Genomic DNA, 72,089 nt, shown 5'->3' on the forward strand with positions numbered 1-72,089 from the left:
GCTATGCCAATCCACTGCAGCCGAATGGTGTTGGTCAGGGTATAAGTATGCATTTTGGTCTCCCCCCATGAACTGTCATTGGAGGAAGTGCATGTATATGGCATCAGATCATCATATATGTTAGGGTCATCTACATTAGGGCCATATGTGTTGACTAAAGCGACCTGCAAAGTCTGCCCTGTGCTAAAACATATTAACCCTGGTCATCTACTACAGAATGCGCTTCTGTAAAGGGTACCCTTTTCTTTTTTTTATCGAGATCATGACTCCACTAGAGTATGACGATGCCAGCTTATACACTGCCCATCAGGATCCCACTGCTAGCTCTGCGTGCCTGCTAAGGTGCATTTCCTGCAAGAATGTAAGCTGTATGTGGTGTCTATTGAGGTGAGAGGACCTGTCAAGTTTTGTGAGGATTTTTTAGCCCACGGACATTCCAGGTCAGGAAGGTTACATGTCCCCAGGTGTGTCCGTCAGGTCAACTCAGGTCAACTCTTGTGCCTGTAACATGTTGGACATCAGGGTGTAGTGCATGCCATGTACAGTGATAATATCATAAGAGTCTTCATCTGTGTGGTCTTTAAACAGCCAGCCAACCGCCCACCCCCTCCCACTTTCGTATCCCATTCATGCCAGACATTCCCACACTCAGTACAAAGAGAAGTCATATACAAGAACATATCAACACTAAACATCTCATTCAGCAGGTTATGACACAAAGGTAGAAGATGGGGTGTTCCCTGTATGGGGCCGCCAGAGTCCCAGTTCTCCTCCACCATCTTAGTACACCTGTGGCACCTCCTATATCTTGATTTCTTTTAGATGCTCGAATGACAGATGAAGGAAGTGACCCAAATAGGGTCACCGGGGTCACTCTCCACCTCCACTAGCCTTCCAAAACATGAAGAGTCGATAACCCAGTAGAGAATGTAATCAAACTGATTTATTATCAAAATACACTGCAGCGGAGTCCAGTCTGACCAGCCTCGTATGATGGCTGACAAGGGACTGACTTTCACCAACATAAAGGGAATAAATATACATTTGAGCATCAGCACAAGAGACACCCACCCAGTAACTTTCCACAGAGAACAGCGAAGAACAAAGGGGCACACAGAGATGAGCTAAGAGTCTGAGACCAGGCATACACTGTCTCTATGGCGAGGTCATACAGTCTGTGCTTGCAGCTGGAATAGTGGGAGCACCCTCTATCTCAGGGGAAGGTATGCATTACCAAGCAACTTTCTCATGCTTCAGTGAGGCCTAACCTTGGAGATGCAAATGCATCCCAGCAGCTTTCTGCTGAGGCAAGCAACAAGAGAAAAAAACTTGATCCTAGTTACAGAACAAGATGGCGCTAATAAAGATGGCACCATGAATGCTAACTTTAACACGGAATAGAGTTTGAGCAGAGCAAAGAGAGCATTTTGATTCGGTGCATTACGGAAATACCATTTCAAATCTAACACAGTTCATGACTTCGTAATCAATTGCCAACTTCGGTAGAGTCTTCTGCGGTATGGTCCCATCGCATCTGTGTGATGGTCTTGAGATAGTTCTTGGCTGCACGTAGAGTTGCAAATATTTTCTGCGTGCCGTGGTAATCTATACACACAGGCAGGTTGAGTAAGCGGTACCATGTGGGACGGAGTCTTGTAAAAAGCAGAATGGGTGTTCTTAGCAGGATGTACTGAACTTGTTTTCGGACGTTACTGAGTATTGTAATCAAGCAATGCGGGTATTGTTAGCAGGAGTAACAGGGTTTGGTGCAAATCTGTAAATTTTTATTATTAGCAGAGCACCCTTTGACACACAAGTAGAATGCACTCTAACAATATACTTAGCAGTAGTAGTAGCAGTAGTAGCATAGGATATTTGGGTATTGGTAGCCACCAGCATGCGGGTTTTGCATATGTTTATCACCTTGGCTGCTAGAGCAATTCCCGCTGGGTGCTGAAATATTCAGATCCTCGTACTCCATGACGAGCTCAGCTCGTCATAAGCACACGACCAGTGTACTGCATGACGAGCTGAGCTCGTCATGAGCATCGAAGGGGTTAAACAGCCAGAGGTGAAGTGTGGCTGACTTTTAAGAATGTCCCTGTCAATGAGCAATGGAAAATGAGTGCAGGTATTACCAGCTCTGTACCGCAGACCTCTGGGATCCACATCTGTTTCAGCATTTTAACCTGCAGGGAAGAGTAGCTGCTGCCCGAGTCAGTAAATGTCTATGGAGGCAACAGAGGATCTGGATCTTTTGGGGATACTGATGATCCGCTGAGGCAATAATGGCAAGTTGGGGATTTTGTGGTCCTGCTGAGGACGTTACAGGCAATGTTGACATTGACTTTAGGCCACTATTGAAGCTTCTTTGGAGGCGTAAATGGCCTGCTGATGTATTGATGGTTTTTCTGGGCATATATTGACTACTGCATGATATTGAAGGTTTAATTATCAACAGGAGAGAGGGGGAACAATTATAAAGGAGCACTCTTGGTCCCCAGGCTAAGGTAGCTTAAACAACGAAAGAGTGTGCCTTCTTGTGAGAAGAGCAGGCAGGACGAATCTTACTTAGATTCTTTAGAAAGCCCTCACTCACCAAACTAGTTGGTGACAAGCTTCATCAACGGGCCCCACCAGGAGAGGCCGAGTGCCTCCCCGGTGTACTGCTATGCCAGAATTACTGCGGAGCTGGTTTTTTTGTGAAGCAGTGAAAGTGATGGTTAAAAAGTGTCAATATTGTGTCCAAAAATGATTTATTAGTTGGCCAATCCGACACACTAAAAACAAAGTGTGGGATAGACAACTGGATAGATTGTTCAGTTATATCCCATGGTGTAGGGTCGATATTGAAGGTCTTCAGGAAGCATTCATGATCCGCTGATGGAGTTGTTGGTCTGCAGAGTTATTGATGGTGTATTGGAAGCAATGAGGGTATAACAGTGGGGGTTTGCTGGGTATTTGGACATATGTGGTGGGCTGCCAGAGACTTTAAATGTCTCATAGAGGCATCAGTGATTTCCTGGAGATGTAGCTCAGGTTTTGTCTGTGACCTCCCAACAGATTTAGAAATCCCCCCCAGCCTGGATGGAATCTCTGTACCTTCAGTAGAGCTGCTACTGCTGAGGCTTCATTGAAGCCACTGATCCTTTGCTAAATGGGTGCCTGGTTTGATGCACACGAGCAATACCGTTTTTCTTTTCTGAAATAACAACTAAAACACAATGCCTTTGATTTTTCTTCCTGCTCCTGGGGGTCATTGTACATTTTCCCTACCTGGGGCCCACTATGCCTGGTCCTGGGTAGAAAAAACGAATTATGTTCACCAGTTCCTAAACGGGACGAGATGAGCGCCACAGTGGCCTGGTGTCTCAGTCGCAAGCGAGTCCACCGATGGAACCAGCTGAGACTCTGTTGGTGTAAGCACAGCACTTTCCATCAATGCTGATTAGAGTGGGGAAACACAAGTTTGGTGGTACAGACGCTGATGTACGACAGAGTTCCATCTCTGCCAAACTCTAAACAAACCCCTATATATGTATAGAGTTTTTAGCATTGGTACTAGTGGGTGGCAAAGGAGTAAGCTTCCTCTTGCCCTTTCTACCTACTTACTTCCGAACTGGATCCAAGCTGGGATAACAAATCTGAATGGCTGGCTGATAACATAGACTTTGCTAGTCATATTGATTATATTGATGGTAAGATTTTCATTATTAGGGTCTAGGGTATTACTGGTGTGTTATACACAGTAATGGGCTGCTGGAGTCATTAATGGTCTGCCAGCCATGATGGTGGCCATCAGGGCTATTTATTATCCTTTGAGGCCCATTGACAGTGTGTTATCGAAGCACTGTTGGCATCTCAGGAGCATGGATAGTCTGAAGTAGGTATTGATTATCGTTAGAAGCCACTACATCTTCTTTGTCTCTCGCTAATTGCCTCAAATCAAGATCTGCCATCTTGGCTGTGCTTTCTCTAGTAAATGACGCGACTTACGTAGCACAAATCGGTCTGGGAAGGACTGAAGGACTGATCAATAGATGTGAGCCCTAAGCTACGATTCAATGATTCAAGATTATTTACAAAGAGGCAGGTAATAATATGTTCCTTTAAAAAAGAGTGGTTACTGTTCCACAAAGAGGTGCATTTTCTGTTTCATTTTGAATTTCAAGAGGAATGGAGCCATTCTAATGCCAATGGGATGTTGTTCCACATACTACCCAGTGGGTGCCTTCTGGTCTTTTCCTTCTTGTATTTCTTTGTCCCTACTGTGGCTATGTTATGGAAGCTTGGTGCAGTTAATTTCTCCGCCAGATATGAGCAATGGGTTTCTGATGGGCTTTATGTGGAGCAGTCGACATGAGGATGTTGCAAGCCTGGAAGAAGAGCAAATGAAGTTAGCACCTTCAGAGCTGTGGTGGTGTGATTGAAATTCAAGTGGCAAGTGATGAGGTTTGCAGCAGAGAGCAAGATTTATTTTAAGAGTTCCAGTGTGGTGTTGAGTAGAACATTGCCTTGCGGAGCAGCACGGGGTGGTAGAAGGAGGCCAATACAGGCGGATTTCATTGTGGATCTACCTACCCACCTTGATGCTCAGGACTTGCTCATGATGCAGTAGACATCAAAGACTACGAGACATGTAAATACATGATCCCAAGAACCGCTGTAGGCACATTGTAGCCAACTTGAAATGAGTGATTTCACTTTTTATTAAATATAATTACCCCCCTTTTTTTAGAAATACGTGAGTAGGGTTGGGAGTTGTGCCCCGTCCTGAAGAAGGTACACACGTACCGAAACATGTCGACGCACACCAGAGGTTTTGTCCGTAATTAAGACAAACCAACCTCGTCTTTTTCTGCACACCTTTTAATAGCACCAGCTAGGGGTACGAAATAAAGTTTTTTTCATTTTTCCCACTAGCCAGGTACTTTTTAATTTCCTCACCACGTTTCCCACTCACATTTAATCCTCTTATCACTCACAATCAACACACACCACACATAGTTAACACCTGTCAACGCTCCCACGTAGTCGTAGGTCGCAGCGTGCCGCATCCCTCTAGCGGGGTGCGAAGACCCCGATGATGAAGCATGACACCAAGGGGCCTGTTGGTGTGTGAGGGGTATTTTACACAACACTGAGTGCTTCCCCTCCCTTTTTCCTCACACTAGTGGTAGGATTCTTGTTGTTTATGTAAAAGGTACGATGTTCAGAATGGATGTATGATGAACATTATTCATGAATTTGTCAGCGATCAACCCACATCTCTCCATCCTTTGATCTGAATGACTTATAGAGCCTTTACACAGACTCAAAGAGAATGGAAATATCTCAGTGTATTAAATAATGGCCACTTCAACAGGGGACTAGTTAATTATTCCACTTCGCTTCTGGATACTGGCTGAGTTATGGAGTCATAATAACTATTGGATTCTGCCTGAGTTATAGCGTTATGGCGATCTTAAGACTCACCTTTGCTGCCTTCCCAGTTTCCTCAATCCTGAAACTAGTCTTGGCATGCTAGCAAGGTACAGAGCACATCCAGGGTGGAGATGGTGGAAGCAGCCCCTGACCATTGACCAGGTTCTGGGAGTTCTGCTCTTATTCGATTTTTTCTGTGCCTAGAAGCAATAACCAACCTAAGAAGTTGGTATTTTCTGTGCATCACATCACTTTCTGAGGCAGATGTCTCCTATTAACCTGGATTAGAGCTGGACCTTCCAAGCAGGATTGTTACACCTTCTGTTAGGAAACCCTTCACATAGAGCACTATGTTCTACTCTACCCTGTTATGGCTGCCATTGTAGTAGGAGGTTATTAAAGGGTTACCTTGTGTTATTTAACAAAATTCAGCACTCACTAAAGTTATACAAATCAGCATTGAACAAATACAAATGAGTCTTTGCAACCAATGATAACACAAAGCCCACTGATGTCCACTGATGTAGTTATTTTATTTGAAGAGCATTTTAACCAAAACTTGCTTGCAGCCTGAAGAGTGATCTTTTTCTGTCACCAACGTGTTTCTTTCTCCCTGAACGTCTTCAGGTCTTTTAGATCAAACTCCATTCTAAGGTTGTCGAACAATATTTGACACCCTCACGCTGAAAGCACGGGACCATCCGACTATATATCAGAGGGAACACAGAAGTGACTACCATCTATTTCTGAACACAGGATATTGAATTCCATACGTATGCAAATAGAGTACTAATATATACTTTTGTTTAGGATGCTTCTGCAATGCAGGCAGCATTTTGACTGACAATTATTGTTCAACGACCTGAGATTGGAGTTTGATCTAGAAAGTTATATAGCCCTAAATAAGTTCAGAGAGAACGAAATGAGCTTGCTACAGAAAAATATTATTCCCAATACCAAATGATGCGCTGAGTTCCAGGGGCGTCATCCCTGCATAAATACAAGCGTTTGAGCCTGGAATGCGGAATAACTTCTGTAACTGGTGTTTCTGGGCAGATTTCTGCATGCTTTTTCCACATTCTTAGCATTTTTCTCCAGATAAATTACTCTTGGTTTTACATGGGTGTCCTGCGAAAAACCCAGAAGATGCTATAATCACACCCACCATGTAATTCTGATTTGGCGAGTAAGTCCAGTTACCGCCCGAATCAGAATTTCCTGAGCATAACAAGTGTCACAGCTTGCCAGATCACACAATACATAGGGCTGCTATTTTCTGTTTTCTCTTCAGTCTTCTAAAGGGAAGCTTTTAGCTCAGCCCCAAATCATTGGAGCAACCACCTTTGTGACTTTAAAGAGTGATTGATCATTTCTGTTGAGTCAACCTGAGGATGACTTTGTTCTAAAAACTTTACATTTTTAGTCCCTTCCAGTCAGGGCTTTCAGTGGGGCGCGTTTTGTCAGTGCTGAGCAGCATCAGTAATGCACATCTGATGTTAAAATGGGTGCCTGGCGGGCTGTACATTTGTTTCCTTTACTTTTACAGCAATATCCAGTCAAAGGCAGGGATGTAGTCCCTGTTTACATTTCACACGTTTTATTTCATATATGTCTGTATTGACTAGGAGTATTTACTATTTGCAGAAGCTTTCTGTTGATTTGTTTTCATGCAACTCAAGGTTTATTTGCGGTAAAAATCGCCGCAGCGCTGCGGTAAATTTTTGTCTCTAACCAAGCAATAGCGATAATTATCGCTATTGCTTGGTAATATGCCCCAAAGTACATAAAGAACGAGAGAGTGAAAAACAGTAACGAAGAGGAATAAGATGAAGTATGTGGAATGCAGATTGAGGGACTTCAGACAGAGAGATGTGGGTAGAAAGGGCACACGTGTCTAATGCACTCTGGACACTTACCTCTTCACAGACCTTAGCAATGTTTAATTTGCAATATCATATTTCTAGAATTTTTCAGAATCTCATTTTTTCAGAATTGAAACGATTTATATTCTAATTATTCATAACAATCCTCAATTATCTGATATCAAAGAAAATTCCGTAAAAGGGAGCACTGGCAACGCATTTTGCTGAGGCTTGTTTCAGGTGTATGTGTTTGTTGCTATGGAATATGTCTTGATGCCATAATAGAAAATACCCAGAGACCCCCAAACACTAGTCAGTCAGCACAGTGTCACACTAGGGATTCTAGTGTACATGTTTTCGGACATCCTCCTAATTTAAGAGGCCAAGGCCTAGATGTATCAAGCCTTTTGCGATTCGTTAAGGCCGAAATTCGCAGAATTTCGGCCTTAACGAATCGCAAACGGACATTTTGCATCTTTTGGGATGTATGAGAAATTAGCAAAATAAGGAATCGCGAAAAAATACCGATTCCTTATTTTGCTTAAGCATTTAAGGAATCGCAATTTTGCGATTCCTTAAATGCCATGTATGAAGCAATTTCAATTTGCGAATTCAGGTTAAGAAATCGCAAATTAACACCAATTTGAGGTTGGTGTTAATTTGCGAATTCCATTCAAAATTCACAATTAATCAATTTTGAAGGTGGCATGTGGCACACATACATGCCCATAGGGCATGTATGTGGGCCATATGCACACACATGTAGGTTTCAGGGGTGCAGCAGGGTGTCCATGAGACACCCCTGCACCCTTGCAATATTTCTCAAATTGCGATTAGCAAATTGCGAATTCGCAATTTGAGAATTATTTCACAATCATTCCTATGGGCCTCCTGGCCCATAGGAATGAATGGGAAATTATTCCTTATTTGCGAATTTGCACCTTGCGAATTCGCAAATTAGGAATAATAAGGAATCGCAAAAAAAAAGCGATTTTAAACATACATCCCATTTTGTGATTTCTTGATAGCGATTCGGTAAAAATCGCTATTAAGAAATCGCAAATGGGAATGATGATACATCTGGGCCCAAATCTCTTCCAAAAGATTCCCAGTTAGGCTTCGTTGGGTGAGTCACTGTTTGAAATTCCTTCATTTTTCATCCGATACAACGAAGCAGTCTTATCTTCCTTGGATGCAGTAGAAACATGTCAGAAATTACATTTTACATACTATAGGATAAAGACTGATACATGTTACCATATTAACTTATAATTAGCAGAGTGGAAGTTAGAATTGGCCATTTGTATGATGTTTTGTTTTTAAATGTTACAACTCTAAAAGCTTTGAAAATAACAGCAGATAAAAAATCCAGCAAAAATGTAACTGTGCAGGAGAAAAAAATACAGAACGTCTAGTTTTTGCGACAGAATTTTCAAATCAAAAAGAAGGTTAAAAAAAAATCAGCAAAACTTTATTTTGTAGGAAATTATGCTTACGAAGTTATACAAAGGTGACAAATGTCATATTTTGTAAAGCTTCTAAGTTCTTTCAGCTCCACAAAACTTTGCTGTTGGAATTTTAATCAAACCTCTACTTATAATATTCATAGTCAATATCTGAAATCCATTAGGAACCACTTTCATCAGTATTAATTAAATAATTGTCAGATTAGGATGTCATCTCTCCTCTCATAAGACCGAGGTGCTCGCAGCCATTAGCCTACAATCAAGGCGCTGTCACGTCCCATAAGACATATGTTCTGCTGCTTATGTCAATCTTTAATCAGCATGCAGTGACCACTCACATACCATCAGACCCTGGTCCTTCTGCTCATGTCAGCCTTTAACCAGCATCCAGCGACTGCTCATCTACCATAAGAAACAGGTCCGGAAGTTCATGTTGACAAGGTACAGGTCTCTTGAGCTGATTCACACAACTTTTATTTTTCGGCATCATTAAAATAAAGTCATTTTTTAACATTCTAATAATACTTCTTGGAAATGTGCATTTTAATGATTTGGTGGATGGGTGCTAGGTCCTGAATGCAGAGTCACATCACAAGGTGCCATTCTTGCCAGGAGTTCTTGTCAAATCCAAAATGGCAATTGTTTCCCCTAATCCCGCTCTGAGTCATGACCCCAGACGTATCTGGACAACCTGGCACTGGCTCATTGCACGAATATGAGAAATATTTGGATTGTGTTTTGTCCGTATCAATCCACTGTGAACAATGCATGGTGGTATAATCTGGGATTAGGCAGCAGGTGGATATGGGCGCTTTCCCCTCTCCTCCTCCCTACGGATGCAAATTTGAACACGGATACAATTATACCTACTCATGCGATGGGAGACTCTAAGCTGGAGCATGTGTTCATCAGTGATATAGACATTAGTGGCAGGGGTTTATCCACACAGCATCCCACGGTTCAAGTGCTGAAGGCTGTCCTACAGATTGAAATGGATATTTAACCACATATCGTGGAAGCGTGTGTTAGCCTAATTTAGCATGCAGCATCTCGTTCAGTAGGTTGTTGCAGGGCAGGTCCCCGCTGAGGTGTTTCTGGTACAGGTAGTCCTCGGCCTGCATACTGATGGCCCGGATCTCCGGCAGCCGCAGGAGCAATTGTCCAAACTTGTCGGCTTGGTGCTTGTGGCAGGTGGTATATTCCATCAAGCTGCGATTCACCTGCTCCTGCACCTGCTCCAGGAAAGGGAGTCCCAACAGGTTTTTTGCATCTGAAGGAAAAGAGGAAGGAAGGGTGGACGGTGAATTCTTTATTTTACCAACTTTAGGCAAATAGACAGTTTAAACAGCCTAAATGGGAATCAAGCAAATATTGTGCATCCCACAGGAGATTTTAGCAATAACTAATATATTAACTTAGCTATATTGCCAGCTCCTTGTAGACTTTGTAGCTGTAGGACACAATACGTAGGACAATATTAATTACGTAACTTATCAACCTTCCTGTTTACCCCAGAGGGTTGGACAGCTTGGCATAGACATTGCTATGTTTTCTAGGTTTATGAAAAGGTAGAATGGTCAGACATTATGTCTTGCAGAGGGAGAAATGTCAACTTTACCTAGCATGAAGACAAGGATTTGTGGTTCAATGAACCCTTGTGTGGGACGAGGCACTACTAGGCAAGATAACAACATCAAAGGCATGACACCATCTTGATTATAATAATCCAGCAGAAGCTGGAAAAGTGAGGTTTGCTAAATCCAAGATGTGCAAGATTGATTTTTCATATTGTTCCAATGTCGGTGCCTCAAAACATGGCTGGAAGGGAAAACCAGAATACGACCAGCAATGGAAAGCCGAATTATCGACACTAGAGATGTCCCAAAGTCCCAAAGACAGTATTGAGTAGACTCACAAAAGGGAAGATCAACAAAGAATGTTTGTAATAGGTTCATTATGGCAGAATAATCCTACTCAAATCGCAAATTGTGTGTTACATGAAATGTGTGAAATGTTTGCCAAATCACATAACGCAAAATTGTGTATGATCTTTGCGTTCCGGGCACTGGTTCGAGGATAGAATGCTATCCGTGAGACATTTTCTCTTTGAATGAGACATTTGCTTCTTGAGCCAGTGTCCTGCTGATATCTCACATGACTTATTTCCGCAAAGTATACTCTCATCAGAAAAAATTACTCTAGATACCATTAATGTGTATTTAGCATAGTATTCAATTTTTGTAAATATTATGCACATTTTATGGCATTAAGGGCCAGATGTATCAAATGGTTTTAGCCATTTTGTGTCTATGGGAAAAAGTGTTCATACATCTGGCCCTAAACCCTGTAAATTCCGCACACCCAGGTGGCCATGCTTATGGAAGGCTTTTTGAAATGGTCTATAGATATGATTGGAAGATACCAGACTGAAATCGATTTTCTTCTTCAATTACCTAGAGACCTTGAGTTTTCAACCACATGACAGGTGAGTTAAGGGACAGGAATTATGACAATGCAAGTGTGATTTTGTGCCTGGAATCCCATCTACAGCACCCTCACCTGAGCTGAAGAGAACCAGGAACCTGAGGCACACCATCTCTGGTCGGTCCACCTGAAGGGCCTGAAACTTGGAGACTAGCTCATGCGTTCGTGTCACCAGACTTGCCAGGGTGTCACCAGCCTGGGAGATGATTGTCGACAGGTCAACCTGCAGGGAACCGAGAACCATGGGTCAATGAAAGGTATTGATCTTGACGGTACTTTCTCTTGAGTGGTGCACCGCCTCTGCAGTATGATATTAATCTCTGAATTGTATCTTTCAGATGCACTGAAATAGGCACACAGCTCTGTCAAAGGCAGAGTTTTTGGTTTATCTTTGTCTCATAGACGATGCCCTTGACTGGCGCACTGAAATGGAGGGCACATTGGTAAAGTGTTTATTCAGTACATATGGTGAATACAATAGAGTTGTGGGACTGATATCACCTGGGGCTTACTGAAAAGATGATGAATTCCAATCCATTGTTGGATTGATGGACATTTGGAGAAGGATATACTTAGATAACCGAAAATAATATTTTACTGGCCCCATCATGTTGTAGTTATCCGCTGTCCCTTGATTTATTTATCCAATTGTCTACTCACACCATTGCTAATTTCAAGGCACTATCCTCCTACAGGAGATTTTCCCCTGACAGCCCATCAATGCCAAGCAAGTCACCTGTTGCCCGGTGACCAGAAGGACGCTGCCCTCCTTCCCGTGAAGCACCTGGCGGTAGATGTGATCAAGCATCAGCAGCTCTGTCCAGCAGTTCTGAAGAAGCCTCATCTGGTCCTCCACCTGGAGAGAGAGTGATGGGGAGAGAGAGAGAGAGAGAGTGGGGGGCGGGAGAGTGAGGGGGGAGAGGATGAGGAGTAAGAGAAGCCGAGAAAGACATGAGGGAGAGAGAAGAGAGCGAAAGTGAGGGAAAAAAGGCCAGGGAAAAAGAAAGAGGGAGTGAGTGGTAGAGAGGATGAGTAAGAGAAAGAAGAAGGGCAAAGTGAAAGAGGAAGAGAGGAAGAGGGGAAGAGTGACGGGGGATTTAACACGAGAATGAGAAAAAAGAGCAAGAGATAAGATAATAAGTGAGAGAGAGAAGAAGGTCGGGGGACAGAGCCAGACACAGAGAGGGGAGTCAAAAAGAGAGGAAGCGGCCCGAAGAGTGAGAGACAGAGAGATAGATAGTGAAAAAATAAAGGAGAAAGGAAGAGAGACAGGAAAAGGAAACAGACAAGGTTCAAGAAATAGGAGAAAAGAAGAGCATGAGAAGGGTACTTTTTCAGTATCTCATAACCACACTAAATATGAGACATAAAAATTAATAAATACATTAAATAATCTGAAATAGACAAAACACTACTCTTGTGAATCCCTCACACACACACCTAGGCCCCAATGCAACTGCACCTTCTGCACTTATAATAGCTGCAGGCCAGAGTAGCAAGCTATCCCCTATGCCTCTTTCACCCCTTCCCCACCACGCATGGCCATCACTCCGATCATAAAACAGAGTCTGAATTTTGTTTTTAATCAGCATTCAGAAACAATGTTGCCTGCCTCTTTGCAGCAAAGATGCTGCCAGCCGAAATGCTCTCCACCATGCCTCAATGATAAAATAAGACAGATGTAATTGTGATGCAATGGGCCCTTCAAACTCCTGGATCCAGTTCCACTGCACCTGCCTCACTAATGAGAGTTAATGCCTTGTGAAGCAGACGGTCTCTTATGCCCCTTGTTAAACTAACTACCCCGGCTTCCTTACTGCCATCTCTCTGAGGCTCTAGGTAAAGCGTCTCGTCTTCTTCACTGTTCTCCTCTCTTGGGCCATTGGTTCAATGCCCAAAGCAACACTGGCATAGCGACGGTGCATGGCCCCCTAATACAGGCAAGGACTGATACAACAGCCATAATAGGAGTTTAGTTGGGCCCTCACACCCCTGGTACCACTGACTCTAAAGTACCAATAATTTCTACTCTTCTGGCCACACTACTGGGCCATATCTCACCCCATGTTGCTTGAGACCTGTTCCCTGTCCAGAAAGGGGGCACTTGGACTCCAATGCTAACAAGGAAAATGGCTCACCACCCCCCTTTTGCCTCTAACATTTCCTTAATTGAGGTGCAGTGGTCACTCAGACCATTGCCCCAGTGCCAATGCTACTAACATTTCCTTAATTGAGGTGCAGTGGTCACTCAGACCATTGCCCCAGTGCCAATGCACCTACGGCACTAGTGGTAGAGATGGCACTTAAAAAAAACTGTCTGCATTTCTCAACACCTTCTTCAGGGCATTTCTGTGAGGATGTGAGGAAGCTGTCTCTGTACATTTGTACACAAAAAGATTAGACCCCACATAGACCCCCCTTGTAAAGCCCATCTCTTTGGTGATGTCCATGGTTTTTGCCCCGGTTAGCTTTCTCGAAGGCCATTGCTCTTAGGGCTAAGGGGTCAGCGTGATAAGTACTCTGAATATGACCCTTTTGGCCTTCTCCCTGCACCCAATCAACTCTTCTGAGAGGACAACTGCATGTTAACATAGGTCAAAGTTGGTCAGGTGTCTTGCGATATGGGGTTAAAAAACAACCATTCCTGACTTGTTAATGGACATTTGGATTCTTGGAGGGTGTTGACAGGGAGAGATCTCTAAAGTACTTTAATTTAAGGAGTCACTTGAAGTATCATGATGAGAAACATCTATTGTTTTTGATAGATAATGTAAGGATGCTGAGGTTTGGGAAGTGTCATTTTAGTGAAATTGTCTGCACTTGTACAATCTAGTTAGCTATTACTAATATGTATTGTAGGAAAGAACTTATTTTATCATATGCACTAAATCATTGAGTGGCAGCCTATCTTACACTGTGTGTAATACAATTTTTAAATAATTTCTTAAATATTTACAGTGCTGCAGTGTTGTAGCTATCCCTATGGCCCCCCGGGGCGGCATCTGATTTTGCCGATCGCGGTGGGCCTATTTGATAACGGGGAGGTGTTGGCGAGTCTCAGTGGCGAATGACGCCGCATGACTACCGTGGGGGGGAAGACGGGGGGTGAGCGATTGCCGCCCCCTGAGACAGCAGGGAGGAGCAGGAGGAGGACACCTGGGGTGGACTGCCCTAACGCCCCGTCCCCTTGCTACGCCACTGAAGTGCTTTCTGTTAGTTGCTGGGTCATCATTGCACTAAAATACTCAAGTTACTATTCTGCACAGCACCAAGCAGGATTCAATATTTTGACTCTGGTCTCAAAAACAGATCTGCAATGATTGCATTAACCAATTTATGTGTCATAATTAGGGCTCCCGGTTTTATGGTATTTTTTGTTGTTGCCATTTCCGTCTGTATTTATCCATATTTATTTTTTGGCCATTTTATCTGTATTTATCCACATTTATTTTTGCAACAAGTAAAAGTTGACGCACCTGCTATTATTTTTCCGCATTTATTTAAATTGACAATGTACACATGCACTCGGTTGTTATTGGCCAACACATAACATTCATCTGAAAAATCTCCCATTTGCCGAATGTCCCAAATACGCTTAAAAGTGCTATCACAGGCCATTTGTGTCGGAGCCTTGCAGTTTCTGTCATCGGCACAGAGTGCCGGATCCTCTTCCTCACTGAACACCATACTGCCCCACTGAGAGAAACTCACACTGCCTTCAGCTACAACCCAATTGTGTCCCGCTATAACCACCTGAAAGCAACTCAATTCAAATTATGCACTAGACTAGAGTAATATGCTGTCTGAAAAAAAGTAAAAGTGTACTGGAAAAAAGCAAACATTCACAGGGAATACACCATAATGCTTTTACACTCATTATTCAGAAATCAATGAGTGTATTTGCTTGAAAACCTAACAACATGAAAATAAAAGTAGCGCTTCACTGGTAATCTCTGAAAGGTGGCGCTAATGTGTTTGGGTGTAAATAAAACCAAACTGGCCACTTTGCGACTACTCTGTCTTGATTTGTTTAGTTATGTATTTATTTCTTGCATCTTAAAAGCTTTTTTCTCTCCTCCTGAGGCTGCAGTTTGGTGTAGAAAGACATTTGCAGCAAACGTTTTCCTCCTTTTTTGGATCCATTTCACAGAGAGACGAATGACGGAAAGGAGGGGAAAGAACAATCACGGTTTTCTACAAGTGAGGAGGACAGCAATAGAAAGAGAGGGAAGAAGAAGAAGAAAGAGGGGGGGGGGGGCAGCAGAAGTGGACACTGTCCTTGTCTCGTCCAGTAAAAAGGAAAAGACCGCAACCATTATGGGCAATGCAGTTCAGCCACAAACTCTGAAAACACTCCAGTCTGTGGCGTAGAAAGGCTTTGAGTTTGTGGCCAGATTGTTCTTGCAGCCACACATACACAGAGTACTGCTCTGCAGTCAAGCCACAAACTCGGCAACACTCCACTGACGTACCTAGGCTTTGGCACACCAGGAGGTGCTGGCATTCGATTCCTGTTTTTGCCGCCCCAAAACTGCATGCGCCACTGACTCCAGCCCCACCCCCCTCCCCGAGGGCACTTACTTTTGTTTACGTTCCCAACAGCTAATTACCACAGAACAAAACAAGAGCTGGCAAAACCAGCAACCTGGGATGCACAGTATAACAATAATTATAACGAGAGCAGCTCTTGCACGCCATCGCCTTTAAACAATTTTCCCTGTTTTTTCGTTAGCACCAGTCACTTCGGAAAGAGTTTTAAGTAGGGTAAAGAACATGTGAAAGTTGCATGCTTCCAGCCAGGTCAGCACCACTTTAAGGACTTTCGAGGGCCTTGGCGCAGTAGTTTGGAGACGCGAAGAGTTGAAGTACAGCTTGCTTTGTTGAGTCTTGGTCTAGGTTGTTGTACGTGCCCAGCTGGCTAAGGTTACCACATGTTTTTATCAGGCACATCTGGGACACGCTGTCTTTATGACACTGATTCAGAAAAGGGGGGGGTGATGAACAGAGTGTCTGAATTAAGCAGACCACTCTTACCCAGTCCAAAGATCAGGGCTTGATCCATCACCGTTTTTTAGCTCACTGCACCATCCCAGCTCAGAACTTGGCTATATGCAAATTAGTCTGACCCTGGCCCAGTGCATCAAATCCATATTACATACCGAAGGCTGCCATTTTCCTTTATCATAATCCCAGTCTTCGGTTACCTGCATGTCCCCTTTCCTTAACTCTATCACATACTCTCAATTTGACTACAGTTTATGAATTGCTGTGATACGTGTTGTGTCTAATTCAGTTGTCTAGGGGTCTCTCTGGCTGACAGAACCTGCAATTCATAGGCTATTCAGGTGTGAAAAAGGAATCTAAGGTGCAAGGATCGATAAACATCCACAAGACAATGAGATACCAAATTAGTCATTTGAGGCACAGAGCTAGGGCTTGTGCCCAGACTGGACCACCTCCTACTTCTGTTTTCTCAGATTACCACTGAAACCCACCAAACTGTAGAAGGACTTTCTAACAGTTTTGAGTTTCCCCATACTGGCAAACTACAAAGAGGGTATACCACAAGGAGCATTTGGGAACGGGGTAACGGGCTATGGAGGGGTGACAAATGTGGCAAGCAATACTGCGACTAGCTCAAGAGAAAAAGCTGACACTATGAAACCCCACTTGACACTCTAGATGCTATCTCGTTCAGTGCCACACTTTTCTGAAGCAGTGCATTTGAGTGTCTGATCTTGTTGTTTTCAAGGGATGTAGAAAAGGGGCGAGAGCTTGATAGAATATCCTGACTCATTGGCACACTCCCTCAACTAGTCAGAAAAACAGGGGTGACAAAATTACATCCAACCAGATGTCCTCCTACCACTAGTAGACTAATCATGACCATTCTTAATCAATGGTCCCCATCTGATCTCCTAAACGGTAGAACAGACAATAACCCACATAAGCTTCAAGAAGAATGACAATCATGTTTGTAAAAGCTGTAACCCCAATTGGCTTTGGTTAGCTAACTGCTACGTGGTATTTTGTCAAAAGACTCAAAACACTGATAGTAAGTCAAAGCTAATTTGCCGTGGCAAGCACCCATTGAAGCTGATTTATTGCTGCTAGAGATGCAGGGATGAATAGTGTATTTGAAGTGTGTATTATTCGTACCAAGATAAATAATTGCAAAGTACATAGGGAAAACCGCTGCTCAGCCTTGATCGCTTGAAAGATGGCTTTGATCATTATTCTGATACTATAAATGCTATGGAAACCGACGAAGAAACTGTTGAGGCTGCATTCATTCAAGGGCTATTGCTGGAGGTATAAGGTGGGTAAGGAGAGACTCTGCCCTGCCCTATTGGTTCCTCGTGTTTGAACTGTAGTCATTTTGGGGACTGGAAACGAGATTATCCAAATTTGCAACAGAGTACTAAACATGAGGTAGGCTCCCCAGGAAGGTAAAATAATTGGGGGAAAATCAAGTGTAGACTGTCAGGTCAGGGATAGTGTTCCTTCAGGACTCATTGCTATTGTCAAATGTGCTGCACATCAATTCAATCAGGACGAAGTGTGCAAGGGTATTGATTTTGCTGGTCAAATTGCTACAAAGGCTGCTTTGTCTCCCGAGTCTGAATTTACTTTCTGTGTATACCCGGTTGCAGAACATCTTATGACCACCCTCAAGGCTCTTACTGATTTACAAGAAAGTGCCTTTGATAGTGAAAATAATATAGGGATACAATAAAGGCAAAAGAGAATCTGATGGAGTGTGGAAGGGACAAACAAGCAAGGGAGAATGGTCACGCTTAGAGTACTGCTTTCTAATTTAGTCCAATTATACCATGCCATTGCCCATGTTAGTCAAAACAGCATGATATGCACCACAGGTACCCACTAGTTTGCTACCTGCTTCATTCCATTGCCCAACAGTATTGTCATACCTGTGGCTGGTGCCAAGCCTTCAAAGCAGGTAAGGGTGTCAAAACCAGGCCTAGGCGTAGTTCGCTGAGTTTCGTGTCTCAAAACTCCGCAAAGTTACAAAAAAACTTTGCGAAGTTCAGCGAGTGGTGGAGTACAGTGCAAACTGCAGTTTGTGTTGGTATTCCTGCTTACCGATCGCGAACTTACTGTTCTCGATCGCGAGCGGGGAAATAACTCTGCTGCACATCGCGAACTGGAGTTTTCTGCACTCTGCGAACTCCGCGGAGTGCGGAGTGCGGAGTGCAGAAAACTCAGCAAACGGAGCGAAGATCACACCCAGGCCTAGTCAAAACCACTCCCAAAGCCTATCCACCCATGCAGGGTAACTTTGTCCATGCGCAAATAGACTTCATTTAAACACCTAGATGTTGTTCTTATGTTCCTGTTATAGCGCTAATGTGCACATGCTCAGGATAGATTGAGCTTACCAACCTGCTTGGGCTGACACCGTAGCTAAGAAGCTGATCTAAGACTTCATATCAAAGTTTATAAAATCCTCTTCGGTTTACAAGAGGCAAAGAAACCCACATTATTCCAGCTGTAGTTCAGGAACCCTGTAATCCTCTAGGGATTAAATAGCATTTTTATTGTACTTATCAATACGAGGCCCCTGAGAAGGTTTATTTACAGTGATAACGCAAGAAGCAGAATATCTAGGATTTGTGCAGAAGCTGGGCTTAAGTGGGCTGTTGCTCTACCTTTCACATTCTGGTCAATTTGAGTGCCCCTGTCCAAAATACTAAGCGGATTTATTATGAGATCATTTCAGGGTTCTCCATCCTACTTCCTGCCACCCCTTTTAAATGATGATGTGACTCCAGTCTGCAGTCTACTGAATCACTGTCTCAACAGCTTCTGTCCCCAGGTCAGAGCTACTTTATTCATCAGCCTAGCAGAGACCTGCCATGATCTTCAGCCCGGACACTGGATACCTGTAAAAATCCATCAACAAAAATGACTCTCCTACCCTGGCGACAAGGCCTCTACCAGATTCTGCTCACCACAAACACCTTTGTGAAGTGCTAAGGATTGCTTGCCAGGATGCATCCACGGAACTGCAAGAGGACCACTGAACCAAGAGAGACACCAAACTAGCAAACGGAAGCACTCCTGAACCTGCAACGCGAAGAGCTCCTTCACCTGCTGTAAGAAGGAACAGAGCTCTTGGAATTTGAGTCATTACTAACCCTGCATTTACGCCAATGAACAACAGTTCTCTTGCATCAGCCTCTTAACACTATCACTTCTGCAGCAATTCCCCCTCTGTGCTGAAAGTCCTTGGAATCCATTGTTCATGACGAGCTCAGCTCGTCATAAGCACAAGACCAGTGTACTGCAAGATGAGCTGAGCTCGTCATGAGCATCGAAGGGGTTAAAGTGCCCCTGCTGCTGCACTATACCAACATTATCAGAGCTACATCCTGCAAACTTGGTTGTTGGAAGTCTGCGAGCTACCAAAGTCTTGGTGGCTCTGGCTGGCCATCTGCACTGCAATCCTGCTTGGTTGGATCTCCATGTGGCTGAGTCTGGGAGGGGCAGGCAGTTGGTGTGAATCATTTAACCATACTGAGACCTACTCTGGGACAAATGCTCCATCAACACCAACAACTTCTTGCAGCAGTACAAGCAGTACATCTATGTTCTACAAAGTGCAACAAGTAGACAAATTATTAGAAGAGGTAGGGAACAAAACTGTGATTGATGTCGGTTTGTTCTCTGATCATTTGGAAGCTTGATGTACTGTGGTTTTACCGAACAGAATATCTCTTGAGTTTATCCTACTTGCCCGAGGTGGGGCTTGCGCTATCATAGGTGCAGAATGTTGTACTTTTATTTGAATGTCTCTTTAGGAGAAGTGCGGCTCAATGGTTAGAGCGGCAGACCCTGATACAGAGGTCTAGCCCGGGACCAGGGTTCAATTCCCCGCCGCGGCGGGTCTTGGACTCAAAAATTTCACGGACCTGATAATTCTCGCCTCGGTGCCTATTCTAATCATAGAGTCCCACTCTGCAACTCTGGCCCCCACAATGCTAAGGATGCCTGGCCTTCACCCTGGGGGTGCCCAGGAGTGGACGCCTCACAGGGAAAGCCAGGACGGGTTCCACAGCGGTATTCGTACAAGTGCCTTGAGACCCTTGCGGGTGAGTAGTGCGCTATACAAGTATCAATTTACATTACATTAGGTATACACTAACTGATTGAGCAACTACATGTGAGTTGGGCACAATTGCATACCTTAAAGATGCTACATCATTGGAAGGTGCTTAGTCGTGGTTGGAAAGCATTTTTGGAGGTTGGCGAGATGAAGATTATTAAGTATATACTGGTCATTTTCATCATCCTTTTGCTTAGTTATGTTGCTTGTCCCAGTCTGCATTGCATCCATCTCAAGTCTTACAAGGGGCAAAGGTAGTCCCCATCCTGCCTCGGGCTTGGAAGCATGCAAAAGGGATCCCCTTTTGAAGAAAGTGACTCGGGATCAGACTACACTTGAAAATTATCGTTCCATCTCCCTGCTTTCCTTTTTACCCAGAATTGTGGAAAATCCCGTCAGCGTTCTCCTGACCAAGTTCTTTGAGTTCAACTATATTTTGGATATCTATCAAAATGGCTTCAGACCTTCCCATAGTATGGATTCTGCTCTTTTGGTGTTGACGGCGGTGCTCCATAGAGCTGCGGGTGAAAGCAGTTCCTCTTCCCTTATTCTCTCGGACCTGAGCGTTGCCTTTGATACCATATTGCATAAGGTGCTTCTCCAACATCATTATGATAATCTTATACGAGGCAAATCCTTGACATGGTTTGAATCTTTCCTTAACAATCACTCATTTCAGGTTATCCCCCCCCCCTCCTTTTCATCCATGCAGAGACTCTTGGAGCATGGGGTCCCACAGAGTTCCTTGCTGAGCCCCATTCTTTTCAATATCTATGTCAGGCCACTGGCAGAGATTTAGAAGCTCTTTGGGGTCTCTAGACTTTCTTCCGCGGATGATACACAACCTATTGTCACTTTTTTCTTCAGATTAATCCAAAGCCACAGTTAATTTCCAGATGTGTATGCTTACAGTGACCAGTTGGATGGAAACAACTGCTTTAACCTTAATACCAGTAAAACCGAGATCCTGCTGTTTGGAAAGCACACCCAGGCCTGGGGAGACCACTGGTGGCTGTAAATTCTTGGGCTTCCTCCAAAACCCAAATCATTTGTAACATAAATTGGGCTTTTGGGAGTGCGATACCCTTGCATGTGAGAACCAAGAGAGAACTCTTGCAGGTACTTATTTTGGCCTACTGAGGGGACTCACACCCATTATCGGCTTCTTTCAACCTCACATTCGACAGCTGTTTATTCAAACCCTGATCCTGTTGCACCTGGATTACTGAAAAATCTTGTATCTAGGTGGCAAGAAATCGGCTATTGAGAAGCCGCCATCAGTCCAAAATACCACTGCTAGATTACTGTTCTCTCTCCCGAGGTTCTGCACTGCCTCTATGCTCCTTCAGAAACTTCACTGCCTGCCCACAAAGAAGTGCAAGACGTTTAAAGTCCTAAGTACAGCGCATAAGACTGCATCAGGAACCCCCATTCTCTCTGAACTCATGCAACCCTATCTTCCTACAAGAGCTCTTCGCTTAGCCGACCTAACCCTGGTGGTGATTACTCGGTTTCAAAGAAAGAGACTAGGAGCTCGCTCCTTTCTGGTCCTGGCCCCGGCCCTTTGGAGAGGATGCCCCTCGTACCATTTTTGCTTTAGGTAAACAGCTTAAAACTTGGCTTATTGCAAATTAGGTTACTTCCTTGACTTCTCATTGTGCCCCGTCTCTCTGCCTTTCTCTGTTCTGTGATGCTTTTTCTTGTGGAAGCATAGGGAAGCCCCACTGCAGGGGCAGCCATGTGCTCTACAAATCATAATAACATAACAGAGATGATGTGGTGGGATCCTGAGTAAACTGCTCTCTTGATTATTAGAAATGACGTTAGGCTGGACACCCATCACTTCACATGTCTTGCAGAGGCTAGAATGCTGTGGTAGACAAGGTATATGAGACCAGTCTTCCGCCTCAAGGCCGCCTGCATCATTGGCTGTAGCTTCCAGGCATTCCTTCAAAATAACCTGCCTGGTCTATAAATGCTCTTGAGTGCCATTCTCTTGTACCTAAAAGAGAGATTAATAAATCACTACCCTGCAAGATCTCCACGTCCATCAGAACAGTATTTAATGGTCATTTTAAAATGTATTCTCATTTAAAAAAAGAAGAGGGATTTCCCGCACATAGGTCTTGTGATTTGAAATTCTCTCCACTAGGATAGTAAAGCCCCCTTTTTGTCTCATGAAGGAGGCTTTACTATGCAGGTCAGGGTATGTATAGGCATGGGCGGAAAATCCGTTCCGCTCGCGGATTTTGCGGATTTTCGGGAAATCCGCAATCCGCGAGATTTGCGAATTTCCCGCAAAATCCGCAAATCCGCGAGCAGCGGATTTTGCTCGCACTGCTCGCACTGTTCGCGTGAGTTCGCGCCCCGCGAATAAGTGCAAAATTGCAGAAATACGATCTTAGCAAAACTGAAAGTAACTACTTACCAGGTTCAAAAGTTCAGGCTCATCATTAGTAGCCATTTCCTGTAGTGCTTCCTGAGGGGCCCCTCCAGCGTTCAGTTGCCAGTTGAAACTATTATGTGACCCTGCTCTGAACCTCAGAATAGTTACACATATGCCACAAAGGTCCTGAATTACAGCTAAGGGAGACAAGCAGGAGCCAGGCTGGAAGTTAAAATCCATTAATCAGCCCCTAATTCATTATTGTCAGTTGGGGCAGGGCAGGTGTTGTAACTAATTTTGCAACAATGAAAGCACTTAGCAAGTGCAAAAGATCACTAATCAGGGCGCACTAAGGAAGCAGGTGCCAGCTAAAAAAATATTTTGTGACACATTAATCAGCCCCAAATTAATTCAGGTCACTTGAGGCAGGGAAGGTGTGCTTTGCTTTGCCGAAAATAATGTACACTGGACAACCAGAGGGTGTGGTGATGAAACAGAGGGTGGCATGGGTGGGCCAGAGGGTGGCATGAGTAGTCAGAGAGTGGCAGTGGTGACAGAGAGTGGCAGTGATGAAGAAGAGTGTCCCAAACAGGCTGGACACGTAGAAACAACAAGTTCGCAAAACTTGCGACCCGACAGGTAAGTTCGCAAATTGCGAAATTGTAAAAACCCTCGCGAACTGGCAGAAACACGGGCGAACACAAAAAAAAAAAAATCCGCAAATTCGCGGGAATTCGCGGATTTTGCGGATTGCGAATCCGCAAATCCGCAAAATTTGCGAACGCGAGATCCGCAAAATTCGCCCATGCTTAGGTATGTAGCATCTGCCATATTTCAAAGTGACAAGCGGCTTGCCCACTCTCAGTCTAAGCCTTAACAGATGCCCCTCAGTCAATGTCTGTTCTTGACTACACCGTGCTCTATGACCGTGCCAGTTGTGGGACCAACATCCCCTTCCATATAACACTCTCCCAAGCAGATAACCTGCTCCATTGACTATATCATGCTGAAGTGTTTACAACCTGGCATTTTGGAAGAGGTAAGAGTGTGTCCGTATCCCACCTGAGGCCCCCATTTTGGAAGAAGCTGTATCCAGAGTCTGATTTTGCCATTTTTAGGTCTCGGCAAGAAACGCGCGAAGTGCGTTCTCGCCAGAGAACTATAGTTGCCGTCTCAGCCAACAACGAGAGGGAAGTAGAGACAAGACCTGGCCGCGCGCAGCGTTTCCCCATAGGATAACGTTGTGCGCGGCCAGGTCTTGTCTCCACAGCATGGCATGGCAGAACGGATCGCGCCGCGCGCCTCTCTGGAATGCAGGGGGAGTCTGCATACCAGCACGCGGCGCTGATAAACAGGCAGGCTTTTTTTTTTTTGTCGTCCCTCTCTGAGCGTCGAATGGCCCCCCTGTTGCACGGCACCCGCTTCCTGTCTGACGTCACTGCACGCGCACAGATACCACTCTCTGCGCTCCTCAAGCGCAGCTGGAACCGGACAATTTGTTCTTTTGTTTCTAAGTCTAACGTTCACTCCCATCCGACGCCTCAGTGATAATTTTAGAATCAAATTTAGAGGTGCGAGTGGTAACGCGGTATTTCCCAGTTCGGATGCGAAGCAAGTGTCAACTCGGAGGTTTTCTTAGAAGCCCACCCTATGCTGAATGCCACGGCTGCCTAGTTTTGTTTCCACTCCGTGCCTCTCTTCCTGTCACCACCCTGCACTACCCGTCGCCTTATCGCACGCCTGCACATTCTTTTTCACCCGTGCGTTCCTCTGTCGAGGGTTTCCTGTCTCCATCCCTCTCACCTTCTGACCTTATCTCTGGGCTACAGAAGGAGCACGCAAAATAAGTCTTTGACTCCAAAAACGAGTTCCAGTGCCCTCCACTGGCACAAACGAAGCACTGGCCGTTGGAATGATTACTTTTATGCTCATTGCACTGAAAATAATGATATTACGTGCAAAAGCTTTAAGCAAAATCATATTACTGGGATGAGACATATTTGAAACTGTACTTTTTTGCATTGATATATGAAGCTCACACATTGATTCCTGGAGCAGATTGTAATCTTTTAATATTATCTTACAAACGTGCGGAACTGCGGATCTGCTGAAACATTACATCTCTTTATCTTGCTAGCTAGATCAAAAAATATTTCTTAGGAGGTTGAGCGTTGAAATTGATGCATTTGTCGGACGGAATGACTCTACTCAACCGACTGCGCTTGGACGGAACAGGGGAAGAAAGGCACGGACATTAAATAAAAGAAAGTGGGCATGAGGTACAGAAAGCTATCGGAAACAGGAACTGTAACCTGCGGAGTTGTCTTACAAGACTGCAGGATGGGTGAAAGGCGGAGTCAGCAATGTCCGTGAACTGGAAAATCCACATGGATGTTGGCAGTGTACTCGGCTTCAAAGCACTACAGTCTAGAAGAAGTAACATATGGCAGCAGCCCTGCATGGACGTGGAGAGGGTGCACACCTTGCCAGCGATCTCCACCCCCGCAGTGTCCTGCGCTCCCCTGCCTGTACTCATTGATTCTCCTGGCGACACATTAAAGAGCGTTTAGCCGCGAAGAGCAAAGCCACGGAATAAAAATCCAATCACTCGGAGGATTTATCGTGTACTGGCTAATTACGGATTCACTCAGCTGCCAATAGTACAAAGTTGTTTTTTTTACAGGGATTAAAGCTCTATCTTCTGGTACTTTAAGCGCTATATCGGATGCTGCTCATCAATCACCTTGAACGTAGGGTGTTCACAGGGCACAAGTCCTAAAAAAATAAGTGGGGGGACGCTGTCACAGGAAGTAACGTCACAACAGGAAGTGACGTCACGAAAGGTGGCTCCGATCTCGTCCCAGAGAGGCCAAAAATGTGAAATCCAACTGTTTGGCAGGGGGGGGGGGGGGACGGCGTCCACCCTGTAAAATAAGTGGGGGGACGCCGTCCACCCACGTGGTACCCTGACTCGAGTCCTGGGTGTTCACAAACACAGCCCAGCCGCTGGGATTTCAGTGTCAAGTGGCTCTGTCGCCTCTGTGGGCAGACCACTGTACCCCCACTCCCAAGGATGGATGTCGGAGTAATGGCTCTGCTTTAGTGAGGAGGGCAAGAAACATCACTGAGGTGTAAAAGGCTCGGGCCAAGATCACACTGTGCGTCACGGGTTTCACTGGCTAATGCTATTTTCTAATTCAGGGCCAAAAAGCGTCCCCATCACTGCCGTGTCAACGTTTGTTGTTTCTTCACTGCGAACAGCCGCCCAGTGTCTTGTGCTCTCCTTAGGTGCAGCCCCTGCTCTTAAAAAGACAGGTGATGTGAGTTCTAAGGTGCTCGCCGCCGTAACTGCCTTGTGTATTCAGGTAAGATTTTTTTAAATGGAATAGTACAAGAAACTATTAATTGTAAAAATGATTTTTTTGACTATTATTTCTTTGAAAAAATCTGAAGTGGTGTAGCCCAACCACTATAACACTGCAAAACTGAATCTTGCATAGTCTTTGAACGTAACACCTAATGCTGGTGTTTCTAAGCGCACCTAAATTGGTACCACCAAATTCAGCACCACCACATTATCACTCAGCACCACCACATTATCACTCAGCACCACCACATTATCACTCAGCACCACCACATTATCACTCAGCACCACCACAGCACCACTCAGCACCACCACATTATCACTCAGCACCACTACATTATCACTCAGCACCACCACATTATCACTCAGCACCACCACATTATCACTCGGCACCACCACATTATCACTCAGCACCACCACATTATCACTCAGCTCCACCACAGCACCACTCATCACCACCACCACAGCACCACTCAGCACCACCACAGCACCACTCAGCACCACCACATTATCACTCAGCACCACCACATTATCACTCAGCACCACCACAGCACCACTCAGCACCACCACAGCATCACTCAGCACCACCACAGCACCACTCAGCACCACCACAGCACTCCTCAGCACCACCACAGCACTACCACAGCACCACTCAGCACCACCACAGCATCACTCAGCACCACCACAGCACCACTCAGCACCACCACAGCACCACTCAGCACCACCACAGCACCACTCAGCACCACCACAGCATCACTCAGGACCACCACAGGATCAGTCAGCACCACCACAGCACCACTCAGCGCACCCACAGCATCACTCAGCACAACCACAGCATCACTCAGCACAACCACAGCATCACTCAGTGCAACCACAGCATCACTCAGCACCATCACAGCATCACTGGTTCAAATATGTTCTCTCAATGTTTCAAGCTTTATTACAAATGTCACAAAAAGATGTTAATAATTCACTTCTGTTCTTGTTTATTTATTAGTTTTCACTTTTATATAGTGCAAACTTTACCCGCAGGTATCAGAGCACTTTAAATCAGCATGCTTATAACAAGCAAGACTAGCACTCTATATTACTGCCAACTTAGCTTAGCATAAGCAACAGCTAACCATTCACAAACAATGTTTATATACCAATTGCAAATAAAAAAAAATGAATGCAAAGCATTGTCATTTACAATGCCAGTAACTCAAACTTTAATGCTGCGAGACCTTTTGCATTGCAAATGCTTGTTGAGGTTGTCTGCAACCTGTCCACCGCTATGGCACCGATGTGCAGTCCTGTGTTGCATAAGTCTCTTGTCTAAGGGCATATGCATCAAACCCAGTCCTTTTCATGGCTCAAGACACACCTCTCATCTTCACAAACGGATCAAGGCTACTGAGAATTTGTGAGCATTAATCCCACCTCTATGATCCAGTACTGCACCAAAATGCTTTGGTTCAAATGAGTCACTGGTTTGGCTTCTGGCAGACCTTCATTTATTTACTTTACGGCTCAGATGCGGCGAGTGGAAAGGATCACACAGGGCAGGATTTCCATGAAGAAGAAGAGCGTACCCAGCAGAGACATTGAATGATCCGAAAGCTGGGTCTGGTGGCTTAGTGGATTAATGCGTCCACTCTAAGGACCTGTGTTTGACCTCATGGTCACAGGTTTAAATCCTGGTGGGCCCACTCGGCCTTTCATCCTTCTGAGGTCGATAAAATAATTACCATTGAGTTGGGGAACAATAAACATCTGTTATTCAGAGCCAAGATACCCTTGGGTGAACGTGCACTTTACAAGTCTGCATTATGGCACTCCTAGCTCTTCCCCTGTGATTCACAGAAGGAAGTGTCCAACCCAAAAATGTAATTTAATTTACATTTTTAATGATTTAGTTCACGCACGTCGTCAGCCACTCCTCTGTACGATCTCACCGCTCTTACTTATCTATACCATCTAGCTGATGAGGTGTGGGAACAGATGGACGTTTCAATTAAGCAGAGCATAACTCATTAACTGTAGGTTAAGGCCCATTGCAAACACAGCCCGGCTTCTATTATTGCTCAGTAAATATGAGTAAGTCTACCTAAGGAATCGCTTCCGGTTCTATGTCCCTGCGTGCCAGCTGTCCCCAGCAATGCAGCTTCTTTCTGTTATTCCACGTTTTCGCCTCAAGAGAATTGATGGAAGTTATTTGGCATACAAGGCAGCTTCAGCCTGGAGTTTGCTTCCTCTGGACCTTCACAGTATCCTAGATCCTAAGCTCTTCAGGAAAAGACTGAAGACTATTGGTCCATTCACTTCCGGCCTACTTGGCTCACACCGGGTCACTCTTTGAGTACCGTGAGCAGGGCACGAGTCCTAAATAAAGAAGCGGGGGGACGCGGTTACCGGAAGTGATGTCACGACAGGAAGTGACGTCACGAAAGGTGCTCTCCGATCCCGTCCCAGAGAGACCAAAGAGTGAAGTCCAGCTGTTTGACAGGGGGGACGGTGTCCACCCGGTAAAATAAGTGGGGGGACGCCGTCTACCCGCGTGGTACCCCGACTCGAGCCCTGACCGTGCGCGTTATAAGTGCTAATAACATATCATAACAAATAGCATGTTGAAACATGATTTAAATATTTACAGAATATGAAAAATCTGGGAAGGTCTTAGTTGAATATTTAGAGTTGAGCAAGGTGGGTCATCTCCCAAATATCAGCGCATGTCCTGGTCGCCGAATCTAAAGCGTCGGAAACTTGGAAGGACTGCTTAATATAGATCAGAGCCTTCCGGCCTTTTTTTTTCTTTTTCGCCGTGATGTTCAGGAACAGGAAAAGAAAATGCAACAATGACGCCTAAGCTCAGGTATAGAACTACCTGCATCACAGAAGCATTCTTTTTTTTTTTTTTTAAACAGAAACAACCCTTCACTTTAGGGGTTTGTGTCTGTAAAACCCAAAAAAGGCTGACGGATGGCCACGACCCACCTGGCATTATATTTTTCTCAAAAGAGCTCCGGCCAAGCTGGCAGGAGCACTTTCAGGGAGAATTCCCCAGGAGGTTTGGCCAACTCTGCCTCAGCACCTCGATAGAGCGAGACCACGGTGGCCTAAAGTAATCCTTAAATGTGCTCTAATGTAAATGGCTTCTGTTTCAAAATTGCATAGAAACAGGCAAAATGTTTATACAATCCAAATGAAATAATTATAATATACAACCTACAGTAAATATCCTTATGCAGTAAGAGACATTTTTACCCAACTTGTGACAAACTTAGTGTAATACCTGTCATATATTAAGTTTGTTCTGTCATCAGAAAGAAATAGCCTGTCACACCTTATTGCATGCACCCTGGCAGCCACAGGGCTAACAAATGTCAAAAACTATTGACTTAGAACGGAGTTGTCCCTATTTTCAGCATATATGCATCCGCTCCTCTTATGTGTCCATTCATAAATGATAAGAAAACATGCATTTCAAGTTCCCTTTCCCTGTGACTCGTGCTATGAATTGTATGCAAAGTATCCACTCTGTAAGCTGTGTTTGGTGGTACATCTTACACCAAACTTGGAATTCTGCTCATGATAATATGAGCATAGGAACTGAGGGAGTGCCATGGGATGTGGAGGGCATCAGAACTCAGAATTAGAGTCGGATCCTAGGGATAATTTTAGGGCTCAAGGATAGATATGGGATCCAGGAATTGAGTGTGATCCCTGAAATGGGGAGTCGGTTCCAGAGGGAAACCTGAGATCAAATAGGTGCTCTGAGTAATAGCGGAGACAATAGCGTAGAGTATTAAGATACAATGGAGTTCTACAGAGAGTCTAAATATCTAAGTTAAGAATGTGGACCTTTGCATGGGATGGAACCCCAGAATAGAGTGAGGTCCCAGTGGCAAATCTGGAAAACTGGGATAGTATGGCGGTCTCTGGCACTGAGTGAGCAACCGTGGGACACAATGGGGGTATGATGACCAGATTAACATCTTGAGGTTTGATTTTATGAATCAGTGCATTACTTCAATGGTAGCTGAAAATCTGATAGGAATGATCAGAAAAAGCAAACCCTAGAAATGGAAAAGGAGTACCTATGTGTGAAAGAGCCCCTTCAATAGGGCCCTGTGGTAAAGTGGGGTCTTGTTCAAAGAATGTGAACTCTTTCAACGTGAGGGTGCCATGAGATAAAGTGAGGGAGGACCTTAGATAGGTAGAGGGCACGATTGTTGGAATGGTCACAGGAAGAGGATCTCTGCCCCAGACAAATTAAAGTCTATGGGAGGGAGAAAAAATCTAATTGTTTTGCATAAGATCAAGTGTGAACTCATCCATAAGCCTGTTGAGGAATCATTTTAAAGGGCGTTAGGCAAAGAGATGCTTATAGCAATGCCTTTACACTTCAATATTTACCATACAATGACTTTACCACTTAGGTAAGCATTTTTTTGTTAAATAACATAATTATTATGTTATTTAAAAAAGGGTTTAGGTATGGGTAGTGGTAAAGGGAGGTAAGTGTAATTTTAGGTTTTAGAGTGAGTAGTGGTAAAGTGAGGTATTGGTAATTGTAGGATTTAGGGGTAGGTAGAGGTAAAATGGTATGGGTAATTTTAGGGATTTGGGTGGGTAATGTTAAAGAGAGGTAAAGGCAATTATAGCGTTAGGTTAGGTAGCAGTAAAGGAAGGAAAGGACCGTTTTAGGATTAAGGGGTGGATAGAGGTAAAAGGAGGAAAGAGTAATTTTAGTTTAGGGGGGACAGAGGTAAAGAGAGGTAATATAAGTTTAGACTTTATAGGTGGGTAGAGGTAAAGGAAGGTAAGAGTGATTTTAGAATTAGGGGGTGGCTAGAGGTAAAGGGAGGCAAGTGTAATTGTAGGGTTTAGGTGTGGGTTGTGGAAAAAGGAGGTAAATGTGTTTTAGGAAGGTTAGAAATAAAATAAAAACATGGGGGATTTGGGGTCTTTCCCCCCCTAAAAAGAAAAAAAAATATATTAATACACACACAAACACAAGCACACACACACATATGGTGTTTGGGAGGAATATAAATAAAGTTATTTTAAAAAGAACAATTATATGTACTCATCTTACATAACCTTACTATGCTTGGTAAAGGTATGTATGGTAAAGGTATCTGTGTGGTGAAGGCGGTTTGAAAAAGGCATGCATGGTAATTCCATGTGTTGTAAAGTAATATTTTTCATAGCAAACTGGAGCCACCAGCACATTCCCAGGGAATTACTGCCCTATCTCCCTCCTGCCCAGTCTAGCCAAAGTCTGTGATAAGGTGGTGACCAGACAACTTATGGAGTTTGTCGAAGGGTCGGACATCTTGCATCCAGCCCAGTCAGGGTTTCGATCCTCCTACAGCACTAAGTCAGCATTGGTGGAGGTTTCCGGGGCCATACGTGAGTATTCGGATGCCGGTGGGAGAGCAGCCTTAGTAATGCTCGACCTGCCTGCAGCGTTCGACACTGTTCCACACTCCCTGCTGCTTGCCCAGCTCACTGATATTGGCGTCATGGGCTCTGCCTGGGGCTGGCTTAGGTCCTTTCTGGAAGGGCGGGTGCAACAGGTCTGGCTGCCGCCAGCCGCGTCAGCCCCGCAGCCAGTCGCCACAGGGGTTCCCTTCTTTTTAACATCTATGTCACTCCTCTGGTCTATTTGGTCGAGGACTTGGGGGCTAAGGTGATTGCCTACGCAGATGACACCCAGCTCCTCTTTACCTGGGAAAAGGATGCAGACTCTGTGTCCTCTGTCCAGCACAGCTTATCTTCGGTTTTCAAGTGGCTTGCTGCCACACAACTCAAATGTAACGAAGACAAGACGGAGATTCTCCTTTATGGTAATTTCCCCCCCCCCCAGTTTCAGGGACACGATCTGGCCTCCTGGGTTGCCCCTACCAACTCCTAAAGGGAAATCCACTAAGAATCTAGGAGTGTGGTTCGAGGACAATTTATCCATTTTCACCCAGGTAAAGAAGTTCTCAGGCAGCTGCTCTGGCCTCCTTAAAACCTTAAGAGATTCCTCCCTCTTCTTCCTAGGCCTGCTAAAGAGATGGTCATCCTCGCTTTGATTCTTTCCCGCTTGGGTTACGCCAACGCTCTGTATGTGGGCATCCCGGGATACACATTGAATAAACTTCAGGTCGTCCAAAATGCGGCCGCCAGGCTTCTCCTTGGAAATTCCAACAGGAGTAGCGTGCGCGAACATCTACGCTCACTGCACTGGCTTCCCGTGTCCGAACGGGTCAAATTTAAACCCCTTGTCATTGCCCATCGTACCCTCCATGGGCATGGCCCCGCCTATCTATGGAAGCAGTTTTCCTTCTATGTCCCGCTGAGACAATTACACTCATTTTATCTAAAGTGCCCCGCTTCATTTGCCACAGGCTGGGCGGCTGTTCCCTTGCCGTGAAAGCCGTCCAGGCTTGGAATGCCCTTCCTTTTGCACTTTGCGATACCCAAGACCCTCTGGCCTTCAAGAAACATCTAAAAACCTACCTCTTCGCCTAGTGTTAGTTTGATGACTCCTCTTGGTTTCGCCCCAGGACACTCCTCGGAGTAGCTGCGCGTGTTATAAAATTATATAACATAACATAACATTGCTGGAGAGTTCCTGTGCTATATCTGCCACTATGAGTAATGTTTTTTTTGGTGCATGAGGTTAAAATGCGGGTTGCAGGCGAAAGCCACAAAAAAGTCCATCTTGGTTTGGGGTCGAGGGTCCAAGTCAACCTCAAGCTGAGCCAGAACCAAACAGCCGGCTCCAGCCTAGCTTGAGCGGTCACTGGCTCGCACCCCTCTACTGATTGCTTTTAAGACATAATAATCCTGGTTCACTGTTAACATCAAGGAAGGTTATTACTGTCTGACGAGGATGAATAATGAACAGTGCTGTGGGGCAGTGTCTGAGTTTGCTAATGCCCGCCAGCCCCCTTCATCATCCATTCTCGTAAGAATCAAAGTGGATGAGAACCGTCTGGACCACTTTTCTCAGCATTTATATGTTGCAACTATAGTTCCTATACTTTTCCTCAAAAAATACTTTTCTCGAACAGTTAATCATGCTAGTCATTTTCCAAAGACTGAAGGGTCTGGAGTGGTATCCTGTCCTGTGGGCGAAGAGGAGGGACCGACTGGGTTAGTGGCTCAGTAGACTAATGCATCCACTCTAGGAATCTGTTTTTGACCTCATAGTCATGGGTTCCAGTTCCAACTGATCAACTCCTGGGTTGATAAAGCCAACACCATTGTTTTGGGTAAAAATAAACATATGTTATTTCAGCACCAAGAATTGCAAGCCTAAGTGAATGTGTGCTTTACAAATACACATTATGTCAAAGAAAAAACGAGGATTTTATTTCTATAGTAAAAATAAATGTGAAAATAGGTTAGTGAGTAAAGCAAAAGCCAGCTTGTGAGACACCCTAAGGATTCAATGTTTTTATTTTTTAGTTTTATATAGCACAAACTAGACCCGAGACATCAGGTATCAGAGCACTTTACATGAACACCAGTTTAGTTACAGATGGACACATTCGTTTTTTTGAGGCACGGGGAGACTAAGTGATTTGCCCAGAATCACAGGTTGTTGAGCGTCGTTGGCGAGACTCGAACCCGGTTCCCCAGCTTCGAGGTCGACCGCTCCAGCCGTAAGGCTACATTGATGTCACCTTGAAGCTTCAGGTTGACTGTGAGGAACTTGGAAAGCTGGAGACATCTTTTTGAGCGGTACATGAGGGATGCTACCAGTTGAGTTCTAGAGTCCATCTTTTCGATGGAAACTAAAAGTTTGCTCTGGTTTCCAAATAATGAATGAATGCAATGTTTCTGTAGGTCAGATATTTGTTAGTTGAAACGTTTAGTGAGCTGCTGCTTTGGCATGTTCTACTGTTTTAAGGGCATTTTCTAACTTCTGACTAATGTTAGGGTTCATCTCCATTGAAAGGGCCCCCTTTGGCAGAAGGGAACTCTGAAAGCCTCAGTAGTGTTGAGTAAGAGACACTGCTTCCATGTAGTGAGAGTGGAATGACATCAAAGTGATGCCTAATGTTTTGGTTGCTTTTCCCCAATCTAAGAAGCAACATGTGATGGGCATTCCAAGCAAAGCACTTTGCACTTTATGTTAATTTGTACTCTCTTCTTGCATGTTAGGGTGGCCTACCCGAAGCCGATTTTTGTAAAATATGGTGTTAGAAATGTGGAGGATGCGATGAAGTTAGTTTATAATATGAATTCTCCGGATAAATGTTTTTATATTGCCACTTTTATCTCCAAATCAATCCAGATGAGAAATAGCATGCTGTTTTAAATATTTATTTCTTTTAACATGCTTTGTTTTTATTATCTACCTTTTTAAATTGTATTGTATTGTCCCATGCATTTTGCTTATGTGCTTTTATGGTCATTGTATTCTAGTAACCGAATAAAGCTTCATGGATTGAATTGAATTGACATCAAAGTGATGCCTAATTCATATTTGTTCCCGAAGCAAAAGTGCAGATTACCTGCTAAGAACTGTGGGCCCTTGTTCCAGTTTGTCCAAAATGGGCACCTTCCAAAAAGTGATCCTTTAACCTTCCCAAAAAGGATTTGCACTGGAATTAATGTAATCGCCTTCCCCAAATTCCTCCACGGCCACGAAACTGATTTGGTATACAATGTTGCCTCTATTTTTTTCTGAATGAGTCGCTTGTAAGCAGAGGTTAGCTGTATTTATCTATTTGCCCCGAGCTAGACCAGGGCGGTGCTAAATGAATGTTAATGAACATGGAAGCTGCAAGTCTTCACTTATTTTCTCTTCCTCCGCGTGCAATGCTTTTGCGTGGGAAGTATATGTAAATGAATTGTAAATCCCAGGTTTCGACACCCGTACAATAACTCATACCTGAAATGAGCACCTCACCTAAGTTTGGCCGGCTGCCCAACATGTTCTTCTATCGCCCAGTCAGCAGCTCCTTATCAGACCATCACTTCTCATTTCTGTCTCACGTTTATTTCCACACGATGATGTTCCTTGCTCCACCCTTTTTCTATTTTTGCAGTTCTATATAGTGCGAACTCGGCCCAAGGGCATTGGAGCCCTTTACATGAGCACCAGATTGCATTACATGTTAATTTACATGCAGATCAAGTGATTTGCCTAGAATCACAGGATGTTGAGCCCACGCCGGGATTCGAACCTGGCAGGCCAGTTTCAAATCCAGCCCTTAGGCCACATTCCTTGCCCTCTGCTCCATGTCTTATTGTTCAGCTCTCTTCTACTTACCTGCTGGTGGGACTTTCTCACTGTTTCAAATTCCTGTGCTCCCCTACCCATACCTGCCAACATTTTAGAAGACGAAAGTGGGAGGATTTAGAAAAATAATAGGGACAATATAGTTCTCCCATTGACTATATCACGGACTGAATCAGGTCTGTTGTCATGGATGGGCCTTGAAAGTGTGCTGCTACCAGACCGCATATCAGAAATGTAGATACGTGTTTTCCCCTTTACCTGTCAGGAGCACGGTGAAAGTGCTATGGCAGGCAGGGGGCATGTGACAAAAATGCTGTGTACTGGCCTGCGGGAGCAGCTTACTGGCAGTGAATACTATGAATCTTACTAGACCCGTCCCCAGTTGGCAGTATCCCCGCGAGGAATCAGGTTTTTGAATTCTGAATCGGGAGGCGGGAGACTAGCCTTGAAATCGATAGTCTCCCACCTGAATCGGGAAGGGTTGGCATTTATGCCTACCCCACGTTCCCCTAGGACTCCCTGATCCACATGTTCTTACAGTAACTGCATGTATCTGACCCTCCACCTCCATCCATGTGCTTCTGTGTGAACCATTCCAGGCCAGACCTATCCTTCTGTTGGGCCTGGCAGCATTTACCCACCATTTCTTTGCTTGTCCAGAAGGCTATAGTGATTAAAAAGTGCAGGCTTCTCACATATGTGGGAGTGCTTCATTGTCAATAGCCTATGTTTTATAAATCAATTTGAATATACTTAACTTTCAGTTATGTGTGTAGCTGGACCAAACATTTACCTCTAATGAATGTCCAACAAAACGGAAATGGGAGATGTTGCCCTTTTTATTCTCTTCCCTGCCTCCACCTATATTCCCTCTGATCACCCCATTGCCTCACTGTTGCCCTCGACATCCGTTACCTGAACTTTTTATGCACGCTAACCACTGATCAAACTATCGCGAGAACTATACGAGTAGGAAGAAATTATCAGACTATCAGAGTATACCCAGTGCGTTGTATTAGACGTATAGAAGCCAAGATTGTTCACAATGATCAACTATGTACGAAAGTGAAACCTACGCTATTGCTTTTAGACTGAAGACTTTTATATGATTTAGGGTATAAAACATATCATCTGGGTTGTATGATTTCTATGATACTGTTAAAAACCAGCCAAATTAAATGTTCTTACAATGGGAGTAGGTGACCAATATTGGTTTGTGGTTGATTCTGTCTACTTCTAAGCACCAACACTCATGCTTTCATTATTGGGTCTCCGCCCACACCATGTGTTAGCTTGCATCAGGTGATGTAGCGTGTATGGGAGTTTACTCACACGTCACAGGGTACATATAAGCAACGGGTAAGGCGGTGTCGGCAGTTCTGTGAGTTGCTGCTTGTACGTCTGTTACTCATTTACAGCCAGAATGAGTTGAAACGTGGCACCCATACCTCAACACAGTTACTGACGGGCAACCGCCCCTTTTATCTCTCTGGACCCTGCTTGTTAGGGCTTCCAGTAAGCAGCAGACAGTGGTGCCCTCTTGCATGCCAAATATTGACTTTGTCTAATGTTTGATGTTTAACTTTGAGCAAATACTCCAGCCTGGTGATCAACTGACAACCTGCTTGCGAAGATACTGCAAGCTTTGTGACGCCGTCTAGTGTTATGCCATGGCACCACCAATAGAAAGGCTATTATAGGACACTAAGGCCCTGATTATGAGTGTGCCACTAAACAACGATGGCCTGGCATTCCCCTTTTCAAGCAAAGTTCTGCATTCCCCGATGCATGGACATAACTGCAGCCCTACAATTTTCCACAGGTAAATTTCAGCAGGTGAAAGCTGACGAACTTCACAGAGGAAAGCATGCAGAGCTAATACCGAGGCATGCAGAATTCAACTCAGAAAGGACCAATTTCACATGTAATTCTTCATTTTTAAACTCGGAATTGGAGGTGTTTATCGACAATTTAAAGTAATTCACCCTCGCTCTGCTACTCTTTGTGAGGCCTTAACCCCTTCGATGCTATTGACGGAACGGTTCCGTCATGAGCGTCGGTTGGCCTGTGCTCATGACGGAACAGTTCCGTCATGAGCCCGTTGGCTCATTAGAACGTTCAGCACAGTACAGGAATCTGCGCCGCGCTGAAGGTGTTAAAACACCAATATACACAAATTCTAGAACAGGATCCACTGCTTCACATAAAATAAATGCTAACCAGATCATAATCACAACACTTTGAAGTAAAAAAGGAGAGAGACACACATCCTGTGTCTGAATTGCACAATATGAAACAGGAAAACCTGGTTTCGATCCTGCTTCCCAGCTTAAATTGTGTAATCCCAGGTAAATATTTTAATTCAGGGAAACTGAGGAAGGTAGAGGAAAAGAGAGCAAAAGAGGCTTGTCCTCTTGGTAAACGTGCTGTAATCAAAATTGAGGCCTTATGTCAAATTAAGCATTTTTCTTCCCACTCTGATTGGTTTAGAAAATGGAAAGTTTCCTTACATAACCCCTCCCCACCAGGGTTTCCCCGTAGTCGCATGCTTCATCATTGGGTTTTTCCTGTTCCGTTGCGGAACAGGGCGTGCTAAGACCTACGTAATACGTGGGAGCGCTTTGTTGGAAGTCTATGTGGTAGGTGAAGGAAAAAGGTGGGAGTGGGGGGAAAAGAGAATTCAAAATACCTGGCTAGTAGGAAAAGAATCTCTAATTTTGTGCCTTTCCCCGGAATGATAAACAAGCATTGGAAATGCAATAGGTCTCGCATTAGAAAAGTTGGAGTTATTGGTATTGTAAATGACATATGTTATTTATTTGTTGGTTTTTAAAATTGCTAAATTGATGGCTTTGTCATTTACAATGCCAATAGTTATAACTTTTGCGAATGTGACACCTATAGCATTTGGAATGCAACATATTTTGTATTTACGTGACTTAGATGGCAGCTCTTGTCGTTAGGCCACATCTCTAGAGAGCAGGAGAGTGCAGCAGGGGAGAGAAGCACAGCAATGCAATAGGTCTTGCATTAGGAAAGTTTGAGCTATTGGTATTGTAAAGGACACATTTTTTATTTATGTGCTTGTTTTGAAAATAGCGAATTAATAGCTTTGTTATTTACAATGCCAATAGTTTTATCTTTTGCAAATGTGACACCTATTGTAACACAATATGTGTTGTGAGGGTGAGTGAGGGTGAGGGTGAGGGGTTGAGGGTGAGGTGTTGAGGGTGAGTGAGGGTGAGGTGTTGAGGGTGAGTGAGGGTGAGGTGTTGAGGGTGAGTGAGGCTGAGTGAGGGTGAGGGGTTGAGGGGGAGGGGTCGAGGGTGAGGGGTTGAGGGTGAGGGAGGGTGAGGGGTTGAGGGTGAGGGAGGGTGAGGGGTTGAGGGTGAGGGGGTTGAGTGAGGGTGAGGTGTTGAGGGTGAGTGAGGGTGAGGGGTTGAGAGTGAGTGAGGGTGAGTGAGGGTGAGGTGTTGAGGGTGAGTGAGGGTGAGGGTGAGGCTGAGGGGTTGAGGGTGAGTGAGGGTGAGTGAGAGTGAGGGTGAGTGAGGGGTTGAGGGTGAGGGGTTGAGGGTGAGGGGTTGAGGGTGAGTGGGGGTGAGGGGTTGAGGGTGAGTGAGGGTGAGGTGTTGAGGGTGAGTGAGGGTGAGTGAGGGTGAGTGAGGGTGAGTGAGGGTGAGTGAGGGTGAGTGATGGTGAGGGTGAGGGGTTGAGGGTGAGTGAGGGTGAGGGGTTGAGGGTGAGTGAGGGTGAGTTAGGGTGAGTGATTGAGGGTGAGGGGTTGAGGGTGAGTGAGGGTGAGGGTGAGTGAGGGTGAGGTGTTGAGGGTGAGTGAGGGTGAGTGAGGGTGAGGGGTTGAGGGTGAGTGAGGATGAGGGTGAGTGAGGATGAGGGGTTGAGGGTGGGTGAGGGTGAGTGAGGGTGAGTGAGGGTGAGGGTGAGTGAGGGTGAGTGAGGGTGAGTGAGGGTGAGGGTGAGTGAGGGTGAGGGTGAGGGTGAGTGAGGGTGAGTGAGGGTGAGGGTGAATGTGAGTGAGGGTGAGTGAGGGTGAGGGTGAGGGTGAGTGAGGGTGAGGGTGAGTGAGGGTGAGGGTGAATGTGAGTGAGGGTGAGGATGAGTGAGGGTGAGGGGTTGAGGGTGAGTGAGGGTGAGGGGTTGAGGGTGAGTGAGGGTGAGGGTGAGTGAGGATGAGGGGTTGAGGGTGGGTGAGGGTGAGTGAGGTTGAGGGTGAGTGAGGGTGAGGGTGAGTGAGGGTGAGGGTGAGTGAGGGTGAGTGAGGGCGTGTGAGGGCGAGTGAGGGTGAGTGAGGGTGAGTGATGGTGTGGGTGAGGGGTTGAGGGTGAGTGAGGGTGAGGGGTTGAGGGTGAGTGAGGGTGAGGGTGAGTGAGGGTGAGGTATTGAGGGTGAGGGGTTGAGGTTGGGTGAGGGTGAGGGTGAGTGAGGGTGAGGTATTGAGGGTGAGGGGTTGAGGTTGAGTGAGGGTGAGTGAGGGTGAGGGGTTGAGGGTGAGTGAGGGTGAGGGGTTGAGGGTGAGTGAGGGTGAGGGTGAGTGAGGATGAGGGGTTGAGGGTGGGTGAGGGTGAGTGAGGTTGAGGGTGAGTGAGGGTGAGTGAGGGTGAGGGTGAGTGAGGGTGAGGGTGAGTGAGGGTGAGTGAGGGTGAGTGAGGGTGAGGGTGAGTGTGAGTGAGGGTAAGGGTGAGGGGTTGAGGGTGAGTGAGGGTGAGGGGTTGAGGGTGAGTGAGGGTGAGGGGTTGAGGGTGAGTGAGGGTGAGGGTGAGTTAGGGTGAGGGGTTGAGGGTGGGTGAGGGTGAGTGAGGGTGAGGGGTTGAGGGTGAGTGAGGATGAGTGAGAGTGAGGGTGAGTGAGGGGTTGAGGGTGAGTGAGGTTGAGGGTGAGTGAGGGTGAGGGGTTGAGGGTGAGTGAGGGTGAGGGGTTGAGGGTGAGTGAGGGTGAGGGTGGGTGAGGGTGAGTGAGGGTGAGGGTGAGTGAGGGTGAGTGGTTGAGGGTGAGTGAGGGTGAGGGTGAGTGAGGGTGAGGGTGAGTGCGGGTGAGTGAGGGTGAGGGTGAGTGAGGGTGAGGGTGAGGTGTTGAGGGTGAGTGAGGTTGAGGGTGAGTGAGGGTGAGGGGTTGAGGGTGAGTGAGGGTGAGTGGTTGAGGGTGAGTGAGGGTGAGTGAGGGTATGTATGTATGTATGTATGTATGTTGAGTTTGAGGGTGAGTGAGGGTGAGGTGTTGAGGGTGAGTGAGGGTGAGGGGTTGAGGGTGAGTGAGGGTGAGGGGTTGAGGGTGAGTGAGGGTGAGTGAGGGTGAGGGTGAGTGAGGGTGAGGGGTTGAGGGTGAGGGGTTGAGGGTGAGTGAGGGTGAGTGAGGGTGAGTGAGGGTGAGGGGTTGACGGTGAGTGAGGGTGAGGTGTTGAGGGTGAGTGAGGGTGAGTGAGGGTAAGGTGTTGAGGGTGAGTGAGGGTGGGTGAGGGTGAGTGAGGGTGAGGGGTTGAGGGTGAGTGAGGGTGAGTGAGGGTGAGGGGTTGAGGGTGAGTGAGGGGCTGAGGGTGAGTGAGGGTGAGGGGTTGAGGGTGAGTGAGGGTGAGGGGTTGAGGGTGAGTGAGGGTGAGTGAGGGTGAGGTGTTGAGGGTGAGTGAGGGTGAGGGTGGGTGACCGTGAGGGTGAGCGTGAGGGTGAGTGAGGTGTTGAGGGTGAGGGGTTGAGGGTGAGTGAGGGTGAGGGGTTGAGGGTGAGTGAGGGTGAGGGGTTGAGGGTGAGTGAGGGTGAGGGGTTGAGGTTGAGTGAGGGTGAGGGGTTGAGGGTGAGGTGTTGAGGGTGAGTGAGGGTGGGTGAGGGTGGGTGAGCGTGAGGGAGGGGTTGAGGGTGAGGTGTTGAGGGTGAGTGAGGGTGTGGGTGAGGGGTTGAGGGTGAGTGAGGGTGAGGGGTTGAGGGGGAGTGAGGGTGTGACCATATCCATTCCAGACACTGATAATTAATTGGCGACAAAAGTTATTATTTGACGTGGCATATCTTAATTGCTAGGTTTTTTAATTACTAGTTGATGTTTAATTTTTGTAATCATTTTTTTAAGTATGCACCTCTTAAAAAATAAATAAATATATTGCTTGTTATGTATTTCCATTTGTAGACCTAGAATAGTTATGGTGCATTGTATGTAGCTTTAAAAAATAAAAATGTAGACTGCTCAATGTATTTCCGTGAATAGATGCAGGTTGCCTCTTTCTGTCAAATAATATCCCTTGTTCAACTTACTATAGTGGCGCGGCATACTATGAAGCAGAGGAGGACTGACTGTCAGAGCCTTGCTCTTTCCTCTCTTGCCAACAGGGCTACTCCAGAATAAGACCACGAAAACCATAATTTGTGAAACATGGCCTTTTGACTCGCAGCCCGGTCAGTGGAGGGGCTCCGCTTTCTGATCCGTAGAGGCTGATGCGCAGTCACTTTCTTGAAGAGGAAATGGGGAATAAAAACTTTACTTTTGCAGTGATGTCGATGAACCTGGCTTGATGTCACACTGCTGCATTGTGCTGATTTTCTAAGTAAAAACATGCATAGTGAGGAGCACTAATACGGGTTTGAGATGGTGGAAGAGCTGCTTATCTCTTATGGAGATAGATTATCTGGGGGGAGGAAGGGCTCCTAATGGGAAGTGTAGATGGGGAGAAATTGAGAAAAAAGCTGAGCAGGGAGGGTGTTATTGCGGCTATCTGTTTGCCCGAGGGGAGGAGAAATGCAGGCCTGAGGCAGTGCACACCCTGAGAAGCTTGTGGGAGGGGGGCTGGGCTGCCTTTGATCTGGTAATGTGAGGCAGGCAGGCAGGCGGCTGGTGGCATTGTGCACGCGCTTTTTAGGGCTTGCGCTTGCGCAATGACCTAAAAAGCACATGCACTTGAAGAAATCGCCAGTGGAATCGCCAGTGGTGGTTCAAAACTGGATAAGCCGTAATAGAGCTTCGCCAGCGATGCGCAGAAGCGCATCAGCAGGCGAGCCCTAAAAATGGGGGATTGGGAACTCAATGGAAATTATGCACCTGAGTTTCACTGAAACTTCCAACAAAGTGCTCTCACGTATTACGTAGGTTGAAGCAAGAACGGGAAGACCCTAATGATGAAGCAGGCCACCAAGTGGAAACCCTAGTGGGTGAGGCTTATTTAAGGAAAAAATCAGTTTTTCAAACTAACCAGAGTGAGAAGAGAAATCCTTTATTGAGAGACAGGTTCCATTTTGATTACAGCATGAAACATTTTATTTCACCAAGCCTTTTTTTTCTTCATTATCACATACAAGAGCACCTTCAAATATGTGAGTTCAGGTTGTGCACTGTACAAAACCCATTCTTGTATTTGATTTAATAGACTAAAATGTTGCTCCATGTACAAAAAGAATCGAGTCCATGTACATAGAGCAGCCAAATCCCTTTCCTCTTAGTTGACTACTGACATTTTTTAAAGGTGAGAGACTGGTGCGCAGGAATGTTTCTACGGTCAAGCTTAAGTACTATCACTTTCGAAAATGCTTCTCAATGCAGTGATATAAATTGATATACTAAAGTGAAACGCTTTCACAAGTTAAAGAAATACAATTTCTTGAATTTTGAAGAGGCCTAATCATATGTTTGTTGCATTATTTACATGCCAAAGATGTTCATGACTTGGCTCAGGCACAAGATCTTAGACCAAAACTAGACCAGTGGCTCAGCCCTGGCTCTCCCTGTGAACTTGTTGGCTCTCAAAACTCTAGTCAGCAGTTCAAAGCAGCTAAATCTCCCGGTGCTTTAAAATGTAATTGAAGTGATCACTATTCAAAAGATAGAATTTATATGTGGAAATTGTCCCAGTATAGTGGAAAGATGAATAAACTGGTACGGTAAGTCAGTTTCTGCATGTTATGCCCCATTGCTGAGTGCTTTTCTTGGATTGGCATAAGAGTGAAGGGGAGATAGTACACAGTACTGGTAATTCTATGTGAGGATTTATCACCCCTTCCTCATTTACTGCAGTACTCATGATCAGACCCTAGGTAGGTCTAGAAATCTACATTTTTTATGAGTGTGCATAAATACTTTCCGAGTGAATTTCACACAGTCACACCTAATTTGACTTGCAAGATATTTGCAGAGTATTGCATTTTTAAATTGTATCAAAATACAAAGATGCCACGTTACCCTTCCTTTCTCCTTTGCATCTTATGCCTCTTTCTCTCATTTCTTGACCTCTTTTTTCCGCTCTTGGTTGCTTATCTTCTTCTATCTACTCTTCTTCTGACTCTCTTTTTCTTCATGATCCTTCCTATCACCGGGATCGTTCCTTTTCTCTCCTCACATTCTTCTTCACCTCTCTTGCATTCCCCTACCCTTTGTCTGAAGGTCTTTGGACAAAATTTACTAAAAGGTAATGCAACACAGCTCATCACAAAGTTGCTACATTAAGCTGCATAGCATGGAAGGGGAGAGAGCAGGACAGTGCCATATCTATTAAGATATAGTGTTGTTGCCTCCTCCTATGCTTGCACAATTGATTCTACCTTGTGCCACTTACCTACCCTTTCATTATAGTGCAAGGGTGTCAGTCTAATGCCTAGCATAGATTTGGTACTGGAAGGATACCTGGAAAGATACCCTTCCAGGACAAAAACACTATGCTTAGAAATAGTTTAAAACTTTCTTAACCATGTTTGTGTGCTGTACATTACAGAACGCATGCTAAGCTAGATAAGAGAATTGTGAAAAGAATACTTTTCTCAAACATTATGCCTGCCTATAAGAGGCATATATATTTGTCACCATTCCTAATTCTACCTTTTTAATGAGGTTGGGTTTTGATTCAAAATCCATGGATGGTTGCATGGAAACACCCTTGTGCTACTCATGGGAACCCCCTTGACACAAAGTAGACAAACCAGTACAAAGTGCTATGTTGTGATACTTTAGGACTACTTTCTAGGACAATTCAGGATTTGTGCTGGAAAGTAAATCCTAAATCAAGATGTTGCATTGGTTTGTATCACTTTTGTGACACTGCTGTGGTAAAATACCTTGAGAATCTGACCATGTCCTTTCCCCCGTTGAGCCCTAACACTCTATATTATGTTTCCTTCCCTTTCACCAGCGTGTTTCTCTTCTCATCTCTTCTGACTTTTCCATGTTTCTCTTTCCACTCTACTCATTGACTCGCTTACCCTACTCCCTTTCCCAAATATTTTTCCATATATTTACTGCTTAACATTCTAGATACCTGCCTTTCAAATGTTTATCCTATTTTGGCTTGCAGTGATGCTTTATCCAAAGGCTTTTCACACTCTCACAATGATGGGTGACTAGAACTGTAGGCGCCATTTTGGAACTTTTATAGGCGGCTGGCTAGGGGTTTTTTTGAGAGCAGGACGGGTTGCCCTGACCCAACTAACACACATGGCCCATTCTAGTCATGGCCTCCTGCAGTGTGAGCCTGTCTTGAACATTTTTATAAGGGCTGATTTTCATTTCCAGTTCAGCCCAGAGAGTAACTCCTCTCTGTATGGGTGATCACTGCCTCACATCCCCATACCCTAAAGAGAATGACCCCTGCAAATACCAAGCTGGATATGTGTAGTTGTCCCTTCTTCCTAGAAACCATGCTTACTCAACCAATCCTACTTCCCAAAGATATTTTCCAGTCACCAATCAAGTCCACCATCGTTACCATCCCTGAAAGTCCCACAGGTCACTCACGTAGCAGCTAAGATGGCCACTACTCTCCCAGATCTGTCTTTCTTGAAACCTGACTTTTACTTAGACCTCTTCTTTACCACTTTGCTGCCCACTTACCTGGAATTCTTTAAAGAAGATACATCCTCGTGCCCACTCTACCAGGCAGAAAAGGGTTTGGTCTACCATCTTGCACATGATACCAAAAGTGTTGAGGCAGTCGTGCCACCCCCGGCTGGCCTGCTCTTGTTGGAGATGGCTTAGTACGCGACTCTGAAGATGGTGCTCCTCCATCTCACACCGTAGTAGCTCCAAGATCAGTGGGGGAATTCCACATGGGGAAACCAATGTACAGGGGCTGAGTGCTAAGCAGTCCATTGGTCCAAAAGCCCCAGCATCTGCAAATTCAGTCTTGACCACATAAAAAGGGCAAGGGCTGTGAACTTGGTAGGTGGTAGATGAGGCATGTGCCATGAGGGACATGTTAGTTGACATGCTACCAAGACTGCTTCTTTTACACTCCTCAAAGGGAGAAGTCTCAAGATGCTCCATTGAGAGCGATGGGTGGTCATAACATGGTGGGAGTATTCTCTCACTGAGGGCCAGCTGCATATTTGTTTCCTGCTTCACCAGACAGCTAGTTCGCTCGCAGACTTGCTTCAGCTTCTTCTGCTCCCGGTCCTTCCTATACAGGGGTCCAAACTTGTTCCGGCCTCCCCTCATGCGGTTCGCCCTAACAGCTTGTGGAGTGAAGGTGAGGAAGGAAATCAGGAAAAAACAAACTGTTAGTCATGTGACACCAGCTTCTGTACAGTCTGCAAATGCCCTCAGGTGTCTTGTTCTTAATACAGACATAAACTTGAGCCAATTCTGCTTACTCAAGAACTTCTTATCAGAGAATCTTGACCTGTCCTCAAAGGCAGACTAGCCCATGGTGAATTTTAGAGATTTTTTAACATGCCTTTGCAAAAAGACCAGAGGGCTACAGAAGAGGAAGTCTCACAAGACATAAGATTGCCCTCCTCAGCAGCACCATTTTGTTGCGGGATAGAACTAGCTTTCTGAAAATTTAACACTCTGTCACTAGTTTGGTCTCTTTTTTTCACCAAAAAAACTTCCAGAGTTCAGATTTTGTGAAGTTCTGCTCAGCTTCATGCCAAATTATTTTTAATTTGGGAATTTATACATAAAAGTGTTCAATAAATGAAGTGTGCCATCAAACATAGACTGGTACCGTCACAACATACGAAAATACCTTTGATGCACTGGCATGCAAAATAGGTTCTATAACAAAATTTCATAAACTGTAGGGCATAAATATTAAAACAATGAATATATTGAAAATTACTAGTATGGTAGAAAAGATGAGAGATAGTAAAGAAATGGGTGGAGGCCAATATTGGAAAATCTGCGCACACAATAATTAACTTTATGAGCCATATAATTAAATACTTTTCTCCCTATCTCATGACATTTCAGTATATTATTAGCTCACCTGCAACAGCCCTTTACGAGTAGGATAAGTACACAAAATATTAGAATAGTACTTCTACAATTTTCTCATTCACATTCCAGCACTGTCCCTTTTGACATATGCTAACCTGCTAAAAAGAAGACGCACTAAATGTTCCTAGTGTTATTTTATTAGAACCTAGTATGATCAGGCATGCATTAATGTTATAGTCTATGGGGGAAAATTAATCGTTTTCAACACTGCTTTTTAAAAAGTGGACACTTTGGGACATTTGCTAAACCCATGAGTTGTGTTCCTTAATTTCATACCAAAACTCCTACAAGGTATGAAATATTTCATCCTAAGTCTACAGGCATCCATAAATAGTGTCAAATAAAGGCCTTTGGGCGTGAGCTCAGCTACATACCTCCTTACATTTGTTTCTAATTTTTTTAAAATAAGCATTGATACAACCTGAACCATTTAAGCTATTCCCAACTGCCTGACCACATTTCTCTTTCAGAATCAATTTATCATTACTAGATCAATTTACTATTAAATCCAAGCCTCTTGGTTTAAAGATAATTCGGTCTGCACTTGTACTAGTTCCAAGACAGTGTCAGCTGAGGATGCTGAGGTCGATCAGACGTCAGCAAGAAACAGGCTTGGAATTGCATCAATGTGTTCCGATGAAAAATTGCAAAAGCAGAGCCTGCCAGAATCCCACACTTTTCAATTGATTGTTTGCAAAATGTCAAAAACTGTGTAACAATGATTGACCAGCAAGAGAATGACATTGCTGTGTACATTAGCTGCATTTGTGTCAGAAATGTAGGCTTCCATAACATGTATTCGTTATGTTATCTTATGATATTTGGATTTATAGCGCGCACGGCTACTCATGAATGTCCCGGCGCGATGTATTTAGGGGAACAGGAGCCTAGCATATGAAAAGATACGTTTTAGGATTTTTCTTGAATGCTGACAGGTCTTCAATATTGCGTAGAGCCAGGGGAAGTGCTGCCAAGCTGCTGCAGCCCTCCACGTCAGAGATCTGCTACCCAACATCTGGAATTGAAATCGGGGAACTATTGCGAGTCGGTGGGATGCCAATCGCAACAGTCTTGAGGGCGCGTAGAAGGTAAAATGCTTGGGGCTAATGGTTCTCTTAAATGAGCTCCAAAATAAGACTCAAATCTTGCCTTCCCTCTTGCTGCACACATGCACATGGTGGTTTAAAAAATTAGTTTTTGGAGCACGCATGCACAATTCAAAGTCACAATTTTGTAAATATCACAAAAAATCCACAAAGATTATCAGTGGGGCTCTTGTAGTTCTTTTCTTTATTTTCATCACACTCCAATCCCTTTGTGCCAACGCGTTTCGCCGTGGTTGGGTTAACCTATGGCTTTGTCAGGGCTGGAAATAATACAGATTGCACATTTGTAATTTACAGAAAATAGCACTTTTATTCTGTGCTGATAGAGCCCACAACATTGCAACCAAGTGCAAAGGAACTAGTCAAATATACAGTGCAAAGTGTCAAAGTCTTCTCTTTTGACCAAATATTAACATACACTGCAAAAGCATGAGTATGAATCTGAAATATACAAAAACATCCAAGTAGTCCTTAAACATCTAGTTAATAGTGACAGCGTGATCATTTATTTGTTTATTGAAACCTAAATTGACCAAAGTGTTGTTATATTTAAGTAACCCATGTGTGAGTAATAAATAAATCATGCATCATTATGATGCCGGTACCTTTGGCTTCTCAGGTATATTGCCTGATGGGGTAGAGGAGAATTTCCTGTTACTGAACAGAGAATTAATTAGTATTTTGCTTTATTTAAGGTAAGAGGAAGTTTGGCTTTATCGTCATATAATTTGTGGTTGTGAACGCCTTTGGGCTTCAGGACACCTGATGATAATGATCATACAATGTGTATACATGGGGAAGTAACTAGACTAATCAGGACATCATTCTATTACTCTGTTCTAGACCGAATTTGTGGTTTAAATTGATTGACACGTGGAAACCAATCACTAGATTTTGAAGTTTTAACTACTTTATCAAGAAACTGTGAGGAGAGAGATAACTAACGCTCAATAACTCCTGAGAGGTAGGATTATTTTGGATACTCATGGCATACTTAAGATAGGCAGATTTTCAAATAATGAAACCTTGCCTCGCATACTCTGTTCAGTAACAAGAAATTCTCCTCTACCCCATCAGGCAATATACCTGAGAAGCCAAAGGTACCGGCATCATAATGATGCATGATTTATTTATCACTCTCACATGGGTTACTTAAATATAACAACGCTTTGGTCAATTTAGGTTTCAATAAACGAATAAATGATCACGCTGTGACTATGAACTAGATGTTTAAGGATTACTTGGATGTTTTTGTATATTTCAGATTTATACTCATGCTTTTGCGGTGTATGTTAATATTTGGTAAAAAGAGAAGACTTTGACACCTTGCACTGTATATTTGACTAGTTCCTTTGCACTTGGTTGCAATGTTGTGGGCTCTATCAGCACAGATTCAAAGTGCTATTTTGTTATCCCAACCACGGCGAAACGCGTTGGCACAAAGGGATTGGAGTGTGATGAAAATAAAGAAAAGAACTACTAGAGCCCCACTGATAATCTTTGTGGATTTTTTAGGATATTTACAAAACTGAGACTTTGAATTGTGCATGCGAGCTCCAAAAACTATAGTTTGAAGCTTTTCAATCTCTGATTGAGTTTAGGGACGAAGGGTGTTCTCTTCCCAAATTTTGGATGCACCAGACTAATTTGCCTTGCAAAGGGATATGAAGTGATAATAACTATATGAGGGCCCATCAATCCCATACACCCAAAAGTTTTGTACACATGGTGGTTTACTTTATGCGCTTACATTTGGTTAGAGATGGACTTGTACAGAGACAAAATGGGGGCACTGGTAGCTGCATGCAGGGCCAGGCAAAATGTTTTCCAATACTAGAGAGAATGACATTTTTGCAGGCACAGTCTTGGCATATGCTAATCTCTGTCGGGCAGTGTTTGACGTAGTGATTGTTGCATTGTAGAGCCCACTTATCCTTGACCTAGAACAATGCAGTCCTGTAATGTTGGATCCATGCCTTATTTTTAGGATAGCCACATAAGATGTATTTGTAATACAATGAAGGTAATTAAGAGATAGTTACAGAGCCAATGGTCATTACAAAAATGTTGGCGAGATTGGGCCATCCTGGACTTACGCTGGACATCTGAGTCCTAGTACCTACCAGGGCTACTGGTCAGACAATAGCCCAACATCTCATTGGTACATCTCCCACCCTACTGGCTATCCAGTTAGACCAGATTCCCAGCAATAGTCACTAGTTACAAATAAGCCCATTTACCTATTACTCAACTATATATCCACCACAGTCAAAACGCCTTGGTGTAATGCAAAGAGAGACACCATGAGTGTGCCTAAAATCTTCTGACAAATACTCACTCATTAGTGATATCTCAGTTTCAACTGCTCGCACTGTATCCATCACGGGCACTCGTTCAACACAGGTTAACGGAGTACATGACCTCTGATCTCCCCTGTCCAAACCTCATCAAACAGGTTGGGACTATAGGAGGCCCTTTATCTCCGCCCTATTCAAAGCATGGCATCGCCTAAGCCAGCATCATGTCGACATTGAATTTGGCATGACCCATGTTAACTACATAGATGACCCTGGTTCCCCAAGCTCACAACCCTTCCATTTTGGTGTTTGTATGCCTGGCACAAGCAGTATAGGTGGGATAAACTGTCTAAAGTGGGATATGCATGACCAGGCAACATGCTATCTCTGTCAACCATCTCCACTCCTGGGAAGGATGGGAATGCTCATATTTAACAGAGTAGTTGATAACCTACCTTCGAGCTTCATGCCCACGCTCAGGCACTTTTGGAAGCGGCACGCAGGGCACCGTTTCCGCTGCATCTTGTCAATGGAGCAGGTCTGGTTCTCCAAGCAGGCATACTGCTTGTTGTTCTGCACCGTGCGCTTGAAGAACCCCTAGAATACCAAGAAGGAAAGGTCAATATGGGACGATAGCAGATTACCTATAAATGCTATAACAATATGGCTGCCAGAAGTCATCCCCACTTCTGGCTTTATTCAAACAGAAGGTGGAACCAACGTTGACTGCTTGCAAGCTCTGGGTATGCAGGGTCTACAAGGTGCAAGGCACCCACAAAAGATGACTATGTAAATGCCACTATTTTGAAATGCGCTGTTCTAATCGATGGATGAGCTAGTGAGGACCTAGGTGGGACCCTGCCTTTATTTGACTCCCTAGGTTCAGCATCATGAAAGCCCTGTACCTCATCCAATGCCACACTGTGCCTCTAAGGCCCATCCATCTGGTGAGTCTCCGTAAGATTTCTGGCATTTGCTATGTGCAAACTACTTGTCTCTATGGTATGGATACTCAAACTTGCAGCTGAGTGTCCGACCATGGGCCTGATTTGCAAAGGTAACCTTACACTTTTTGTAAGTTTATGTTTTTTAGGTATTCACAAAATATGAGTTAATAATACGTTTTCGACGGTGGGGATTCTTCTGTCAGGACGGAGAACTCTGCACATAAAAAGTTAGACCAATCCTATCTTTTTATGTTTGGAGTTCTTCGTCCCGACTGTAGAGTCCCCGCAGGCGTAAATGTACTACTATCTCGAAGTTTGTGACTACCAAAAAAGCATAAACTTACACATAAAGTCCAGTTTACCTTTCTGAATTAGGCCCCATGTCTTTTCTGGGTACTGGTCATTTGCCAGACAAGAGTTACACCGAAGAGAGGGCTCTGAAAAAGGATGCTTTAAACGCCTTTCTGGGAAACATTACATTGTGTGAAATGTTTTTGAAGAGGTTGGATGTGGAGTAGAGACGCATCCAGCTGAAATGCCAACGCACTAGAAGTTGAGGTGGGCAGCTTTGGGATGGCATGAGATCAGGGGCACCTGTTGAGTTAGGATGGGTGATTATTTTCTTAGGGCTCAGGGAAGGCAGAACCAATTCAATATGTACAGTGCAGCAAGGAGACGATACACCATGGGTCCAGAATGGGGTTACTGACCTTTGGTGCAAACTTGTTCTGATCTAGCCAGTCATCATATTATAAACTTCACCTTACTGTTGACCTCCTCTCTATCACCCCTCCTTTATCCTACTCCAGTTTAAACCCTTCTCATTCTATGGACTATATTTATAACCCGATTTGCATCGCTCTTACACCAAGCAATGTGGTGCAAGAGAGAACAAACCTTAAGTCATGTTTTTGAAGCCATGCAAAGCCACTTTTCGTAGCTTAAAAAATCTGGAGTAATGCAATGCAGAGAAAATCGCTATGTTGCATTACTCTGAATAAGGGAGGATTTCCATGGGCATTGCGTGGGTGTTCCCATGCAACTCCCATGACTTTTGACAAAACCTGGCAAACCTAGGAATGGGCAAATAGACACTCCTCCCCCTGAGAGGCGCAACGAGGAGAAATATCTTTATTTTTCCTTGCTACTTTCTCTTTGTATGAGGAATATGCCTCTAATGATTGTTTTCATGTAGGTAGGTACCCCTGTCCACACAAAAGGAATTCTGCATGCAATGCAAGCACCCTTGCACCATGCTGCAAAGGTGCCTGCATTGGCTCTAGGCAGCCTATTGTGCTCCAGCGCAGCGAGAAAACACAGGAAGTTGATGTGTGCCTTAAATACTGCCCTTTCCCAGTGATGTAGCGCAGCAAGATGACTTGCTGCTCTGCACTGCGTCACTTTGCCATAAATATGGACCTTTATAACTATGGGGCACATGCATCATTGCTTTTTTGCGCTCGCAGAATCTGCCCCTTTGCGACCGCAATGTTTGCATTTGGGATGCATCATCCCAAATGCAAAAATGGCAACTGAAGGAATCGATAAAAATGCGATTACTTTAATTGCGATTGCATTTAAGGAATCACAAATTGCGATTACTTTAATTGCGATTGCATTTAAGAAATCACAAATTGCGATTCCTTAAATACAACGCATTACAAAAAATGTCCATATCGCTCTTAGGAATCGCAAATTACCATCAAACTAAAGTTGATGGTAATTTGAGACTTCTTTGAAAAATGCACTAAAGTGCATTTTTCAAAGTCACATTTTACGCACACATGCCCTTGAGGCATATGTGTGCGCAACATGTGTAAAAATTGGAATTTCAGGGGTGCAACAGGGTATCCTTTTGGAACCCTTGCACCCTTGAGATTGCATGCACAATTTGCTAGTACCTATGTGGACTACTCACAGATTGCGCATGCAATTCCCAGTGATTCCTATGAGCCTCTAGGCCCATAGGAATGAATGGGAATCAAGTCTATAATTGCGACTCCCAATTTGTGAGTCGCAATTAAGGAATTTTAAGGAATCGCATTTTTTTATACGAATCCTACATGCATTGCATTTTGCGATTTCTAAATAGCGAATCGGTAAAATTCGCTATTTAGAAATCGCAAAATGCAGGATTGATTCATGTGCCCCTGTGTTGTTTTTCCATCTAGGTTCACACCGTATAAAGCCACATACATACATTTATATGTCAGGCAAGGTAATTTAAAGTAATTTTAGCTTTTACAGAAAGTCTGTACAGTGTTTTTAGGAATGGCGCCCCAGAATCTCTTTGCAGAAGCCAGCAGTAAGGCTAACACTATCTCCTGAACCTTCTGTGGTTAGTCCAGCTGGAAATCTTGGGCAACAAAATAGAGGGCACTGTGCACTTCTGTGCCAACATGGTGTCAACCACTAAGGCAAAGGGTTCCATGAGTTAAAGGGCAGACATCTTCTGGGTCTGCTCTGCTGCAAGATGCCTCGCTTGTCTAAGATCAAGAAGGACACGTTACGACCACTGGCAGCCTCAACCCTGCAATACAAGCTTCATCATACTACATTGCAGCCCAAATCAATATTCTTTAATTTTGCTTATTAGCAACACACGGGCAAGTTAGTAGTTGATGGAAGTCACAGTGCTTACTTTGTAAACAAATAACTGAAGGGTCACAAAGTTTTTCTTAGAAGCATGACACATTTGTTGCTGAATGCCGGGGTTGCTGAATACCAAGGCTGCCTAGTCTTAATTCCTCCTCATGTAACGTTTCTCCACTATTACACCCTTCTTGTCTACCTCACTCTTCCATGTTCTTTTTCAGCCTTTGTGACTGTTTTTCTATTTTCCTTCTTCCTTCCTCTCTTTTTCATCCCTTTCTCTGTTTTGCTCAGGTGAAAACCTGAAAATAACTCCAAGTCGCAAAATGTGTGTCGATGCCAAGCACTTACAACAACCGCACAAAGTAAGCACATGGCAAGTACTACCTCTCGAAGCGGAGATGTGGCCAGAGGTGCTGTCTTTGGAACCGGGGAAGCAGGTCGAGACCCAGTCTTGGCTCAACATCCTGTGATACTGGGAAAATCACCCAATCTCCCCCTGCATAAAACATTGTGTGCAATATAATCTGTTGCTCACGTAAGGCGCTCTACCGCCCTTGGGCCAAGTTCACATTATATAAAACTGCAAAAACAAACATGAAGACAGCACATAATGTCCAGTAGCTCTTATCAATGGAAAAGTGAGGGTTAGTTAGAGTTAAATTGGGGGCGTCTGATGCACACTGTCACCTTGAGCATATCTTTTCCATGCCAAAGCAACAAGATGTTTACCTCATTCTTTGAAAAATAAAAATGCACTTCAACCCGTGGGTTCAGAGGCCCTGGGTGACAAGCTTGTGCCTCTCAGCGTGAGACTGAACTCTGACCTTGCTTTATGCATCCTCACCTCCCTGAGATGGAATTACTCTTTAGGAGACCAAATGGCTTCTCAGGAGATTATTAGACTAGCTCATTACTACAGATGAGGTTTGATTGGTGATCACAGAGATGGCCTGTCATTCAGGCCAAGTCACTTGAGCACCAGTCCACCATCAGGCTTCAATGACTTGAATCAATCTATCCAAGAAGTGAAAACATGAATGGCCTACCTTGCAGCTTTCACAGGTCAACAAGCCGTAGTGGTACCCCGAAACCATGTCCCCACATATCGGGCAGCTCTCGCTTGAGTCCTCGCCATTAACATCCACCTCTTTCATTCCAGGTGCTGCAGAAAAGCAAAAGTGTATGACATTTTGTAAAATGGTGAAGAAAAACAAACCTTAACTATGTATTAGTACAACCTGTCACTGCCTTCGTCGTAACTTCAAAGAGATTCGTTTTTTCAATTTTACATAGCACAAACTTAAAGCTTTACCTGAGCACCAGTTCATTACACAAGGACATATTCATTTTTTGAATCAAAGGACGTCATGCTCAAACCTGTTTTCTCATCTCGAAGGTTGGCGGCTCTAGCCTTACGCCACAACCTCGTCCACAAGAGCCATTAGCATTTTCAAAATTATATACAACTAAGCATAGTTGTTGCTTCTTTATCTCATGCAACTTATAACTATTGACAAAGCCAATAGTCCTGGATTGTTGTAGGAGTAATGTTACTTGTGTTATATATCTGGATGAATGTACAGAAGCAGCAAAATACCAGTGGAGCAGCACACTATGGTAAGCACAGATTTTTAGATAAAGTGTTTAAGCCACGCCCCTAACTATTAGAGACGCCCCAGTTTTTTCATCCCACTTAACCCCTTCCACGCTCATGACGAGCTGGGCTCGTCATGGCGTAGCCTCCTCGCACGCTGATGACGAGCCCAGCTCGTCACGTAACATGCGCTTTTGAATATCTCAGCGCAGGAGCAGAATTCTGCCAGCTTTGATGTGGTTAAAGCCCTGTGTGTACGTGTATAGAGCATGTGTGTATGTAGTTTTTACTGCATTTTTAGAGGGGAGGCATCTGAGCGTTTGTGATGCGTGGAGAGGGAGGAACCAAGTGTTTGTTTACATATGTATATGGGAGAGATCATAGGCTCTCATCATGCAGATTTCTGAGTGTTTCTGCACTTGTAGAGGGGAGATGCATGCCTGAGGACCACTGGCTGTGATTGTACGTGTACTGAACCTCTAGACAGGCTCGCCTGGAATAAAAAATAGGCCCGGGCACCAAAATAAAAGTGGCTGCATTAGCAAACCAAGTAGCTAAGAAAGTGGCCCACATTTTCAAATCAGACCAGTTTTGTATTTGTAAAGACACACTGTATGGGGAATTTGCGAGCTAATGAAGACTGCATGCATTTGTATTTGCTGCAGGCAAAGTTTCTTGAAATATCAGAGAAATCAACTGTAAAAACCGGCCAAGCTGGCCAAAAATCAGGCCGACAAATTGCTAAAACACATTTCATCTGCCAGACCAGCCGGTTGTATGACGTTTCAACGCATGCTTTTACCATGCATGCCTTTACAACACAGGTATTACAACGCAAGTCATTACAACGACTTGAGTTGGGTGGCGCTGGATAGTGGAATAGTTTAATTTTTTATTCCAACTCCAGTCCCCGTGGATAGTAGGGAAGGTATTGGATAGAAAATTAAACTGTTCCCTATCCAACAGCGCCCTCCAGCGAAAGTCGTTGTAACGACTTTCGTTGTAGTTCCTACATTGTAATGGTAGTGCGTGGTAAAAGTTTTGTTGTAAACGATGTTCCCCGACCAGCCCATCCGGCACTGCTTGATTGCCCTATAAACCAGTCAGACCCTGCCTCTGGCTGAAAGTATGGAGGAAGGCAGCTGGTCAGTTGGAAAAGGGTATGGACCCTGAACGCCCAGCTCACTGAGTTTAACAAATCCTCCATAAAGAAGCCAAGGACTGAATGAGCATGGACACTAAACTATGTTTGCTTCCTGCTTTAATTGCCGTCCACAGAAAGGCCAAAGATTGAATTGCAAGTCCACAAGTTGGGTTTGTCCACACACCCCTGTGTTTCTGAGAGTTCTTCAGAGGCCACAGTCCTTCCCTGTGACTCTACCCCAAAGGTCATCTAAAAGCAAACATTTGGAGGCCAGATGTTTAACTTCCCAGAAAAATACCCCTTGCTAGCTCTGGGGTTCGACAGGGGGCAAGGAGACCCATAGTATTCAGAGTTGTAGATGTCTCAACGTGCTGGAGGCTTTCAAGCTGGTACACATTCAGGCACTCATAAGGCACAATGGGAACATTTCTCTCCGGGATGACTTGGGTAGCTCCATTTATTGCAAGCGATGTTCATTCTTCATTCATTCAACACACTGGTGCATCTGAAACACTCCTGAGACCCGGTAGAGGCTTTCACTCTCAAGCACAACCAGATGTTCCATCAAGAAGTCTTTTTGAAAAGTCTGGTAGGGCTGAGTCACGCACCAGTCATCCATACTTCCCCAGCCTCACTTGATTTTTAAAGTCTCTCTCGGACCTCTCATAAGATCTCTCATTTCCCCCTAGGCCAGTTGGCCTCAGGGAGAGCACTCCATTCCAGCCTTGAAGAAGGCAGACCCATCACCTGCCCCTCGCCGGCCAGACCGAGGCCTCTGGTAGACGCAAGCATGGCGCAGTGCCTATGAGGCTGCCACTTCCCCCCAGACCCATCCCAACCGGCTGCCACTCACAGAATCCCGTCCGGTACATGGCTTCCTGCAGGGCTCCAGTCTCTTCTCCCGGGCCGGGCGCCCTAAAAACTCCAGGGTCCGTCATAATCCGAAAAACAGTTCGGCTGGTGGACGGGAGCGAAAAATATCCCCTAAAATGTCCAACATAACTCCGGCCATTTCACATCCGCAAGCTTTGGAAGAAACACGAGCGAGGACGAGGCGCAGGGCAGACAGAGAGCAGCATTATCAGAAGGGGACTTTGGCCCTACTGCGTGGGGCCATAAAATCCATGAAGTGGAGGCAGGTCTGCTGTAGCTCGCGCCAGCTAAAAACATCTCCTGGCCTGCGGGAGACGCCCCGTGCTCCTGTCTGCCACTCAGGCCGGTCTACCCGGAAGCCGAGCGCAGATGTCATTTAGGAGTCACCTGGAACCACGGTTTCAAGCGCTCTGCTCATGTGATGTCCCCGAGACTCTTAGCTTTCATATGAAACGTTCCCCAAGTCGCTACCAGGGGGGGCGACTTATTAGCACATTTGTAAAGTCCCTCGCCCGCCAGAAACAGCAATAACTTGACGGCCAGGTATTCATTGGCACAGCCACTGATCACAGGCCACTGTGACCTAGAGTGGCGCGTGCCCCATTCGCTCCCTTCGGCCCTTTTCAAGGCTATTACTAGCTTCTGAGCGATAACAGTTTCTTGCTGTTTGGAAAATTACTATATCCACTTCCTGTTACGATAGCAGGGTCGAAGGTTGTATGATGTCACTGCATTACGGGCAAAGAGGATCAAAGGACAGAGCCTTCCTTTCTTATCACATCACCGGGGGTTTAAAGGGCACATTATGGCCAATTTCTATCTAGATCTGGCATTAAATTAAACCTGTAGGGGGGAGAGTGAATATCATCTAGTAAGTGAGGGAAATACATGTATACTGCACCTTATAAATGTGTTTCTCGGGATTTGGGGGGGGGGGGGGGGGGGGTACTATTTAAATTCCAGTCCCAAACTAGTTTTGAAACACACTTGTTATTAGTAGAAACTTGGGGAACATTTTTGTGACATTAGCAGAATGTTCTATACGTACAATATATTAATGTTTTTTTTTAAAGCTCTGGAGGTATAGTAATATGTGGTATGTGTTGTTTAAAAAGTGATTGTCTACATAAAAATTACCTTCTGGCAACCTAGTAGGTTTTTGGGAGCTCTGGAGGTTGCAGAGGTTTAGTAACATAACTCAAATCCCTTTGGACAGGAACTTGTGGGAAGAGTAAGACCCTGCTTTCTAAAGTCTTTTACAGCCAGGGAAGGGCCTAAGGAAACAACCTTTGTTGCTTGAAGGCCCTCTCAGCTCTCATGTCTACAAAATACCCTAAACCCCTTCACTACTTCAGTTATTCTACCCGATTAATCATATTCCTTCCGCAGCAATACCTTACTATCATCATTATCCCCAAAATGTTGTTGCCAAGAGATCCGTAGAATTGAGACCAAGCAGTTTCCTTCAGTATGTACTGGGTGCCCATGCGTCTTTCTCCTCTCGTGTCAAGGATGACCCTATAGATCTCTTATCCTGGCTGCCTGCAAACTGTTAATGTTCTTAAGTTGCTCCGATAGTGGCCCTATAGAAAAGTTATCCTGTCTGCCGTTAATGAGTGCATCCGTTGCAATACTCTACTGGCACTTCATAATTGGCACTATAGACCAATTATCCTGTCTCCCTGTAACTAGCACATGCTGGGGTTTTCTGCTGTGTCGTTCGGGGTGGACACTGTAGACCACTTTTGCAGGTTGCCTGTAACCTGTGCGTGCCATTGGATTGCTCCGATGTCACTCTTGGGTTAAGCAAATAGACCATTTATCATGGCTGCCTGCAGCCAGCACATTTGGGGTTGCTCTCTTCTCACTCCTGGTTAAACTCTATTAGCGATAGGAGTATTATGAATAGCAGTGTATGCACAACTAGGCACCTAATAATAATTATAAAGTGACCACTATGCCTACTTTTGATGGGAAACAAGCATTTTAGTTATAGTGATAGTGGGTACAGATACTAATAATTAGATTAGACAGACTATTTTCCCTATCGTTATTGGTTAAATCGGTGTATATGTTGGCGGCCCTGGTTATGAGGGACCTTAGATTGGTCATATGAGATCATATTGATTCCTCCTGATGGGGAGGGGGGATAAAGAGTGACATGTTTAATGTAGGCTGCATCAGGTTATACCAAGAATGGAATGATATTAGGTATTGTGTATGTAATTTTATCCCTGTTCAGATGTAGACAGGGATATTCTGTTAATCATGTCTAGCTTAAGCATTGTTTTTTTGCTGAAACACAATACAAAGGTATTTACCTTGAATGAACTTGACTCAATGTGTCTATTTGCCATGAGATCCTGGATATATTATAAATTATAATTTACACATTTTCAATTGAAAATTTAGTTTGGTGCATTATTTGGAGGCGGTTCCTGCCCCATATTTAGATCTTTGAAACCTTTGATTGTTTATGCTATGTAGAGCTATGTGGTGGCCCCAGTATATGCTCTGGGGCTCAATTATAACTTCATCATGGATTTGATATGCTGTCGTGATTGTTGAGTTTATTGTACATTTATCACACTAAAAAGCACTTTTTGTTTGAACATAGAGGTAATGTAATGAAATGTTGGATGTGTTTTGTATATAACTTGTTAAGTAAAATGTTTTTTATACATTTTTATTCTTACAGATATAAAATATGTAATTGGGAATGAATATAGTTTTTCCTGAAGAAGGTGTTGGCTATCTATCAATTTGCCTACCGAAACGCGTCGATGCTCGTGTGATGGATAATTACTTTAAGTGTGCGGAGACAAAAAATTCTGAACGGAAATTGGAGTATTGGTCAGATTTGATGTCTGGATAATTACTGTATTTCCATCTGTGTAATAGGAACTATTCTCCTTAGTTTGATTCCCAATTTTTGTTGTAATATTGTGTTTTTTGCGGATTGTATAATTCACTAAAATTGTACCTATGTTTTTAGAAGGGCTGATATGTTTTTAATATTTGCTTGAATAAATTGTATTCAAGGATTTTTATATAATTTTTGCATTTCCTCTTTGTTTACTACACTGGTGTGAATCAAGTCTTTTTGATTAGATTTATGTTTGTTGTGGATTGAGCGTTTGTGATTGAAATTGCCCAAAGGGGATTTTACTTTTGACATTAAACTCTATATACCCCTTTTGCTGTCTGCTTGTAACCAGTGTGTATCCTTGGAATGCTTTGCTGTCACTTCTGGGTTGAGCCTGTGCAATATTTATTTTTGCTACCTGTACCTAGTGCAAGCCATAGGACTTCTGATCTATCTCTTCTGAGTGGACACTATCGAGCATTTATCCTGACTATCCGTAACTTGTGATGGACCTTAGCCAGAAGCCTCTAAAATCTGCCCAGTGCTGCTTTTTAACAAACGTTCCTAAAGATGGCTGCCTGAATCCGGTTCATGCTGTGGACAGTTCCTGTGTCTTACATGGGTGGCCCGTAAAGACTCTTTAGCCTCTCTGTAATCAGTGCACATCTTTGGTTGCTCCTCTGCTACTCTTGGATGGACACACCAAAGCAATGATGCAAGCTCCTTGTAACCATTTGCTGCATTTCTGTCACTCCTGGGAACATCAGGTGGACCATTTATCCTGGCTATCTGTAACTAAATACTCTTCTGTGGCTCGCGCCTCATGAGCATTTGAGTACTATCTAAAGAGCATTTATTTATGTATGAGTTGCTCCTGTGCATGCCAAGGGATTACTCCAAATTGTCTGTAGACAGTCTGCACTGGCGGGTAGCTCTTCTTTACCCAAGTGTCATACAGTTTCCACTTTCCAGTAGGAAGTGCACATTTGTTGGACAACATAAATGTTCGGATTGGTGCCAGGCTGAGTCTTCGCACCATCCTCAGGATGTGTTGTCCTATAGACCAGCTAGCTCACAGTGCCACCATAAGTATTTTATAACCTAGAAAGGTAACAAATGTTTTGGGCAACTTCAGAACATGACAACCCTAATCTTCCCAGGAATCGTGGTGACAGATCTAGAACCTTTTTGCTCAGTCACTCGTGCTCTCTCTGAGAAATATACAAGAAATTCACTAAGGAGCATTTTTAATATTTATTGAACCATCATTATTCTTGTAGAAAATATATGCACTGCAATGATCAATAGACAGAAGCAGATAAAAGTGATTAGTAATATAAGGACAGTGAACAGAATGAACATACTACCATCAAGCTAAAACAGTGTATATATGTTAACATATAAGTACTGAGCATAGTGTTTTCCTACTATGCATTCCCTAGCATAACTGTCTAGGATGTGTGTGTTCTGCCAACAATTCCCTATTAGATGATCTAACTCCCCATTAACTGAAGACAAGGAATAAAGATCCCCAATTTGTTCACAGGTTGGACTTCCCTCCTCGCAAAGGGATAAAGAGGAACCAGTTGAGCTGAAACGCCAACACAGCGACAACCTCCCAATGACAGTAGAATGCTCCTCTAATTTGAGCATCGAAATATGTGTGCATTTATAACAATGGTATCCATGCTTCCATGTCGATGCTTCAGTTGAGCTGACATTGTTTATTGTCTCTTTGATAGCAATGTCACATCATGGACGAAATAACAAATAACATTTGCACAATGTGTGTCGAGGCCTTGTACGAAATGTTCAAGATGTCGTGATAGTGCACTTAAGAATTGGTTTTGTAAGCAATGTGGTTTCAGAGAAACTAATCCTGCACTACCACGCAGTGAAATGCATGTCGAGAGTCATTGTGTGAAATAGAAAGCAACTTAGGAAACCTATACATGTTAAGAACTCAGTGTTTCTTCTGGGACCTATTTGAACCACATGACACCAGTGGATTGTATACAGGATCTGCCAAGGCTACCTATGCATGCCCTAGACCACTCTTTTATTGCTCCAGCATTACTGTGTGTATTCAGTGCATGCCATGAACTGCCCCTCTTTCACTCCTAGGTAAATCCTTTAGAGGCAGAGTAAATCATGTGTATGAATAAATTAGCGTACTGTGCATGCTTTCTATCTCTTACTCCTCATCGTCCCATTACATGCCTTGACACAGCAACCAAAGACAGGATAAGGTTAAGTTAAACAATGGTCATAAATGGCCTGATAAGGTCCTGGTTGAAAAATTATTTCTAGGTTGGCTAACAAAGTCCAAGAAGGGGAATTTATTTCTGGTAGATAAGTTAAACTTGGGAGACAGTTTGGTAAGGTTACAAACACAGGGCTTTATTTAAGACTTACACAGTTAGGTTTTCTTTGTATCAGGTGCTCACATATGTGACAAAAAGTGCTTATAGTGACTGAGTGAAGTATTAAACAAACTATATACAAAGTGTCACAAGCAAGGGTAGGTCCCCAAAAAAATATGTACAGTAGGGAAGGGGAGTTTTCCTTGCAAGGGTCGACGGCGTTTCGATCTAACATTACTTTAGATCATCATCAGGACGTGAGCTTTCTTTTCGCGTTGTGATAGCTATATTTATCTGGCTCAATGGTTGGGAACTTGGTGCTCCGATTTAATTGGAGATATGCGGTCCAATTATGTTTAAGGTGCCAAGAATTAAATGATTATTCATAATTCTAGTTTAAGTTAAGTTCAAGAAGGGTGGGTTCCTTAGAGTCTTGAAAGTAAGATCAGTAGCGGTCCTGTTATTTGTATTGCAGAGGGAGTAAGTTCAATTAGAGCGAGCGCTGCATTCGCCGGAGCACTGAAGCAGAGGCAGTTGCGCCACGGACCGCGGCGATTAATTCCCGCCGGAACGTAGGACAGCGAAATTTACCGGATATACTCCCGTCCCTAATTGAACTTACTCCCTCTGCAATACAAATAACAGGACCGCTACTGATCTTACTTTCAAGACTCTAAGGAACCCACCCTTCTTGAACTTAACTTAAACTAGAATTATGAATAATCATTTAATTCTTGGCACCTTAAACATAATTGGACCGCATATCTCCAATTAAATCGGAGCACCAAGTTCCCAACCATTGAGCCAGATAAATATAGCTATCACAACGCGAAAAGAAAGCTCACGTCCTGATGATGATCTAAAGTAATGTTAGATCGAAACGCCGTCGACCCTTGCAAGGAAAACTCCCCTTCCCTACTGTACATATTTTTTTGGGGACCTACCCTTGCTTGTGACACTTTGTATATAGTTTGTTTAATACTTCACTCAGTCACTATAAGCACTTTTTGTCACATATGTGAGCACCTGATACAAAGAAAACCTAACTGTGTAAGTCTTAAATAAAGCCCTGTGTTTGTAACCTTACCAAACTGTCTCCCAAGTTTAACTTATCTACCAGAAATAAATTCCCCTTCTTGGACTTTGTTAGCCAACCTAGAAATAATTTTTCAACCAGGACCTTATCAGGCCATTTATGACCATTGTTTAACTTAACCGTATGTTGACCCCAGGTCATTGACTAAAGGGGTACCCTTGTTTCTTATTACTAAAGACAGGATAAGAGCACAAAAGCACCACTGTGGTAACTCATGCACGCCAACAAAGAGCTTTTCCCATAGGCCACATTGCAATTTGACACTCTTCCAACTAAGTATTCCCCCTCCATGTAGCATTCAACCTGTCTGCTAATGTGTTTCAGTGTCTTAAATTCAATTACAATTGCCATCACAGTATTGTGTTTGGGTACTACTGGCATAAATTAGGTTGCTTTCCAGGGAAAAATGAATGCACAGAAAAAGCGTTCACATACACATTTACCCCAGAAACAGCATTGGCTGATTTATCCTAATAATACGTTTCTTCGTTTCTGTGGCAAAATACCTGCAAGCTTTGGCTGGTGGTAAAACACAAAAAGTAGGCAGAACCTGCAGTAAATGTATTACCACATTATTTAGTTTGCTCTATGTTGTATTGTAATATAGTCGAATAAATAGTAGTACTGTTATCATGCATTGGTCATTGCTGGTGGAATTTGCACATCACTATAAATTATGATCTTAGAATATGTGGCATTGTCTCAGGATGAAACTGGGGACAGTATATAAGTCTGATGGTAAGGGGATGAGTTGTTGGCCAACTCTGCTTCCACCACTTGTAAGGAATGACATTTTTTTTTGATGAAAGACTTCGCAATACGTATATTTTGGTGCGCAGATAAAACTCAGCAAAAACTATGTTACAGCACACCTATCTGAATAGAAAACTGTAGTATCTTGCCCACGCGGGTAAACCCCGCATGGGAATTTTGTGATGTCACAGCTCGTGAGAGTTGTTGACGTGCTTCGCCTGGCGCGTGGAGTTGAAAGTTGGAGTTAGTTGTGAGGGGCGCGGTGTTGTTCCTGACCGAAGTCTGTGGGATGATGTATTTACATGAGATCTGATTAAACGACCTCTGAAGACAACCACTGTTTGGTGTGATTTCTACTTAAAAAAAACGTGGCGACGATCTGGTCGTCATTATCCCACACAGAACTCACATTTCCGGAAGGGCCAGATTGGAAGGTTAGGGCACTCAGTGTGTCTGATACGAGGGTGACTCCACCCAGGCTCCTTCGGAGTTTGCTAATTTGCCATATATCCTTCTGGGTGGAAGATTTCCGTGAAGGTTTCATGAGTATTTATGATAATATTATAAATATTCCAGTTTGGGTTTCATCATTTTTTGTAACATATGTCGTGCGGTGAGGCACACACCTTTTGACATTGTACTTTTTTCTGGTCCGTACAGTGTAGGAATTCAACAGCTTGTTGAGGGGTAAATCATAACGAGCATTTGCAATGCAATAGGTCTCGCATTGCGAGAGTTTGAGCTATTAGCATTGTAAATGACAATGCCTTTTATTTCAGTTTTGTTAATTAACACATAAAAAAAGGCATTTACAATGCCAATACCTCAAACTCCTGTAAATACGATACCCATTTCATTTCAAAGAAGCGGCCGCCATTGTCCCGGGCTGCATGGAAAGTGAAAGCGTGCATGGCGCACTGAATGTTGCAGGAACCAATCAACAACAAGTGTTTGGCTAAAGCGCAGTAAGGCCACGCCTCAATACTGATCAACAAAATAAAATGCCAATACTGCTCAGTGGTTTTATAGTTTGGCAGAATAATGAAACCACAATGGACCACTCTTTCAGTCCTGATTTATTCTTGAAACTGTTTATTTGTTGATTCTTAATTAATTTGTATCAAAATGCCATATTTTTGACAATTTTCAAGTATTCATACAATCGAAAATAACCTATTTACATGGGGAGCTCCTATTTATGAAATTAGTCTGTGACTCTATGTACAAGTGATCAGTGAAAAGTTCATAAAATATAAGTGAAAACACTTTACAACCGTTACACAATTGAACAGCCTCGCATTCCGTGTCCCACTCAGTCAGTCAAATACACTTTATTCGATTCGTTAAAATCATAAAAGGCATGAAAATTACAAGCATGCATAAAAACAAACAATTCATATATTTACAAAATCGTGCAAAACCCCTGTAGTTAGAAGCCATACATTTAGTCAGGAATGAGGTGCCGTAAAAAATACGATTGATTAAGATAGAGCATTTGATGACAGAGTTTTTATCTTAATTCTACATGCCGCCGCTAAAAAACTGGCCACGCAATAGATAATCCGGGTATTACTCAACAACTGGAGATAAATAAGTGCGGGCCTGACTTGGCAAAAGCCGGCCTCTCTCAGAATTGGAAACAAATATTTTTTTCTTATGTCCGTGTATAACCCGCAAAACATAATAAAATGCATTGTATCTTGTTGAGAGAAGTTGTCGCAGCTACAGGGTGGGCCATGTTCTGGTTTGGCCCATGTCCCACTCATAAACACCATTCATTCAAGAAATAATAATAAAGAAAAAGAGGAAAGAGTTATGTGCGGATGTCCCTCACCTACAGTTCTGACAGGTGGGGAGGTTGTCCCTAAGCTAGTTAATCAATTTATTTGAACACCTAAACATAGGCCATCATGGATGTTCTCATTTTCCTATTTTAAAAAATACAAACACATGTATTTGATTGGCCTAACAAAAACAGGGAGGTCGACGCGGTTCAAATCCCCTTGGGTGTGGGGATTATCCTCAGGACCACGAGGAAAATCTGGAAGATAAAAAATGACCATTCTTACTATCTTGCCCTATTATGCCACCTTCAACTTTCACTCAGCCACTCCTACACTCATGCTGTACCTGTTAGTTTTCGAAATCCATTCAAGTTCTGTTTCTGTAAAGATTAATAAAGCATGGACGTAAATATATACACTTCAAGTTGTGACATAAGTGTTTTTCAGTTGTCCGTCAGATATGGTACTCACTTATTGGTGACCGGAATATTTGAAAATCGCGCTGATTATATTCATTTGGACATGGAAAGTCCAAAGGGATTCGAAACAACAAGCTGAAAAAATGCAGGGACATGTATCTAATAGCCGTTATCACTGTGGAGCAAACTCTTTCGTTTTTGAATGATTAGCGAAATGTGTTTACCTTGAACACTTCTTGTTTTGAAAAAACGTTGTATTCCGTATTTTTTTCTTTTTCATGAAACCTAAAGAAAACAGAAGAAGGCTAAGACACTTGTTTTTAACATATATTCAGAGCAAGTGACGTTGTAATGCTGTGTTATCTCCTTATGGCGTGGTTGCGCTAAATTTATCAAAAGGGCAGAGACTGGGGTAAACAGGTCAGCCCAGGCACGTTCGCGGCTGTGTTTAAATTGTCTGTCTTATAAGAACCGCTTTGCGAGGGGTCCATTTCAAGGATCTTACCTTAAGATTTTCAAAAGAGCTCCCATAGGCAGCGTCTCAGTCCGTAGTCTGCCATGTCAATGCTTCTCTAGATTCCGGCGCATGGGATATACGATGGCGATGTTTAGGGGATGATGGGAAATGTAGTTCCTTACTGTTTCTTTGGCAGATTGAAGGAGATTCTTTGGATTAGTATTGGTGCGGACATATTTCTAAGAATGGAGTCGTTCTTAGAGCTGTCCTAATTATGCCGAAGTGTACATCATGGGTAGAATGATGAATATTTGAAGCCACTACTAGCAATTCATGTCAGATAGTCAATACCCGAGGCTAATCTTTTCGGATGTCAATGTAGTAACTTTATTCTTATAACAAGATGTCTTGAGTGCAGATGCACTTTATCAAAACAAGAAGGAGGTAAAAACTTTCCTTATGATAAATAAACTATTCGATCGCTAACGGTTATTGAAAGGAGTTTGTAACGGGTCTGCTTAAGTTTCAACGTTGTGAAATAGCTGTTGCGCTTTGGTCTTATCTTTTGTATCTGCCTTATTAGCTGATTTACAGATGATAAAGTTCCGACATTTCATTGAGTCCATTGATTGCAGTATTATATTTCAGAATAAGTAGTGCCTCTCTTTGTGATAGTTTGGCCTCCAGGTCTCCGCCCCTTGGGTCTGACTCAATTTTTTAGATGACTGTCCATTTTAGATCGTTCTCAGTATGAGTGCAGTCTTTCCAGTGTTGTACTAGAGGTGCTGTCAGGACATTTTTGCGAATCATTGATTTATGTTGGGTTGATTTCTTGATTTGTTTTCCCGATGTAAAGTTTTTTACAGGGGCATAAAATCCCATAGACAACATATTTTGTTTTACAGTTTGTAAATTGTTCATGTTTCCAAGACACCCCGTCATGCTGAAACAAATCTCCTTCTATAGTTGACGGGCAGCAGATGCATTTGTGGTGTCCTACAATTGGCGGCAGGTTGACATAATCTCTTAAAGTTTGAATCTTTGTTTTTGGGAGTGCTGCTCGTACAATCTGGTTTGCAATGCTCTTATCTTTTTTAAAAGCGAACAGAGGTGCTTCCATGAATTGGGTATCAAGGTCTTTTATTAGGTGCCAATTTTGGTAGATTACTTTTTTTAGCCAATTGGATGTAGGACAGAATGTTGATGCACAAACTATGCGATTTTGGGTCTTTTTCTCTTTCTTAGACAACAGAGTTGCACGTGGTGTCCACCAGGCTCTTTTTATTGCATGCTTCAAGAGTTTTGAGGGGTAACCTCTTGTTAATATTCTCTCTCTAAGTGCATTGGCATGTTCCATGTATTCATCCTTAAAAGAACAATTCCTTCGGATCTGAAGGAATTGTCCTAGCGGTAAATTCTCTGTTAAGCTTCGCGGATGATTGCTTGTATAATGTAGAGCTTTGTTTCGGTCAGACTTCTTTTTGAAAAGTGTGGTGACTAATTTTCCATCTACACAATAGACTTCCACGTCTAAAAACGCCATTTTATCTTTAGAGTGTTGTAGACTGAACTTAATGTCTCTCGTCCGATTATTTAACCACTCATGGAAAGCAAGGAGTTGTTCTTCATCGCCTGTCCAAGTAAAAAGACGTAGTCTATGTAGCGGATCCATCTGCCTATCCACTGTTTAAATGGGTTGTTGTCATACATAAACTTTTCTTCAAATTGACTCATGTAGAGTACCGCTAATTCTGGGGCAAAAGGACAGCCCATTGCGACTCCTTTTCTTTGATAGAAGAAGTCGTCTTTAAATTTGAAATAGTTTCTTTTGAGGGCCATTCTTGCCAGTTCTAAAATAAATTCTGTAGGGATTTCATTGGCCTGTCTCTGGTGTTAAGGAAAAATTGTAGGACCTCTAAGCCTTCATCTTGTGGAAATTGTGTGTACAAGAATGTAACATCCATGCTTACAAGAAGATATTTTTCCTCAGTAAATGGAAGGGACTTAAGTTTATGAATGAAATCTGTTGTGTCCTGTAAGAAAGATTTGACATCTGTCATAACAGGTTTCAGAAAAAAATCAATTAATTTTGATAAGGGTTCAAATAAAGATTCGCAACCCGAGATTATTGGTCTTCCGGGTGGTTGTTTGTCATCTTTATGCACCTTAGGGAGTACATAGAACAACGGAGTTCTTGGGTGTTTATTTTGCAAGTATTCAAATTCTTTTTTGCCTAAGAACCCTTGTTCAAAGCCCTTATTCAATATTGAAAATAGTTATTTTTGTAGATCCAAAGTGGGGTCTTTATCTAGTTTCCTGTAGCATTCATTGTCTGATAGTTGTCTGTTTGCTTCTGCTATATATTGTGTTGTTCCCCATACGACAATGGAACCGCCTTTGTCGGCTTGCTTTATTATCACAATGTCATCATTTTTCAAAGAAAACAGAGCCTCTTTTTGTGCTTTTGTTAAATTGGGTTTGACAAAGCCTGATTTTTTCTTTTCTTGAGAAGCTATTGCTGATAATACAGTCTTTTCAAAGGTAATCACCTCCTTAGGTACTTTATTTGCTGGTGGACAAAAGTTGGACTTCTTTTTAAGTCCTGTAGTTTCAGGATGTATTTCTACTTCTTTATCTGAAAAGAAAGTAGTGAGGCGGATTTTTCTACAGAACTCTATAAATTCTGATTTTAGTCGGACATAGTCTGTAGGTTTTGTTGGTACACACGTTAGTCCTTTTTCTAAGACACTCATCTCTATTTCGGTTAAAATCTTATCAGATAGATTTTAAATTGGAGATTTTTAAAATTTTTGTAGTTGTGTCTCCTGGTTGACATTTCCCATGGTTGTTCTTGAAACCGGGTTTAGGCTCGTGTCTTCGGCTGGCCCCATCCTAAAAAAGGCTGTTGTTGTTGCTGTGGTGCTCCTTGTTGATAATTTTGTTGAAAATTTTGTTGGTAATTTGGTTGATATGCTCCTCTCCTTCCAAAGTTTGGTCTATAATTTGTATTATCCGTTTCACTTCCACTAGATGATGACTTCTCTGAAAAAGTAATAAAGTTGTTGCGTGACCGTCCTTGATTGTCTGGAAGGAAGCGTCTTGCTTCCGGTCTGGAATAAAAATCTTGTTGGAGGTACGGATAGGCTTTTTCCAATGAAAAGTTCAGTTTATCTTTCTCAAAATTGTTTTATTTTTGGTTGATTGTATAGTCTTTTAATTCCCCAATGTCTTTTTCAACCTTATCCAAAAGCGCCTTTGAGTCTGTAATAAGCTGATTCGATTTTATTTCTGATTCTAAAGCTTCTATTTCTTCCAATTGTACTTTAGACAATCTTTGAGCTGTTTCTACAGTTAATACCATAAGGTCTCTGCTACATTTAGTTTCGATGAAACTATATCCCTTTTTGTAAATAGGATCGTCGGTAAAAATGTCCGGTATATTTCTTATGATCAGTCCTCCAGGGATGGTACCTGCTCTCAGATGTTGGATGTCGAAATGGCCATGTAAATCCGTACGGATTTGTTTCTTTTTGAGACGGATTAACTTATCTGATTCCTTGTTAATTTTTGCAGAACAACTGAGTGCTGGTGAACTGAACAAAGGAGGGTTTCTCAATAGTTTTTTTATATGGTCTTCGCTATATGCAAATGTGTCTTGTTCTGACATGCTACCAAAGAAGTGCTTATAGGTTATTGTGTCTCTCGCTCATCCATTCAACCACTGTGTAAGTGAAACTTAAAGTTTAAGAGACCCAATATCAAAATCTACCCATTAAATAAACCCAAAATAGCCAAAAAACTTCGAATGAACCAAAAAACCTCCCAATGGTATAGCTTCAACAATATACGGACACACTTTTATGTCCAATTGTAACCTCGCGAGCTTGGTGCCCGCTATCAAAACCAATCAACAACAAGGGTTTGGCTAAAGCGCAGTGAGGCCACGCCTCAATACTGATCAACAAAACAAAATGCCAATACTGCTCAGTGTTTTTTTAGTTTGGCAGAATAATGAAACCACAATTATCCTGAATGGACCACTCCCCACCTGTCAGAACTGTAGGTGAGGGACACCCGCACATAACTCTTTCCTCTTTTTCTTTATTATTATTTCTTGAATGAATGGTGTTTATGAGTGGGACACGGAATGCAAGGTGGTTCAATTGTTGTGTAATGGATGTAAAGTGTTTTCACTTATATTTTATTATCTTTTCACTGATCACTTGTACATAGATTCACAGACTAATTTCATAAATAGGAGCTCCTCATGTAAATAGGTTATTTTCGATTGTATGAATACTTGAATGTTGCAGGAAAGCATGTCATGCCTGCAGCAGGAGAAACACATGAAAGAAAATAGTGCTTACAGACTAAATAAGTCATCCCATGTAACAACAGAAGTAAAAGGGCCCAGAGTGTTACATATGAAGACAAGGCATACTAAGGAAGGACTAACAAGCCTATTAACGAATCAGAAGCCAGCATTTATAAAGGACAATGACGCAAGCCAATGAAAAATATGGGTGGAGAGTGGTTAGAGCTTCAAGAAAATACTCTATTACTGCATGCTTTGCAGAGCAACACATGCGCTGCCCAGGATCGACCTAAAAAACAGGGCCAGAGCATTTCAACATAACTCTTTTCAGCAAGGGGTGGAAGGTGAACTTTTAGTGACATAATTACTGTGTTAAAGTAGAAGGTGGCCAAGCCAACCAACAAAGCAGCCTTTGTGCTTCAGCAGCAGGTACCAAACACATGCCCACACTAATACACACACACAAACAAGAACTGTTCAACATTAGATATTAGCAGATGGTGTACAATCCCACCTGATGCTAATTAAACCGTGCATGCATGGGGTCATTAGGAAAAAAGCCACATACTATATTGCATGGTAGAAGCAGAATGTACAGACAACGCTGAAGTCTGGTTACAAAGGTTTCACTTTGGAGGCTCTTATTAAACAGTTGTGTAGGCTTGAAAGTGAACTAAAGAAATATTAGTGTGCGAGATTAGGTTATTGAATTTGCTCCAAGGCACCTTGTTCAGACGCTGCATGTCAAACTCTATACCCACTAAAGGCCAATACATAAACCAAATGTGTCAACCCTTTGGACAAGATATCGGTGAAAGTGGGTGCGATGCAAAGCCACGGTCAGAAAGGGAGCAATCCAGGTCAACATTCACAGTGCAGTTGTTTTTGCGCTTTTTGGATCCTTCCTACTCGCCTTTCTCTGGTATTAAAATAGTCATGAAT

General features: G+C 43.6%; 1 protein-coding gene across 1 annotated transcript; it reads right to left on the reverse strand.

Annotated features, from left to right (window-relative positions):
* Nucleotides 1-8,740: 8,740 nt before the first annotated feature.
* LOC147748335 (nuclear receptor subfamily 5 group A member 2-like) lies at nucleotides 8,741-57,719 on the reverse strand. Its single transcript, XM_086960413.1, has 7 exons — nucleotides 57,075-57,719; nucleotides 54,530-54,645; nucleotides 50,397-50,538; nucleotides 45,153-45,772; nucleotides 11,973-12,092; nucleotides 11,312-11,459; nucleotides 8,741-10,022 (listed from the first exon to the last, which is right to left on the reverse strand). Exons 1-7 carry the CDS (start codon nucleotides 57,157-57,159, stop codon nucleotides 9,778-9,780), a joined length of 1,476 nt encoding a protein of 491 aa, XP_086816539.1. The 5' UTR covers nucleotides 57,160-57,719; the 3' UTR covers nucleotides 8,741-9,777.
* Between the last annotated feature and the right edge of the window lie 14,370 nt (nucleotides 57,720-72,089).

The sequence above is a fragment of the Lissotriton vulgaris genome, chromosome 1_1 (assembly GCF_964263255.1).
Source record: "Lissotriton vulgaris chromosome 1_1, aLisVul1.2, whole genome shotgun sequence".
Taxonomy (NCBI): domain Eukaryota; kingdom Metazoa; phylum Chordata; class Amphibia; order Caudata; family Salamandridae; genus Lissotriton; species Lissotriton vulgaris.

Bases quoted from the DNA above. Each gene is read 5' to 3' on its own strand.
- LOC147748335 (XM_086960413.1), bottom strand. From the start codon at position 57,159: ATGACGGACCCTGGAGTTTTTAGGGCGCCCGGCCCGGGAGAAGAGACT. The intron at 54,646-57,074 runs GTGAGTGGCAGC...GCTTTTCTGCAG, and splicing joins CATGTACCGGACGGGATTCT to CACCTGGAATGAAAGAGGTG. The intron at 11,460-11,972 runs GTGACTTGCTTG...GGTTCCCTGCAG, and splicing joins TTCTGGTCACCGGGCAACAG to GTTGACCTGTCGACAATCAT.